The following is a 57,015-nucleotide window of genomic DNA, read 5'->3' as shown; positions in this document are numbered from 1 at the left end:
AGCCCCTCCCCTCTGCCCCCCTCCCTCCCCATCCCCACTATCCCTTTCCATCCCTCCTGCTAGGCAGTTGCCCAGCATGTTCTTTCTCTCCCCAGCTCTGCCATGCTGTCTGGGCTGCTTCCCTAGCCTGAGTATTGCCCCTGCTGGCCCTCACTGTGGACTCTGGAGACAAACCCTGCTACTCTAACCCCAGCTCCCTTCTGACTTTTGTTTACACTTTGTGGACTGTGTGTTTATTCCCATCTCTTATACTGTTTTAAGGGTTTATTGTTTCATTGTTCCCAGTGTGTCTGTCTCCAGTCCTTTCTCCCACCAACATTCATAGATCGTGAGTCACTCAAGGGCCAGGGTCTATGTCCAATTCCCACCTATGTACTCTTTCCCGGCGCTTACTACAGTTCTGCACAGAGTAAGCGTTTAATAAAACTAGCTTTATTTCTATTTATTCTGATGACTTGACACCTGTCCACGTTTTGTTTTTTCGTCCGTCTCCCCCTTCTAGACTGTGAGCCCGCTGTCGGGGAGGGACCGTCTCTATATGTTGCCAACCAGTACTTCCCGAGCGCTTAGTACGGTGCTCCGCACACAGTAAGCGTTCAATAAATACGACTGATTGAATGAATGAATGAATGAATGAATACCATGACTACTTCTACTCATCTGGAAAAGGACTCTGAGGAGCAGTAGCCAAGAGCAGAGGTAACTGGAGGAGGAAGGGGTGACAATGTCCATTATTAGCAGAGTGGGTGGAGAGGCCAGAAAGGAGGACAGGAAAGAGCCAGCTGGGAGGGTGTGCACATGGTAGATACAAGAACGGGAAGGGGAAGGGGAGGAAGGGCGCTGGGTCTTGGAGGAAACAGACTCCTCGCCTTCCTTCAACGTCCAGCTCTCCAGACTGAGCTCTGGGCACCCCCGCCTCTACCCTCCACCCAGTTGGCCCAGCAGTGGTGTGTTTGCTAGGCCTCTGATCTCACTCCAGGGCACTGCCCTTAGCACTGAGCTGGACAGCCTGCTAATTGGGTGAGCAGGCTGGCACAGTCACTCCCAAAAGGCAGGGGAAGGGGAGGGCCGGGGCAGAGGAGATTTGGAAGCAGGCAGTCGGGGAGCTCCAAAGGCCTGATTATTATTATTCGTTCCCTTGGGACGCCCAGATTCCTCAGGCAGGGGCTGACTGGCAGCATTTAGTTCTCATGATTCAAAAGCTGACTTCTGGGCATCGGGGGCGAAGGCAGCCTGCAGGTCCCGGCCTCCCCACACCCAAAGCCAGGCGATCCCCAGTTCTGGGCCCTCTATTTCCAGCCTGGATCGTCACTGTGACTTCACGCTGCCCTGTCCTGCCAGGATCGGGGTTAGCAGCCCCACCCAGCTCCAGGGGCAGAGTGGAGAACAGTGGGGGGGGGGGGGGGTTTGGAGGGAAACATCTCCCAACCCTCAGTTGGAGTGTATCAGCACCGTACCATCCCATTCTTCTGTACACATCCTTATCCTCCGTTGCTTCCCCTAAATTTATTTTATTGTCCATCTCCCCAACTAGTTGGGAAACGCCTTGTGCGGCAGCAGCGATTGTGTCCGCCAACGATCTGTATCGTTCTCACCCAAGCGCGTAGTACAGTGAGCACTCAATAACGCCACTGGTCGATTTTATGGGCCTGTTGCCACGTGGATCGGGGCCAAGGATAAAAGCCCCTGTGTGTTACAGAGACTTCCCCTTCTGCCAAGGCACGGGGAGGGGGGTGGGCTTGAAATCACCCGGCAGGTCCCCCGGGGCACCCAGATTCCTCAGGCAGCGGCCGAGTGGTCGTTCCTGTTGGTGCCACGCAACTCCAGCCAGTTGCCGCCGCACTGTGGGCAGGGACTTGCCAGGCCTTTCCCTTCCCCTAGCACAGAGGCAACAGGTGAGAGGACAAGGCTGGCAGGAGCGAGACAGTTAAAATGCGATGAGGGTGCAGGAACTGCCCTTGCTCAAGTAACTCGAGGAGGGGGGGAGATGGGGCGTCATTCCACCCCTATTAACTGGTATTTTGCTTTGGGCAAAAAGAGCCTGGGCCAGGCTTTCTCCAGACTTCTCAGTCAAATGCCTCTTCCTGCCTCAATACCCCCCTTCTAAGCCCTAAGGATGAGATCGGTTAACGGAGTGCCATGGCAAGCATCACTCTTGGTGGGTTGGGCCAGCAGGGAGCCAAAAGCCAGGAGAGCAGGGGGCTACAGCGAGGAAGCCCCAAGGGCAGACACATCCCCCCCATTTTTGTCTCCACTATTTCTCCTAGCGCCCGGGACGGTGTTACACGTAAGAAGTGCTCAACAGACGGCCGAGTTGGAGCCGGAGGGAGGTGCAGCAAAATCCTCATGAAATGAGGTCTCTTGGCTAGTTAGGCTCTACAAATAATTTTATTGAAATAGAACAAAATGAAACCCCAGCCCCACTGGGCTGGTGGGGGAAGGAGCAGGACCATCACATCTTAGCCCCTCCTTCAGGGTCTAGGGGTGCTGTGGATAAGGAGCCCGCCTCGGGCTGCGCTTCGACTCCTTGCCTCGTTCACTTGCTAAAGCACACAATTTGCACAGAGAGATTTAAAAGAAAAAAAATTAAACCTCAGAGGAAACGGACTGTTTTCTGCTCCGACATTCTAATGAACATAGATACTATTTACAAACCTTCACATTGTAAATCTCTGCGGTCCCTCGGGGCCCCTACCTCAAGAGCAGTGGGGACGGGGCCTGGGGACAGTGGAGAGTGGGGGTTCCCCCTATACTCCTACAGTGTGAGCATACTAAGGAGAGAGAAGGAGGAGGGGGCGGGGACGGGACGAGAGGCTAGACCAATGTCAGGATTGTAAGCAACCTAGGAGTCTCGGGACCGGCTCTACCAACTCTGCTCATGCTCTACCCTCCCAAGCGCTTAGTACAGTGCTCTGTCCCTAATGTCAGCTCTCGGATGCCACTGATTTGACAGAGGGCTGGGTGGGGAGACGGCATGGGGACCTCCACTTATCCAGGGCACAGTGGCCTTTTCGGAGTTGGGTGGAGGGTGCTGTTTCAGGCCCACTTGCCAGAGACTTCCTCAGGGTTTGGCCAGGAGGGGCCGCATAGCTCTCTCGTCCACCACTAAACGTTTAGTACAGCGTTCTGCACCTGGTGAGTGCTCAATAAATACCGCCGATTGGTCGGTTGGCAGACGAAATGTAGTGCTTCAAACCTGCCCCCGAGGACCTGGGGAAGCTTCTGGGAAGGAGGAAGTGAACCATTCTGAAGGCAAGCATTTCTCAAGCTGGGCGCCCTGGAAGCCAAAAGACAGAAGGATGCCTCCCCCTTTCCCCTGCCACTCCCCTACCCTAGTGCCACCTGGGTCCGGTCAGGGCATCGGGACCTCTCCAACAGCGAGCCTCTCTCCTAAGCCTCCTTCCTATTTGACCCTCTACCTTCCTCTCCGGGGACACCAGGAACCCTCCCCACTGCCCTCCAGGCAAACCCAGTGCCTCCACGGATCTTCTCATCCTCTGACTACACTTGAGGGAGTGCCACTTTCTTCTCCTCCTCCGGGCACGGGGAGAAGGAGCGGCTCTGCACTGTGCAGCCGTGATGGTCGCAGGGTAGCTGAGCCCCGCTGTGTGGGAGTGGGAAAGAAAAATGGGAGCAGAGCTAATAGGAAGGTGGGATTCGATGAGACCAGCTGGTACAGTCCCCAGCCTCTCCCAGTGCCCCCACCCCCCACCCCACCCCAACCCTCCTCCAGCCGTGAAAGGAATAGAGGTAGGAAACGGCTGCTGAAATGCTCAAAGAGGACTTCTGGGGGGAGGGAGCCCCAGGGGTCCATCCCACTTGTGCATAGCAAAGCTCCTCAGAGCTCCGCTCTCCTGGTAGACACTCAGGGAGGGGAAGTAGAGGAGAGGCTGGGCGGAGGCCGGATTACGGGAGGGCATGTCTCCCCTCCCGCCCCCACCATCATCCCTTGTAAAGTGCACTGTGACCCCTTGACTCCCTAAGAGTGACAAAACAGGCCCTGAGACCACATGCCTGCCCCCAGGCTTCCCCTTCAGGACAAGGGTTCACCTCTATGGCTGCAAGCGCTGCCTTGTTCTGTCCCACCCAGGGAAGAGAGAAAATTTGAACCCAGCTGTAGGGGGGCGGGAGGGGGTGGAGGTGTGGAGGGCAGATGTGTGGGGGCGGGGAAGCGGCAGTAGGAGGCAGAGACACAAGCAAGCTACAGACTAGGAGAAATAAAACTGAACCCTGAAACTGACGACCCCCCACCCCCACCCCCCCCAACCACACTCCCTAAGGGCAGGGAATAGGAACTTTGGAAGATGGGGCAACTGAGCCCTTGCCCTCTTTCTACTCTGAGGCCTGGACAGTATCCCTCCTTCTTAGATAATTGCACCCCCCACTAGCCCCCTAACCCTGGAAGAGCCCACAAGTGAATCAAGGGGCCTTGGATGGGGCCCTGAGCCCCCGCCTGCCTGCCACCCCCAGCTCGCTCACCCCCACGTCCACCTGAAGGTCCTGGCCCCGCATTTTTTCTAGACTCTCTGGTGGGGGCCGGGGAGGGGGAGAAGACAAGGACCTGGGGCTAACTGGGGCCCTGAGCAGCAGGGAGTTCATTGTGGAGGCCCAGACCTAGGCTGGGCTCCATGTGAAGAGTCCCTAGTTCCCTCAACTGGGCCTGGCTGGGCCACACCTCAATCCTGCAGGCCGGGGACACAGACCAATGGAGCAGCAGAGGCCCCGGCCCACCAAGTCCAAGTCAGGGAGGGTGAGGGAGCCCCCCTCTAGCCAACGCCACTCCCTTTGCCCATTGGCCACTGGCTCCCTCTCGCCCATGCGTCTGTGTTCCCCACGTGCTGCTCTCTGGGGGTGGGAGAGGCAGGGAGCCGGAGGGGGGTGCTGAGGCTTACACCTCACAGATGATGACCGGAAAGTCCACATGGATGCGGGGGTGGTCCAGCTGCACGATGCCCTGTGATAGGAGAAAGGCCAGTGAGGCAAAGGGGCCGGCGGGTGCCCAGTGCCTTGCAATAAAGAGAGCTGGGATTCAGGGGGGATCCTGAAGGAGCTCTGGAGCAGCAGCCACCCTTGACTAGCCTCATGGCAGTCCTGGGGCAAGAGGGAGCGGGGAGAGTTGGGACAGTCTAGTCCTCTCCCATCTCTCACCAACACACTCCCTCCCCCGCCAGCCTACCCTCCCGCCCTTTCCACCGTGTGGAAATCTGGAGTTCAGGAGGCACGGTCTCACTCTGGCCGAAACAAGCACGGGGTGGGGAGGGAGAAGGGCTCCGCATGGGCAAATTTAGGGGAAAACTGAGGCCTGGATCTTGACGGGCTGCTTTGGAAAGTGGCCGCCGGCCGGGGAGAGCCAAAGGTCTGGCCTTCTCTCAAGGCCCAGCTGGAAATGCCCGGCTCACCGCCGCCGTCTCCCCGACCCTCGAGGCCTCAGTTAATCCCCAGCTCCCTCCAGCTCGCCTCCCTCTGGGGAGGGCGGGCCGGGAGGGGGCTTTAAAATTGTCCAGGCCTGGCGGGGGTCTTGGGCCGCTTACCTGAGGAACCAGGTTCTTATGGATTCTCTTCAGCTTGGCGCGCTTGCGGCCGTTCTTGGTGACGATTGTCTCCTCGTAGAACTCGTGTGCAAGGTCGCCATCTTCATCAAAATACATGGAACTGCAGGGGGAGAAGCAGTGTAATGAGCGCCAGCGCCAGCAGGTTTTTTCACCAGGGCAAGCCAGATCCCAGGGCCAGCCGGGCGGGCGGGCGGGGAAATTCAATGGAAAATAGCAGACGGGCTTTTGGGCCCTCTCGGAGCTCTAGAACGTAAGCTGGTTGTGAGCAGGGAACCAATCAGTCAATCAATCGCATTTATTGAGCGCTTACTGGGTGCAGAGCACTGTACTAAGCGCTTGGGAAGTACGAGTTCCTCAAAAATCTCCAGTGGCTACCAATCAATCTGCGCATCAGGCAGAAACTCCTCACCCTGGGCTTCAAGGCTCTCCATCCCCTCGCCCCCTCCTACCTCACCTCCCTTCTCTCCTTCTGCAGCCCACCCCGCACCCTCCGCTCCTCCGCCGCTAATCTCCTCACCGTACCTCGTTCTCGCCTGTCCCACCATCGACCCCCGGCCCACGTCCTCCCCCAGGCCTGGAATGCCCTCCCTCTGCCCATCCGCCAAGCTAGCTCTCTTCCTCCCTTCAAGGCCCTACTGAGAGCTCACCTCCTCCAAGAGGCCTTCCCAGACTGAGCCCCTTCCTTCCTCTCCCCCTCGTCCCCCCTCCATCCCCCCCATCTTACCTCCTTCCCTTCCCCACAGCACCTGTATATATGTATATATGTTTGTACATATTTATTACTCTATTTATTTTACTTGTACATATCTATTCTATTTATTTTATTTTGTTAGTGTGTTTGGTTTTGTTCTCTGTCTCCCCCTTTTAGACTGTGAGCCCACTGTTGGGTAGGGACTGTCTCTATATGTTGCCAATTTGTACTTCCCAAGCGCTTAGTACAGTGCTCTGCACATAGTAAGCGCTCAATAAATACGATTGATTGATTGATTGATTACAAGTTGGCAACATAGAGAGACAGTCCCTACCCAACAGTGGGCTCACAGTCTAGCAGGGAATGCATCTGTTACTGTTATATTGCACTCTCCCAAGTGCTTAGTACAGTGTTCTGCACCCGGTAAGCACTCAATAAATATGGCTGATTGACTGAGCTCACAGGCTAAAGTGGCCGGCGAGACCCACACTCAAAAACAACATTCACCATACAAGCAGTGTGGCTCAGTGGAAAGAGCCCGGGCTTTGGAGTCAGAGGCCATGGGTTCAGATCCCGGCTCCGCCAACTGTCAGCTGTGTGACTTTGGGCAAGTCACTTCACTTCTCTGTGCCTCAGTTCCCTCATCTGTAAAATGGGGATTAAGACTGTGCGCCCCCCGTGGGACAATCTGATCACCTTGTAACCTCCCCAGCGCTTCGAACAGTGCTTTGCACATAGTAAGCACTTAATAAATGCCGTGATTATTATTATTAAAACAACAACAAATGCAAGAAAATCAGAAACAGTTCGGTTCAAAAAATCCACAGTCCTTCCAGAACCCATTACGGTACTTGCTAAGCACTTACTGCGAGCCAAGCACTATTCTACGCACTGGGGTACCTACAAGTTAATCAGGTTGGACACAGGCCCTGTCCCACACGGGGCTCACGCTCTTAATCCCCATTTTACAGAGGAGGTAACTGAGGCCCAGAAAAAGTGGAATGACTTGCCCAAGGTCATACAGCAGATATGCGGCAGAGGCATATCTGTCTCTCAGGCCCGTGCTCTATCCATTATCCATTAAGCCACGCTGCTGGTCATGCCACTAACTGCCCAGAGCCTCAGAAGTTCAACATTTTCACAACACTCTGCCAGGTTCTCATCACCCTGCCTGAGCCTGCAGGGTTTGGGGGGAGGGAAAGAGAGAGAGAGAGAGTGTGAGTGTATGTCCTCCCTCCCCATGGCTTGGGGGCAGTGAGGCCAGCTAGATATCTCAGACTAGGTAGCAGCACCTAATCAACCACTAAGATAAGACTCTGGACTGGGGGCGATTAGGTGTCCTGAAAGCTGCTGGTTGAGGTTCCAGAGGAACAGGGGCATAGGTCATCCATCTTCCCACTACGATGTTCAAACTCCGTTACATTTCTCAGCCAGTAGGCTGAGGATGGCAAGACATCTTAAAGATTAAACTCTCTCAGAGCTGGCCTCCAGGGGTGGGGTGGGGGGCAGCATATCAAGGGGCAACCTGCTGCTGCTTGTAGCCAGAAGTGTCGAGTCAGCCCTGGTTTCTTCCCCTCTGAAAGGAGACACCGGCCCAAATCACCTGGAGGTGAGTCCAGCCTTCAGGGACAGAGAAAATTTGGTCCGGGAAGCAGAAATGCTATTGGTGAACCAGGATTCTTAGGTTTTCTTCAAGACATAGCCAGAAAAGTCCACACAGAGCATGACCACTTTAAACCCCTAGTGACAAAAGTAAATAAAATTATGGTACTTGTTAAGCACTTACTATGCACACCAAGGCACTGGGATAGATACAAATTAATCAGGTTGGACACAGTTCCTGTCCCATATGGGGCTCGCAGTCTTAATTCCCATTTAACAAACTAGGTAACCGAGGTACAGAGAAGTTAAGTGACTTGCCTAAGGTCACACAGAAGACACGTAGCACAGCCGGGGATGAGAACCCAGGTCCTTCTGACGACTCCCAAGGCTGTGCTCTATCCACTAAGCCACACTGCTTCTCCAGGTCCTCGTGATGCTGCCTGGCCTTAGAGGCCTTCAGTTCAAACCCAAGTCTGAGAGCTCTTCCCCAGGCACTAAGGCTCACAGTTCAGCTGGACCTCTGGAAAACTTCCCGCTAGAAGCCCAGAGTCCACCTTGAAGGAACAGATGTCTAATCTCGGTACCCCGATCGCTGTTTTAAATTAATGGGTGGCCTACACCAGCCCCTGCTGACTGACTGTTGACAGAACCTGGGATTAGGTTGAAAGGCAAAGAGTATTCGCTCAATGGCAACTTTCCCCCAGAAGCAACCTAGCTAGGCAAAGCCCAAATCACGGACTAAGTCAGGCTGAGAAGCCCCTAGGGCTGCAATCTCACCACTGCCTTCGCGCCCCTCATTTTTCTGTGCAGGGAGTCACTGAATCTAAACGTCCTGACTCCCTCCTATCAAGCAATACCAACTCAAAACCTACCCCCAGACTGCAGGTTTTTCACTTGCCTCCAGCCTAGTGAGCTCTGAATCAGAAAGATGCTGACCATTCTTCCAGACTGCACTGCCAAACTCACCCTCTTTTCCATTTCAGTTCTACTTATGGAACCACAAAACCCAACCCGGCTCCTCAAGAAGCTGAATCCTTAACCGGGAACCAAACCAAACCATGGGGCCCTGCCCACCCCGCCTGAATTGGGACCACCCCCGCCCCACCCCCACGGTCCAGTGAGGTTAATAATAATGGCATTTATTAAGCTTTTACTATGTGCAAACGTTAAGATGAAGACCTAGCCAAAAAATGCTGCCTCCAATGGGGCTGGCAGGACAACAGTGAAAACTCACATTTTGGATGATGGGGAGTGCCGCGGGGACTAGTTCTATGGTAAAGTCAAGTGACTAAATTGGCCTAGACATCTGCAGGGGTGACAACTCAATTCCTTTGGGTAAATTTAAAAGTGACCCCTGTAATGAGTGATGCCTTGCTTGCCAGAACCATCCCCCACTTCCTACTTGCAGGAGGGACTGGTTGTTCCATTGGGAGAGAGAGAATACTTGGGCAGAACTGAGGGAGTCGACATTGTTCTGTACAGTGTATCTTTCAAAATTTAACAGGCGCTTCTGAAACCAGTGCCACCAACCAGGAAATTCGAACCTTCACCCACTGCATGTTAGTTTGTTAGTATGTTTGGTTTTGTTCTCTGTCTCCCCCTTTTAGACCGTGAGCCCACTGTTGGGTAGGGACGGTCTCTATATGTTGCCAATTTGTACTTCCCAAGCGCTTAGTACAGTGCTCTGCACACAGTAAGCGCTCAATAAATACGACTGATGATGATGATGATGCATGGGGGGGTTCCACATCTCTTCTGTTCCTACCTGTCCACCTGGCACACTGCCCCGGAGAACACGGATGCCGAAGCTGGCAATATTTCTAGTGATAAAAGCCACCCACCAGTTTTGGGTTTTCTTGGAGGTTCCGCTGGTTAATGGTATTTCCACAGACCGTGGGTTGCCCGTCCAATCCCATGGACAGGGTCGCTTCTAGGAATGGTCCTGCTGCGTCACCAGGAGCGGGCAACTGAGCCCCAAATTTCCTCCTTCCTCCTCCCCGCTCCAACTACCGAGATTACTCAGTTGGCTTGGGAAGCCTACTGTGACAGAATTCAGCTGCCTGGAACCAGTCGGGCGATGCCATAAATAATGCCCACATCAGCTCCATCTTCCGAAGAGAGAGGAAAGGCTCTGGCTTGGATTTGGCGGGGGGGCGACGTTCCCTAAACGAACCGATATTCTGACGGTGTGGCGGGCGTTTGGATTTTCCGGGCTCCCTGGGGGGGCACAGGAGAAAAAAATAACCGGGTGAAGCTAGACTGTGAGCCCACTGTTGGGTAGGGACTGTCTCTATATGTTGCCAACTTGTCCTTCCCAAGCGCTTAGTACAGTGCTCTGCACACAGTAAGCGCTCACTAAATATGATTGATTGACTGATTAGGGAGGGGAAATAATAATAATAATAATAATGGCATTTATTAAGCACTTACTATGTGCAAAGCACTGCTCTAAGCGCTGGGGAGGTTACAAGGTGATCAGGTTGCCCCACGGGGGGCGCTCACAGTCTTAATCCCCATTTTACAGATGAGGTGGAGAGGGATTGGGTCTAAGGGCCAAAACGCCGGCTGGGGAGTCACAAGGACTCGGTTTCCTCCCTCGCCGCATGACCTCCAACGGGCACCTGCCCCAGGTCGTGCCTCCCTTTCCCCACCTTTAATCGGGGCAGGCGGTGCCCATCTAAAGACGGCGTGGCGAGCCTCCCCGAATGCGGCGCCTTCTTCATCATCATCATCATCATCATCTTCATCATCATCAATCGTATTTATTGAGCGCTTACTGTGTGCAGAGCACTGTACTAAGCGCTTGGGAAGTACAAATTGGCAACATATAGAGACAGTCCCTGCCCAACAGCGGGCTCACAGTCTAAAAGGGGGAGACAGAGAACAAAACCAGACATACTCACACAATAAAATATATAGAATAGATCATCATCATCATCATCATCATCATCATCAATCGTACTTATTGAGCGCTTACTGTGTGCAGAGCACTGTACTAAGCGCTTGGGAAGTACAAATTGGCAACATATAGAGACAGTCCCTGCCAACAGTGGGCTCACAGTCTAAAAGAGGGAGCTGGAGAACAAAACCAAACGTACTCACAAAATAAAATAAATAGAATAGATCATCATCATCATCATCAATCGTATTTATTGAGCGCTGTGTGCAGAGCACTGTACTAAGCGCTTGGGAAGTCCAAGTTGGCAACATATAGAGACAGTCCCTGCCCAACAGTGGGCTCACAGTCTAAAAGGGGGAGCCGGAGAACAAAACCAAACATACTAACAAAATAAAATAAATAGAATAGATCATCATCATCATCAATCGTATTTATTGAGCGCTTACTGTGTGCAGAGCACTGTACTAAGCGCTTGGGAAGTACAAATTGGCAACATATAGAGACAGTCCCTGCCCAACAGTGGGCTCACAGTCTAAAAGGGGGCGACAGAGAACAAAACCAGACATACTCACAAAATAAAATAAATAGAATAGATCATCATCATCATCAATCATACTTATTGAGCGCTTACTGTGTGCAGAGCACTGCACTAAGCGCTTGGGAAGTCCAAATTGGCAACATATAGAGACAGTCTCTGCCCAACAGTGGGCTCACAGTCTAGAAGAGGGGAGACAGAGAACAAAACCAAACATACTCACAAAATAAAATAAATAAAATAGATCATCATCATCATCAATCGTATTTATTGAGCGCTGACTGTGTGCAGAGCACTGTACTAAGCGCTTGGGAAGTCCAAATCGGCAACATATAAAGACAGTCCCTGCCCAACAGTGGGCTCACAGTCTAAAAGGGGGAGCCGGAGAACAAAACCAAATATACAAAGTAAAATAAATAGAATAGATCATCATCATCATCATCAATTGTATTTATTGAGCGCTTACTGTGTGCAGAGCACTGTACTAAGCGCTTGGGAAGTACAAATTGGCAACATATAGAGACAGTCCCTGCCCAACAGCGGGCTCACAGTCGAAAAGGGGGAGCCGGAGAACAAAACCAGACATACTCACAAAATAAAATAAATAGAATAGATCATCATCATCATCATCAATCATATTTATTGAGCGCTTACTGTGTGCAGAGCACTGTACTAAGTGCTAGGGAAGTCCAAATTGGCAACATATAGAGACGGTCCCTGCCCAACAGTGGGCTCACAGTCTAAAAGGGGGAGATGGAGAACAAAACCAAACATACAAAGTAAAATAAATAGAATAGATCATCATCATCATCAATCGTATTTATTGAGCGTTTACGATGTGCAGAGCACTGTAGTAAGCGCTTGGGAAGTACAAATTGGCAACATACAGAGACAGTCCCTGCCCAACAGTGGGCTCACAGTCTAAAAGGGGGAGACAGAGAACAAAACCGAACATACTCACAAAATAAAATAAATAGAATAGATCATCATCATCATCATCAATCGTATTTATTGAGCGCTGACTGTGTGCAGAGCACTGTACTAAGCGCTTGGGAAGTCCAAATTGGCAACATATAGAGACAGTCTCTGCCCAACAGTGGGCTCACAGTCGAAAAGGGGGAGCTGGAGAACAAAACCAAACATACTCACAAAATAAAATAAATAGAATAGATCATCATCATCATCAATCGTATTTATTGAGTGCTTACTGTGTGCAGAGCACTGTACTAAGCGTTTGGGAAGTACAAATTGGCAACATATAGAGACAGTCCCTGCCCAACAGCGGGCTCACAGTCTAAAAGGGGGAGACAGAGAACAAAACCAGACATACTCACAAAATAAAATAAATAGAATAGATCATCATCATCAATTGTATTTATGGAGCGCTGACTGTGTACAGAGCGCTGTACTAAGCGCTCGGGAAGTCCAAATTGGCAACATATAGAGACAGTCCCTGCCCAACAGTGGGCTCACAGTCTAAAAGGGGGAGACGGAGAACAAAACCAAACATACTCACAGAATAAAATAAATAGAATAGATCATCATCATCATCATCAATCGTATTTATTGAGCGCTGACTGTGAGCAGAGCACTGTACTAAGCGCTTGGGAAGTCCAAATTGGCAACATATAGAGACAGTCCCTGCCCAACAGTGGGCTCACAGTCTAAAAGGGGGAGACGGAGAACAAAACCAAACATACTCACAAAATAAAATAAATAAAATAAATCATCATCATCACCAATCGTATTTATTGAGCGCTTACGGAGTGCAGAGCACTGTACTAAGCGCTTGGGAAGTCCAAATTGGCAACATATAGAGACGGTCCCTGCCCAACAGTGGGCTCACAGTCGAAAAGGGGGAGCCGGAGAACAAAACCAGACATACTCACAAAATAAACTAGAATAGATATGTACAAGTAAAATAGAGTAATAAATATGTACAAACACATATATACAGGTAGGGACTGTCTCTATACGTTGCCAACTTGTACTTCCCAAGCGCTTAGTCCAGTGCTCTGCACACAGTAAGCGCTCAATAAATACGATTGGTGATACAGGTGCAGTGGGGAAGGGAAGGAGGTAAGATGAGGGGGATGAGGGGGGGCACTGGACCGGGGGAAAGGAGGAGGAGGAGAAAAAAGGGATGTGTTGTTTTCCCGCCCCCCCGGCCCCCCCCGCCCCCCCCGCCCTCGCCATCCCTTCTCTTACCCGCGTCGGGTGAACACGAAGGGGGGCGCGCTCCGGCCGCCCTGTGCCCGTGTGAGGGCCTGGGCCGCGCCGGCCGCGTTGGCCGCTTCCGACCCGCTGCCCCCCGCGGACGACGCGAAGGGCCAGAGGCCCCGGGCCTTGGAGCCGCTGGTGCCCATGGCAGGGTCCTCAGGGCATGGCGGGCGGGAGGGGACGGGGGGTCGCCCGCGGCCACCTGGCGGGTCCCACTCGCCCAGGCCCGCTCGCTGGCTCGCCCACTAACCGTCTGGCCGCCCGCAGTCTCCACAGGAGCTTCCCTTCCGGCTCCGCAGCGCGAGGCGCCGCCGGCCCCGCCCATTGGCCACCGCGCCTGTCCGTCTGGAGGGTGGCGCTCACGTCAGAACGGAGGGACTACAATTCCCGGCAACCCGCGGGGCTGAAGGCCCGCCCCCTCGGGTACCGGCAGGCCGAGCTCTGCTTCGGGCCGGGCGGGGCCTTCCTGCGTGCAATCAATCAATCAATCGTATTTATTGAGCGCTTACTGTGTGCACAGCACTGTGCTGAGCGCTTGGGAAGTACAAGTTGGCAGCACATAGAGACGGTCCCTACCCAACATCATCATCAATCGTATTTATTGAGCGCTTACTATGTGCAGAGCGCTGTACTAAGCGCTTGGGAAGTCCAAGTTGGCAACACATAGAGACAGTCCCTACCCAACAGAGGGCTCACAGTCGAAAATCATCATCAATCGTATTTACTGAGCGCTTACTATGTGCAGAGCACTGGACTGAGCGCTTGGGAAGTACAAGTTGGCAACACATAGAGACAGTCCCTACCCAACAGAGGGCTCACAGTCGAAAATCATCATCAATCGTATTTACTGAGCGCTTACTATGTGCAGAGCACTGGACTGAGCGCTTGGGAAGTACAAGTTGGCAACACATAGAGACAGTCCCTACCCAACAGAGGGCTCACAGTCGAAAAGGGGGAGGCAGAGAACAAAACCAAACACACTAACAAAATAAAATAGAATAGATATGTACAAGTTAAAAGAAATAAATAAATAGAGTAACCACCCGCTGCTCGCCCAGGCGCTGGCGTGTTGGGCTAGGGTGGTCTTGTTCCGATTCCGGCCTCCTGCCATCTTGCTTACTGTGTGCAGAGCACTGTACTAAGCGCTTGGGAAGTATAAGTTGGCAACACATAGAGACAGTCCCTACCCAACATCATCATCAATCGTATTTATTGAGCGCTTACTGTGTGCAGAGCACTGTACTGAGCGCTTGGGACACACAAGTTGGTAACACATAGAGACAGTCCCTACCCAACAGTGGGCTCACAGTCGAAAAGGGGGAGGCAGAGAACAAAACCAAACACACTAACAAAATAAAATAAATAGAATAGATATGTACAAGTAAAAGAAATAAATAAATAGAGTAACCGCCCGCTGCTCGCCCGGGCACCGGCGTGTTGGGCTAGGGTGGTCTTGTTCCGATTCCGGCCTCCTGCCATCTTGCTTACTGTGTGCAGAGCACTGTTCTAAGTGCTGGGGAGGTTACAAGGTGATCAGGTTGTCCCACACGGGGCTCACAGTCTTGGTCCCCATTTTCCAGATGAGGCCACTGAGGCGCCGATAAGTTGGGTGCCTTGCCCAAAGTCACACAGCTGACAAGTGGCGGAGCTGGGATTTGAACCCATGACCTCTGACTCCAAAGCCCGGTCTCTTTCCACTGAAAGGGCAAGTGGCGGAGCTGGGATTAGAATCCAACCAAGGCCTGTTTCAAGATGGAGCCATAGATTGTAATAACCCTGCCAGTTGGAAAACCCTTCCACTAATGGCAGGGATCATGTCTAGCAACTCTGTTCTGTTGTATCTTCTCAAGCACTTAGTACAGTGCTCTGCACACAGTAAGCTATCAGTAAATCACATTGGTTGATTGTAAGCTCTGCACACAGTAAGCTCTCAGTAAAGCTCTCCCCCCCCCTCCATCCCCCCGCCTTACCTCCTTCCCTTCCCTACAGCACCTGTATGTATGTATATATGTTTGTACGTATTTATTATTCTATTTATTTATTTATTTTACTTGTACATATTTATTCTATCTATTTTATTCTGTTAATATGTTTTGTTTTGTTCTGTGTCTCCCCCTTCTAGACTGTGAGCCCACTGTTGGGTAGGGACCGTCTCTATGTGTTGCCAAATTGTACTTCCCAAGCGCTTAGTACAGTGCTCTGCACACAGTAAGCGCTCAATAAATACGATTGAATGAATGAATGAATCTTCTTGGGGAAGCAGCGTGGCTCAATGGAAAGAACCCGGGCTTTGGAGTCCGAGTTCATGGGTTCGAATCCCAGCTCCGCCAATTGTCAGCTGTGTGAGTTTGGGCAAGTCACTTCACTTCCCTGTGCCTCAGTTACCTCATCTGTAAAATGGGAATTAAGACTGTGAGCCCCTCGTGGGACAACCCGATCACCTTGTAACCTCCCCAGCGCTTAGAACAGTGCTTTGCACATAGTAAGCACTTAATAAATGCCATTATTATTATTATTATTATCTTCAGAGGAGGTGTTCGCTCACTAACACCATCCACTAAGGGGTTTAGAGTTCAAGGACAAAGGAAGCCCCAGAATCGACTGTACTTACTGGGCGCCTCTGGGCGGAACACTCGCCCCCCCAATTCCGCCTCTCGATGATGATACGGAAGAGTCGGGGCGTTTCTGTCATCCGCTGGGGAATAATAATAATAATGGCATTTGTTAAGCGCTTACTATATGCAAAGCACTGTTCTAGTTCTGGAATAGTGAACTGCTGCTACCTGAGAAGCGCGGGTCTGACTTTGGTAGTTTCCCTGAGCAGCCTGACCTTGGACATTGGACTTCGACATGAAAGACTAGAGAGGGATTTGGGCACCTCATTCATATTTACTGAGCGCTTACTGTGTGCAGAGCACTGTACTAAGTGCTTGGGAAAGTACAGTGCAACAATAAACAGTGACATTCCCTGCCCACAACAAGTTTACAGTCTAAGAATAAAAATTATTGTGGTATTTGTTAAGCACTATGTGCCAGGCACTACACTAAGCACTGCAGGGGTTACAAACAAATCGGGTCGGACACAGTCCCTGCCCCATGTAGGGCTCACAGTCTCAATCCCCATTTTACTGATGAGGGAACTGAGGCACAGAGAAGTGACTTGTCCATCACCCAGCAGACAAGTGGCAGAGCTGGAATTAGAACCCATGACCTTCTGACCCCCCAGGTCCGTGCTCTATTACAACATGCTGCTACTCCAGAGCAGGTGGGGGGCGGGGGTGGACACACAGACATCAATACAAATAAATTACAGATATGCATATAAGTGCTGTGGGGCTGGGAGGTGGGAAGTCAGGGTGATGCAGAAGGGGGTGGGAGATGAGAAAAAGTGGGGCTTAGTCCGGGAGACCCTCTTGGAGGAGACGTCTCTAGATGTTGCCAACTTGTACTTCCCAAGCACTTAGTACAGTGCTCTGCACACAGTAAGCGCTCAATAAATACGATGGAATGAATGAATGAATGTGCCAAGGCTGTGAAGGCGGGGGTGGGGGAGAAGAGGGTCTGCCAGATTTGAGGAGGGAGGGTGTTCCAGGCCAGAAGCGGGGAGTGGGCTAGGGGTCTGGTGGTGTGAGCGAGGCACAGTGAGAAGCATGTGGGCTGGGTTGTAGGAGAGATGTGAGGTGAGGTGGGAGGGAGCAAGGTGGAGTGCCTAAAGCCAATGGTGAGGAGTTTTTGATACGAAGGTGGATGGGCAACCACTGGAGTTTTTTGAGAAGGCGGGGAGGTGACATGCCCTGAACGTTTTTTGCAGAAAAATGATCCGGGCAGCAGCGTGAAGTATGGCCTGGAGTGGGGAGAGACAGGAGCCTGGGGGGACAGCAAGGAGGCTGATGCAGTAATCCAGGTGGGACAAGGTAACTGATTGTATTAACATGGTAGCAGTTTAGATGGAGAGGAAAGGGTGAATTTTAGCCATGTTGTGAAGGGGGGACTGAGAGGATTTGATGACAGATTGAATATGTGAGTTGAATGGCCAGAGAGGAGTCAAGGATAACGGCTAGGTTATGGGCTTACCTCACACGTGCAAGTGCAGATGGTGCCCCTAACAAGGAAATCCCAGAGGGGTGAAAGCCCCTAGACCTCAGGGAAGTGGTGGGACAAGGCAAGAGCTGTGTACAGCTCTTTATTTATATTAATATTAATTAATTAATATTAATATTATTTATATTAATTACTCTATTTTATTTAATTTTACTTGTACCTATTCTATTTATTTTATTTTGTTAGTATGTTTGGTTTTGTTCTCTGTCTCCCTGTTCTAGACTGTGAGCCCACTGTTGGGTAGGGACTGTCTCTATATGTTGCCAGCTTGTACTTCCCAAGCGCTTAGTACAGTGCTCTGCACACAGTAAGCGCTCAATAAATACGATTGATTGATTGATTGATACAGGCACTGTAGTATGACCATGAGAGCTGGCACAGTCCCAAACTGAGACCCTAGTGCAGAAACATATGGCCTTTCTGGCCCAGGCATTCCACTTGGTCAGCATGGTGCTGGGATGCTTTAATATACCATGCTTATTTTGTGGAATTCTTTTTTAAAAAATTTTTATGGTATTTGATAAGTTCTAAGTGCTGGGGTAAGTACAAGTTCATCAGTTTAGACACAGTCCCTAGCCCACATGGGGCTCACAGTCTAAGCAGGAGGTTGACTAGGCATCGGATCCCCGTTTGACAGATGAGGAAACTGAGGCACAGAGAAATGAAGTGACTTGGCCAAGTTCACAGCAGGCAAATGGCAGAGCCAGAATCCCTAGTCATCTGACTTCCAGGCTGGTGCACTTTGCACTAAAACTCAGAGCTTCCTTCACCTTCCCATGATGTGGAGTAGAATTGTTGAAATGGCTGCAATCCAACTGAGCCCATTCATGCTTGTGGTGACCTTGGCATTCAGGAGGAGATTAAGGGCAAAGAAAGGTGTCCTTGAGCTACCAGACTTTACCTTCAATCCTCTTTATGTAGGAGTTTTCTGTTTCAGGATCATTCTTGAGAAACTACCCCTTCATCTCCAAATGCCAGGTGAAGAGAATCCCCATTTCCCTTTGTGAATCTCCAAATCACCTTGTCTTCCCGAACCCTCTTTTTATGCTTTGGTTTCAGAGAGCCAGTAACTCTGGATCCTGGATCTCCAAGACGCCTTCCCTGATTAAGCCCGCTTTTCCTTTTCTTCCACTCCCTTCTGCCAAGACTTGCTCCTTTTAGTCATCACCCATCCCAACCCCACAGCACTTCTGTACATACCTGCAATTTATTTATTTAACGTCTCTCTCCTCCTCTAGACTGTAAGCTCGTTATGGGCTGGGAATGTGTCTTATATCGTTCTCTCCCAAGCGCTTAGAACAGTGCTCTACACATCGTAAGCACTCAGTAAATATGATTGACTGACTGCTACAGTGTATTCTTCTAGCAACCAATGCTTTAAACTGAATTGGCTCTACCAGCAACCAAATCATTAAACTAAATAGGCTACACTTAAATCCCGTGAACAGCCACATTGGCAAGGTTTAGGAACTGGAGGGAATGGAGAAGGAAAGGGTCAGCTTCCAATGGGTTGGCTTTTGCATCCCTTTTCAGACCGTTCATTATTATTATTGTACTAAGTACTTCCAAAGTGCTGAAGTAGACAATCTGATAGGGTACAGTCCTCGTCCCACAGGTTCCACAATCTAAAATTGTGGGACAATTTTATTCTCAGGAGAATAAAGAGGTACGGCGGGGGGCTGGACAGCCAGACACACAATTTCTGAAAGGTTAGGGGGCAACAGTGGTGTTCTCCTAAAACCTATTTGATATTGAAAGTACAGAATCCTAGTACTTCTCTGGGACTCTATTCCCAACCTTGGGCCAGTTACTCCCCAATCCTGTGAACAGTGATTAAGAGCATTTTGCCTCTGGAAGGTGGTAGAAAGGCACTTCTGTACGATCCAGATTAGGAGTAGGTAACCAGAAGGGGCTCCAGCATTAAAATTGCAACAAATACGGAGTCCACGACGCCCCAGAATTCTTTTCCTGTTGTTTATCAATAGTATTTCCCCTCTCAGGGTCGCACCTGGAGAGTTTCCAGTACTCTACCAGTCTTGACTTCGGGAGGGAGAGTCAAGCGGAGGCATACCCATTCCATTCCTAGCTTGGGCAGCGGCTAGCAATTGGTCAAAACTCACCTGTGCTGGGCAGCATCGGCATGGGAGAGAGTCGAGGGCAGAGACTCAAATTTACTGCATGGAAGGAGGCAATGGTAAACCACTTCCATATTTTTACCAAGAAAACTCCACGGATATACTACCAGAACGATTACAGATGGAGGTGGGACATTCTGGGAGAGATTTGTCCACGGCGTCGTTATGGGTCGGACACGACTCGACGGCATAATTTCAATAGTATTTATTGAACGCTTACTGTGTGCAATGCACTATACTAAGCGCTTGGGAGAGTACAAGAGTACACTTCTTAGGTTATAGGCCCCACACTCGCTGCGTCCCACAGGAAGACATTCAGCTGAGACCAATAAACATTACACACATTACATGTCATCACAACAACTACCATGAGGGAAACCCTCATTCCGGTTGGCATCCTGGGCAATCCCCTCTGCCAACCCCCACTCCCTAAGAGCACCGCAACTGCAGGAAGGGTCAATATTCACCAGTTGCATTGAAGCCCCTTGTCAGGAGGGGGTTCCCTCACCCTGTCATTCACCTTAACTGCACCTTCAGCCACGCAACCCCATCCCACTCCTGGGGTAATCCGTCGTGCTTGATCAGAGCACCCAGAAAAGCCCTGAATCCCTACCTTGAGTTCCTAATGACACTCCAACCCTGGCCTGTTGTCCAAAGGAGTTCTCCTGAGACCATGTATTATCCCGAGGGATTCCAACCTGATCCCCGCCCCAGCCAATTCCTGGAAGGAAATGTCTAGCCTCCCGTCACCTCTTCTGGCTGCAACCATCTCAGGTTCCTTGAGTCCCATCCATCTCTCGCGAAACCTCCCCGCACCCTAGACCGCCAGGGGTTTTGAGAATCCGTGGTGGGTTGGGGGAGTCTGACTGCCCTTCTAGGGGTTCATACCCTCGAAACTCTGTCACGGCCTTGGCATCTACTCCAGTGAGATCCAGGGAGTTCCATTCTCCTGCCCCTCTAGTTTACCGGGGCCAGATTTTGTCACCATGCCGACGTCACTTCCCAAGACCCGGGGCGAGGAACGCGTCTCGAAAAAGCAGCCCGCTACGGCCGCTAACCTCTGCCATCCCCCGCCAGCAGTCATGGTCTCCACTCAAGGATCCTTAGGCTCCCTTGGCCAGCTCCCCTGGGTCTGGGGTGGTCCTCACGCACACACACTCTTCAGGCCCTGCCACATTCATCCGGCACCCACTCTGCGCCCCCCCCGCCCCCCAGTGTACTGTCCTCCATCCGCCTGGTCCGGTGGCCCCTTAGGCCTGCAAGGTACCCTGACGTGGAGGTGGAGGAAGGGCTCATCCAAGGGGGCGGGCCCCCAATGCCTCCTGCATCTTTTGACGACAGTGGGAGTACTTCTGCAGGATCTGCCGCACATGCTCTTCCTCCTCCCGCTGTAGGATGCGCAGGAAGTTACGTAGCTCTGGCATGCTGAAGGCATCCCACTGAAAGTCAGAACGAGGCACAGAGTAAGTCAAAAAAGGCACTCAGGTGCAAGTGAGGTTGGTTCTCGCTGCCCCACCGGGAGAGACCTGCGGCTTCGGGGTTTCCAGGAGAATGAGGAAAGATGGAGGAGGGAGGGGCAGGTTCCTAAAGCTCGGACTGCGATTTGTATGCTCCATTATAGATGCTCCATCCTCTTCTCTGGCAGGAGAGGCAGCCAAGTATATGAAGCCCTACTCTCAGTTCACAGAGTAATCATAATAACGACGATATTTGTTAAGTGCTATGTGCCAACCGCTGCTCTAAGCGCTGGGGTAGATACAAAGGTAATCAGATTGGACACAGTTCCTGTTCCACATGGGGCTCACATTCTTAAACCCCATTTTACAGATGAGGTAACAGGCCCAGAGGAGTTAAGTAACTTGTCCAAGGTCACACAGCAGACAAGTCGTGGAGCTGGGATAAGAACCCACGTCCTCTGACACCCAAGCCATGCTGCTCCTCATAGGAGCGACATAACCTTGGGCAAGTTACTCCCCATTCCTGAACAGCTAAGGGCTGCAGCTTGAAGGCTAATGCTTAAAAGATAAGAGCTCCTTATCCTCCCACCCAAACCCTGTCCTCCCCCTGACTTTCCCATCACTGTAGATGGCACCACCATCCTTCCTGTCTCACAAGCCCATAACCTTGGCATTATCCTTGAGTCCTCCCTATCATTCAACCCACATATTCAATCCGTCACCAAATCCTGTCGGTCCCACCTCCACAACATCGCTAAAATCCGCCCTTTCCTCTCCATCCAAACTGCTACCACATTAATACAATCACTCATTCTAGCCTGCCTGGATTACTGCATTAGCCTCCTGGCAGTCCTCCCAGCCTCCTGTCTCTCCCCACTGCAGTCCATACTTAAGAAGTACGGTGCTTAGTGGAAAGAGCCCGGGCTTGGGAGTCAGAGGTCGTGGGTACTAATCCCGGCTCTGCCACTTGTCAGCTCTGTGACTTTGGGCAAGTCACAGCTTCTTTTTGCCTCAGTTACCTCATCTGTAAAATGGGGATTGAGACTGTGAGCCCCACGAGGGACAACCTGATTACCTTGTATCTACCCCAGTGCTTAGAACAGTGTTTGGCACATAGTAGGCACTTAACAAATACCATCATTATTATTCACTCTGCTGCCTGGATTATTTTTCTACAAAAACATCTCCAGTGGCTACCAATCAATCTGCGCATCAGGCAGAAACTCCTCACCCTGGGCTTCAAGGCTGTCCATCACCTCGCCTCACCCCCTCCTACCTCACCTCCCTTCTCTCCTTCTACAGCCCACCCCGCACCCTCCTCTCCTCTGCCGCTAATCTCTTCACCGTACCTCGTTCTCGCCTGTCCCGCCATCGACCCCCGGCCCACGTCATCCCCCTGGCCTGGAATGCCCTCCCTCTGCCCATCCGCCAAGCTAGCTCTCTTCCTCCCTTCAAGGCCCTGCTGAGAGCTCACCTCCTCCAGGAGGCCTTCCCAGACTGAGCCCCTTCCTTCCTCTCCCCCTCGTCCCCCTCTCCATCCCCCCCATCTTACCTCCTTCTCTTCCCCACAGCACCTGTATATATGTATATATGTTTGTACATATTTATTACTCTATTTATTTATTCATTTTACTTGTACATATCTATTCTATTTATTTTATTTTGTTAGTCTGTTTGGTTTTGTTCTCTCTCTCCCCCTTTTAGACTGTGAGCCCACTTTTGGGTAGGGACTGTCTCTATATGTTGCCAACTTGTACTTCCCAAGCGCTTAGTACAGTGCTCTGCACACAGTAAGCGCTCAGTAAATACGATTGATTGATTGATTGATTGATTCAGGACATGTCACCCCACTTCTCAAAAAACTCCAGTGGTTGCCCAACCACCTCCATATCAAACAAACACTCCTCACCATTGGCTTTAAAGCACTCCATCACCTTGCCCCCTCCTTCCTCACCTCACTTCTCTCCTTCTGCAACCCAGCCCGCACACTTCACTCCTCTAGTGCTAACCTTCTCACTGTGCCTCAATCTCACTTGTCTCACCACCAACCCCTAGCCCACGTCCTGCCTCTGGCCTGGAATGCCCATCCTCCTCAAATCCAAAAGACAATTACTCTCCCCCCACTTACTGAAAGCACATCTCCTCCAAGAGGCCTTCCCAGACTAAGGCCCACTTTTCCTCATCTCCCACTCCCGTGTTGCCCTGACTTGCTCACTTTGCTCTTCCCCGCCTCCCAGCCCCACAGCACTTAAGTACCTATCTGTAATTTTATTTATTTGCATTGATGCCTGTCTCCCCCCTCTAGACCGTAAACTCGTTGTGGGCAGCGAATGTCACTGTTTACTGTTGTGTTGTACGTTCCCAAGCGCTTAGTAAAGTGCTCTGCACACAGTAAGTGCTCAATAAATACCAGTGAATGAATGAATGACTGAATAAAGGAAGAAGGCACTGGGACTCCTCACTGCAACCGGCTGACTCCAGGGACGAATCTTTAAACCTGACGCCGAAACTTCCCGTCCCCTTCCTTGGGCGTACAGAACCACTTGAGGAAACCTGGGTCAACAGATACCACCCACACCCAGGCAGTCATGATAATGGATGTCTGGATCAGACAGATCATGTTTGGTCTAGAGAGAGCCTAAATTCCTGTCATAAGCCGGTACCAGTTCAGAAGACAATTGGGAGATCAGGGTATGCCCAGGGTCCTTGGGCATATTGATTAATTGATGGTACATATGCCCATTTTCCTATAAAGCCTTCTTGTGAAGTCTCATGTTACGAAAACTCACACTGTAGTACTCCCTGCTCAAGGCCCTGTGCATGCACACAGTTTAGCTGAAACCATGGCACCTGGAACTCAAACAGGGTATGATCTGGTAAAGCGATCGGGGAGGAGGTGGGGAGAGAAGAGACAGCACTGCAGGCAGGGGCAACAGTGCCGTCACTGTGGACGGCACTACCATCCTTCCTGTCTCACAAGCCCGCAACCTTGGTGTCATCCTTGACTCCGGCTCTCTCGTTCACCCCACACACCCAATGGGTCACCAAAACCTGCCGGTCTCACCTCCACAACATCGCCAAGATCTGCCCTTTCCTCTCCATCCAAACCACTACCTTGCTGGTTCGATCTCTCACCCTATCCCGAATGGACTACTGCAACAGCCTCCTCTCTGATCTCCCATCCTCCTGTCTCTCCCCACTTCAGTCTATACTTCACTGTGCTGCCCGGATTACCTTTCTACAGAAACGCTCTGGGCCTGTCACTCCCCTCCTCAAAAATCTTCAGTGGTTGCTCATCAACCTTCGCGTGAAGCAAAAACTCCTCACTATTGGCTTCAAAGCTCTCCATCACCTCACCCCCTCCTACCTCACCTCCCTTCTCTCCTTCTACAGCCCAGCCAGCACACTCCATCCCCCTGCCGCTAACCTCCTCACTGTACCTCGTTCTCGCCTGTCCCGCCGTCGACCCCCGGCCCACGTCCTACCTCTGGCCTGGAATGCCCACCCTCCACACATCCGCCAAACTAGCTCTCTTCCTCCCTTCAAAGTCCTACTGAGAGCTCACCTCCTCCAGGAGGCCTTCCCAGACTGAGCCCCCCTTACCCTCTCTTCCTCGTCCCCTCCCCATCGCCCCCACTCCCTCCCTCTGCCCTACCCCCTTCCCCTCCCCACAGCACTTGTGTATATTTGTACATTTTTATTACTCTACTTTATTAATGTGTATATATCTATAATTTTATTTACTTTGATGGTATTGACACCTGTCTACTTGTTCTGTTTCACTGTCTGTCTCCCCCCTTCTAGACTGTGAGCCCACTGTTGGGTAGGGACTGTCTCTATATGTTGCCAAATTGCACTTTCCAAGTGCTTAGTACAGTGCTCTGCACACAGTAAGTGCTCAATAAATACAACTGAATGAATGAATGAATGAATGAATGAATGAGAGAGATGTTGGCAGACTCAGATAGGTACACTGGCTTGGCTGAGAGCAGGGCACATGACCGGGAACGCAGCAGATGAAGGAAGTTGGGGAAGCAGCGTGGCTTGGGAGTCAGAGAACATGGGTTCTATTCCTGGCTCCGTCACTTGTCTGCTTTGTGACCTTGGGCAAGCCGCTTAACTTCTCTGTGCCTCAGTTACCTCATCTGGAAAATGGGGATTAAAACTTTAAGTTCCACGTGGGACAACCTGATGACCTTGGATCTACCCCAGCGCTTAGAACAGTGCTTGGCACATAGTAAGCGCTTAACAAATACCATTATTATTATTATTAAGAGGAGGTCCTGGTGGCAGATGGAGTCTTAAATGTGATTAAGTGGCAACTGGGAGCCACTGGAGGCTTCAGGGAAGGGAAGTGATGTGCAAGATGGAACAGAATCTGAATAGTACCTACGAGTACTATGGGTAACAAGGGGTGGTGTCAGCGCTACCAACCTCCCTTTCGCAGCAGACGCCATACTCACGTTCACTTCCCCTGTCTCATTCTCCTTCAGGACAAAACTCAGGGTTTTGTCACTGGGCCCAGCCAGTAGGCGCAAGTGCAGGGGCTGCTCGTCATCCTCCAGCTTCCGCAGGTACACTGTAAGGTAAAAGCAGTTACTCTCACGGACGCTCGACCCCCACCCCCAAACCGGCCCCCCTCCCAAACTCATACTCCTACCCCCTCCCCTCCCCCCGCCGCCCCTAAAATACAAGAAAGCACCACCAACCTGGTTCCTCCCTCTTTTCCCACTAATGGGCCCAGCCCAATGACTGAGAGCCAGCCACCCCAAGCTGTCCTGTGTGCCAGTTAGTCTCTGCTGGTGGTAGATCGGAAAGTTAGGTGGAGGGAAAGTTCTGGAAAACTGGGGGAGAGGAGGAGAGAGTGGGATCCAGGGAGGGGGCCCACCCTGATTATGGCGCTCAGCCCGCTCAAAGAGGGCGAACTTGCGGGGGTTGTCCACCACCAGGAACTTGCGGAGCAGAGCCTCTATGACCTCCCGGGCTCGGGTGTGGGAGAGCACGTGCAGGTGCTTGACTGTGTCCTTGGGCAAGTAGAAGGAGGTGCGGCGCTTCACAGCCTGGCTCTTCCCAGCTGGCCGCTTGGCATCTTGCAGGGTGGGTGGCTTCTTGGTGGCGGGCACGGAAACGGGGCGCACCAACTTCAGCTGCACCTTAATGAAGCCGGTGTAGGAGCCATCTTTGTTCTGGGGAGAAGGAACAGAGGTCATGAGTACTGCACAGGCCAAGAGGGGGAAGAGGGAGAGAGGGGGAAGAGGGAGAGAGGGAGAGGGAGAGAAAGGAATGGAGAGTGTGGGGAGGAAAACAGCCAGAAGAGGTTCAAGACCCAATCGATCGGCTACATTTTCCTTTCCCGTCCCCTCCCTGCTCCCCCTGCCTGCCTCAGCTTTGGCCTTACGACTCACCAGGCTCATGAAGAGGTTACTGTTGATCTGGCTGTTGTACTCCTTGATCTTCTGCTCAATCTCTTTTTGCGATAAGACCGGCTTCTCCTTCTCCTCCTTCTTCTCGCACTCCAATTGCTCATCCTGGGAAGGGAAAAAAGAAACCGTTAGGAACATGGCAGCAGTCCAGCAGCCGCTTCACACTGAAGGGAAACAGTTTGGTGGGGAACAGGCAACACTCTTGATGTACACTGGCGGTGCTCCAAGCTTCTATTACCAAGACTGCCACTTCCCCTTCTCGCGACCTTCATTTCTTCATCTAGACATTTAGAATTCCTCGCCTACTCACGACTGTCCGCTGGAAGACAGTCTGTATGAACGGACTTGGCACGTAGTGAGCGCTTAACAAATATCCCAATTATCATCATCATCATCTTTTTTCCACATCTGGCTCTCAGCGGTAGAGGTTGGATTTTCCTTACGGCCCAATGGAACCTCTATGGGACTCGGAACGCTAAACATTACAGCTTTTCCAAAATGACATTCAGCCCCAAGACGACAACAGATCCAACTCTACCCACTCCCTCCTACTGCTCCTTGGAGATGGGAGGGATGGTGATCTCTGAGGCCCACTTGGTTGACAATGACATCACTCAGGTTGCCCCGGGGCGAGGCAGCACTATCTGAATGGTTCAAGTTAGTAATTGAGGCCGGCAAGGGGTTGAGGCCAGGAGAGTTGGGTGTGTGTGTGTGTGTGTGTGTGTGTGTGTGTGTGACAAAAGGACACTCATTTTGAATCAAGTCATTTCTCTCACTGGCCTGCCCAATCCCAGCCCCCTGCTAGGTGAGCTCACCTCCCTCCCCGAGGCTGGCAAGCTTCCACACCCTGATGATCTCACTGCTGAGCTACAAGTGGGTGATGAACAACTGGGAGAGATTCCTTAAAGGTGGGTCAAGGTGTGTCCCTTAAGATGAAAGCAAACCAAGGTTCACCCGGCAACCCTCCCTGGGAAAGAAGCAACGTCAAAGGGCGGTGGCCTCCTGACGCACTTCAGGGCTTGGGGGTGGGAAGCAGATGGCCACTCTCCTGTTATTAACGCAGGAAGCCGGGGAGGGAGAGGAGGTGTGGACCCCCGGCCACGTCTGGGATGGCAGTGACCGGGGCGTGCAGCAGGGTGAATCATTGAGCCAGAGGAGGGCAGCCTCCTCACACGCATTACAAGCATTTCTTCATCTCAATTATTGGAAAGCAGACAAATTTAGCCACTGTCCAGAGGACCGACATTACAAATTGGACAAGACAATGCTTCAAGGGGCCAGACAGAAAGCTGGGAGGGGTAATGATTTCCTGGTGGGGGAGGGAAAAGTAGGGTGGAGTGTGTGTGTGGGGGGGGAGAAATCAGGACCCTCTTTCAGTCAAAGAGCTACCCAACTCCCCAGATTCCTTGCTCGCCACTAAGTGGGTGGCTAGCACAGCAGATGAATAGAGCCCAGTCCCTCCCCACAATCTCCAAAGCTTTGGGCACCAGATGTAGTTTTCTCCTTTCCCTTCCTCCAAGAGCCTGGACCAACTACCTGGAGTCTACCCAGCCAATCACTGTCCACTAACAGCTAGTTCCTTCTTTCCTTCAGCACCGCTGGTGATTCTGAAAATCAGAGGGGCGGAGATCTGGCCAGAAATGAGAGAGTGCACTGAATTAGCCTTCACCAAGCTTTCTTGCACTCGGTTGCATCAGTCTTATTTCCTGTTGACATCAGCCCCCGGCCATACGGCAGGGTTGGGGGAAAGCTACCAGGGAGAGCTGAGATCACCAATAGCCAATGTCAGTGAGGGCCACAAGGGAATCCTGGGAACCACTTCCCTTCCCGTCCCTCAGAGAGCCCCGTGATCGTATCGGGTCAGCCCGGCTCGCAGCAGCACTGCTCAGTCCCAGCAATAAGGACAGCCAGTCTCCCACAAGGGAAAACCATATGGTGACAACTGCCATGCAGCCCCTTAACTTGCAGGAAACATAAGCCAAGAGTACACACCTCCAGCTCAGGGTGGGGTGGGGGAACGTCTAGAGCTAATGACTCTAGAGCCGACTGAAAAGGACTCGGAAGGGGCCCGAGCAGGGCTGCTCCAATTTAGGGTCAAATATACCACACGGGGCTTGGCAATTACTGTGGCTTACGGGACGCTCCACCCCCTTCACATCCTGTTTCCAATTGTATTTTTATGAAAAAGCTGGACTCAGCCCCAGAAGTGGCTCCCTTTTAGGGTTGAAAAAACAAGTGTGTAAGAGAGTGAGTGTGTGTGCGTGCGCGTGCATGCGTGGGTACATGCACGTGTGTGTACATGAGCAGAAGGGGCATTACTGTTCATTTACTGCCCAAGAATTCCCAGGAGGTCATTTGGGCAAAAGTTTAGCGCCGATGAATGAACATAGACCTGCATTTGCCTCAGACTTCAGGAAGCAGGAGAGGGTACCATGTGTCGATCCTCTAAGATTGGGTGTTAGGGGATGAACTAGTAAGAAGAAATGGGGGGTGGGGGGAGAGGGGGTAGTACAAGATAGCAAATGGAAGTTGGGGATTCTCAGAAAAAGGAGGCAGGAAGCAGGGAGGACAGAATGTAATGTCAGGCTTGCTTAGAGTAGAATTCTAAGATTAGAGGCAGGAGACAGCAGCATCCCATTTTACAGAACAAAGGAAACTTTCTCAACTGCTCACTGCTCAATTGAGCGCCACAGGGGCAGACTTTCCTAGGATAGCAGCACTAATTCACCTTCTCTGACAGCAAACACCTCAGAGCAAAACCTTAGCCATCCTCCCTGAGGTTGCTAACCCCAAGAATGGGGAACGTTTCTTTTCTACATTAGCCTCACCTGCACTGTTGCATCCCAACAAAAACAGTGAGAAGATCAGTGATCGGCCTTCCACTGCTACAATTCTCTCCCTGGGGATCTACTGTTGTCAGGAACAGAGAACAATTCTGGATTGGGGTTTCCTTCCACGAGCCCGGTTCAGCTGGGGATTCCCTGGAGCCGAAAGAACTCAGACTGGTCCGAATGCCCAACCAACCAATCAATCAGTCGTATTCACTGGGTGCTTATCGTGCAGAGCATGGTACAAAGCGTTTAGAATCGGCTACCGATGGGCACAGACTTCTCCCCTGCATCCCTCCCTTCTCGACCCCTCAAGTTCCAGACCAGGCCCGTCCCAACTCGAACCCAAAGAGTTTGGGATCCTCCCAGAGAACAGGGAATGTATACAACGACTTGCAGATTCTGGCTTCCGTTCAGGAACTCAGTCTGATTACATCATAGGGAGCCGGAAACAGCAATCAGATCAGCGATTGGTTCACCGTTTCTGTTCCTGAAACTCAGTCAGAATTAGCCCTGAAAGATTTTCCCTTTTCACAAGCCCCAGTTCAGAGTTCATTGTTCCTCTCTCTCACTCCTTCTGGAGTTCCCTACTCTCTCTTCGGCTGCAGTTGGCTGTTCAGTACTGGGGCTTGGGAGTCATCTTGCTGGATTGGCTGGAACAATTCTGTGGTTCTCTTCTTTCCACATTGGAAAATGGTGAAAACTTAGTCACCGGGTAATGAGGGTCCCAGAGATACTTGCTGATTCACTTTGGACTAGGTCTTTTGCTTTATATAAGATGAAGTGACTGGTTCTTTCCATAAAATGCCATAAGATCTTCTAGTGAAGGAGATCAGTAGTCTGGTTTCTTAACTATTGGAAACTCTGTTCTTCACCTAGTTCTCTGTCGGCAAAATTTCCACTGAACCCATTACTTTTTACCAAATATCGGGGAAAAAAATGTTGTTTTCCACAACAGAAATGCTTAGACATACTCCCTGAAACAACTGACCTCACAGTGGCCCTCTGGGACTCAGGATCTAACCACGCCTCTCAATCCGGACTTTCTTGCCTTTTTTTTTTTAAAAAAAAGTTATCTGTTAAGTGCTTACTATGAGCCAGGGCGCTGCAGTAGATATAAGCTAATCAGGTTGGACCAAGTCCGTGTCCTATACGGGGCTCACAGTATTAATCCCCATTTTACAGACGAAGGACCTGAGGCAGAGAGAAGTGACTTACCCAAGGTCACACAGCAGACAGGTGGCGGAAGCAGCATTAGAACCCAGCCTTTTGACTCCCAGACTTGAGCTCTAACCACCACCAGGCAACGCTACTTCTCACTTGCTGCCTTTTGCCATTGGCCAGTGCACAGGCATGACCCGACTCAGGGAAAAAGTGGAAGTCCGAAGCTTCGCTCTAGCTTTTTCAACCACCACCTTGGGGTTTTCCTTATATGAGATAGCAATCATAGCCCTTTAACTGGAGCCCAGCAGCTAATAGTCAAAAAAACAACTTGCAGCCTACTAACGTATTCCTGTCCTGATCTATATCTCTACTTTCGCCTCTCCCTTCCTTTGCCACCTACCCTGATCTGCATCTCTACTTCCGGCTCTCCCTTACTTTTTACAATGTACTCTTCTCTCTATATGCCTTGCATTCTTCTCCCTACATTTCTCAGTCCCATCCTCTCTCAGCTTTCTCCCCCTCTTCCTGTTCCTCACTCTTTCATTCTCTCTTGGGACCCAGGCGGGTTGCATTACAACAGCGCTGTCAGCCTTAGTCACAGATGAATAACCATGTCTGCTCCTAGAGCCACGTCCTCAGGGTCTAGTTCTCCTAGGCCACCAGGGCCTCTCCATTACATCCACATGAGGGAAATCGGATGCCTGGTCTTGTGGGAGGGGGGAGGAGAAGAGAGAGAATGGGACTGCTTTCAGCTTCAGAATTTGAGGTCTCCTGCCAAAATGAACAAAAGATTGCTGTCACCCCCCTATCAGGGCTTCACTCTGCCAACAAGACCCAACGAGGCCACCAACTCCTCCCTCCAGCCCCGGTCTTTAACCGCCAGGTCATAACCAGTTCCTTCTACTTCTCAAGTGGCCGATTCCCATGTTCGGAGGCCAGCAAAGATCCTTATGTGACCTTGATGACACTATTAACTGGCTGTTCTAGTTCAGTTTTGGGCAGAGGTGAGTCCAAGATTAGGGCAAAAGGATCAAAGTGGGGATCAAAGAGGGCAACTGACTGTTTGGTTAGGGAAGGAATTAAAAAGGCATCAATAACTTCAAAGCCAGCAGCTACCGTGTCAAGTTGAAATTAGTGTGGTGCTGCTGAAGCTATGACTGAGGATGATCATCAAAACGCCAAGGTTTATCCATCTGCCACGATCGTACGCCTAACACTGTTACTCCAGAGGATCCTTCGACACCCGAGGCCCTCTGTTTCCTGCCATTTCTGGAGAGTTTCGGTAAAATCCGGGAATGCAAAATGTCAGCCCCATTCCTAAAGGGCAACCTGGTGGGGGTGATACGAGACACGTTCAAAATACACAAGTCCTGGCGCCTGAGGGTGGGAACCTTGAAAGTTGAGGAGAGTGTCTATAGGGTGGTGCCCAACCTGGTGGGGATGATATACACAAGTCCTGGCACCTGAGGGTGGGAATCTTGAAAGTTGAGGATGCCTATAGGGTGGTGCCCGGCTAGAGACAGACTTCTAGGGCAGAAGGCTCTGAAGAAAAAGCCAGCAAGATTCCCGAAGAGGAATCAGTGTCCACCTAAGGAACTTTAGGGGAAGAAGGGTCACACGTGCACCTGCCAAAGTGGGCTTAGCGTTCATCACAATGCGAATTTGTTCCCAAAGAGCAACGGCGGCGCCCTCCCACTGCAGTTTGGCCAAGCTCTCTCTCCTGCCTGCCAGCTCTGCCAGCCTGCGTGGCAAAGCAAAATCCCCCAGGGCCGGGCCGGGCAGCAGCTGGCAAGTGAGAGAGAGAGAGAGGACCCCCAAGGCTAGTGACATGTGGCGAACGGGTCCCCACCGCTCTCCGGAGGGTCCGGGAAGAGTCGGGGGGATCCGCGGTCAGCCCCGGCCACCCACCCCCCTTTCCGGGCGGAGCGAGGGGCAGGAAGCGGAGGGGAGAGGGAGGAGCGGGAATCTCCCGGCCTTGGCGGCTTAACCCTTCGGCTGCCGGCGATCAATCAATCAATCCATCCATCGTATTTCTTGAGCGCTCACTGTGACTGAGCGCTCGGGAAGGCCAAGGCGGCAACATCGAGAGACGGTCCCGCCCCCAACAGTCTTCACTCTCCAGGTCCCCGGGGGGGCCCTCCCGCCTCACCTGGTCCCGGCGGGGCTTGCGGGCGAGCGAGGTGCGGGCGGTGAAGTACTGCTCGAGCTCCGAGTCCGAGTCCTCCTGGCTGCAGTAGCCGCTGCTGGTGGTGCTGCTCCAGGTCATCTCGAAAGCCGGGGGGGCCGCGGCCGCTTCGCTCATTCCGCACCTCCCCTCTCCCCGCGCTTCCCGGCCCGGCGCGGGGCCCGCCACGCACCCCGCCGGCTTCCAAGCCCCGGGAGCCTTGGTGGGCGGCGGGAGGGGCTCGAGCGGCCGCGGGAGCTTGCTTGGATGGGCGCGGGGAGAGTCGTGCGCGGCCGAAGCGCTCCCCGGGCACCGGCAGCCGTTAGAATCGAAACGTCGACGGCGCCGACTCGCTCGGGGCAGGGCTTCCCAGCCGGGAGCCGCCCACTTAACGCTGACTTCATCAGCCCGGCGCGCGGGCCGGGGCTCTGGGGCCCGGGCGGCGGGCTGGCCGACGGCCCCGACTGGAAGGGTGCCTGCTTCCAACAGGAGCCCCCAACAATCGTGGTATTTGTTCAAGCTCTCATCCTATCCCGTCTGGACTACCGCATCAGCCTTCTCTCTGATCTCCCATCCTCCTGTCTCTCCCCACTTCAATCCAGACTTCATGCCGCTGCCCGGATTGTCTTTGTCCAGAAACGCTCTGGGCATGTTACTCCCCTCCTCAAAAATCTCCAGTGGCTACCAATCAATCCGCGCATCAGGCAGAAACTCCTCACCCTGGGCTTCAAGGCTGTCCATCCCCTCGCCCCCTCCTACCTCACCTCCCATCTCTCCCTCTACAGCCCAGCCCGCACCCTCCGCTCCTCTGCCGCTAATCTCCTCACCGTACCTCGTTCTCGCCTGTCCCGCCATCGACCCCCGGGCCTGGAATGCCCGCCCGCCCTCTGCCCATCCGCCAAGCTAGCTCTCTTCCTCCCTTCAAGGCCCTGCTGAGAGCTTACCTCCTCCAGGAGGCCTTCCCAGACTGAGCCCCTTCCTTCCTCTCCCCCTCGTCACCCTCTCCATCCCCCCATCTTACCTCCTTCCCTTCCCCACAGCACCTGTATATATGTATATATGTTTGTACATATTTATTACTCTATTTTACTTGTACATATCTATTCTATTTATTTTATTTTGTTAGTATGTTTGGTTTTGTTCTCTGTCTCCCCACCTTTAGACTGTGAGCCCACTGTTGGGTAGGGACTGTCTCTATATGTTGCCAATTTGTACTTCCCAAGCGCTTAGTACAGTGCTCTGCACAGAGTAAGCACTCAATAAATACGATTGATGATGATGATGATGACTGTCTCTATATGTTGCCAATTTGTACTTCCCAAGCGCTTAGTACAGTGCTCTGCACAGAGTAAGCGCTCAATAAATACGATTGATGATGATGATGATGAACAGCCTTCTCTCTGATCTCCCATCCTCCTGTCTCTCCCCACTTCAATCCAGACTTCATGCCGCTGCCCGGATTGTCTTTGTCCAGAAACGCTCTGGGCGTGTTGCTCCCCTCCTCAAAAATCTCCAATGGTTACCAATCAATCTGCGCATCAGGCAGAAACTCCTCACCCTGGGCTTCAAGGCTGTCCATCCCCTCGCCCCCTCCTACCTCACCTCCCTTCTCTCCTTCTCCAGCCCAGCCCGCACCCTCCGCTCCTCTGCCGCTAATCTCCTCACCCGGTCTCGTTCTCGCCTGTCCCGCACGTCATCCCCCTGGCCTGGATTGCCCTCCCTCTGCCCATCCGCCAAGCTAGCTCTCTTCCTCCCTTCAAGGCCCTACTGAGAGCTCACCTTCTCCAGGAGGCCTTCCCAGACTGAGCCCCTTCCTTCCTCTCCCCCTCATCCCCCTCTCCATCCCCCCCATCTTACCTCCTTCCCTTCCCCACAGCACCTGTATATATGTATATATGTCTGTGCATATTTATTACTCTATTTTACTTGTACATATCTATTCTATTTATTTTATTTTGTTAGTATGTTTGGTTTTGTTCTCTGTCTCCCCCTTTTAGACTGTGAGCCCACTGTTGGGTAGGGACTGTCTCTATATGTTGCCATCTTGTACTTCCCAAGCGCTTAGTACAGTGCTCTGCACACAGTAAGCGCTCAATAAATACGATTGATTGATTGATTGTTAAGCGCTTGCTAGGTGCCGGACACTGTACCAAGCACCGTGGTGGGGGAGACAAGCAAGTCGGGTTGGCCACAGTCCTTAACCCCCCCCCAGGGGGCTCACGGTCTCAATCCCCATTTTGCAGGCGATGGAACTGAGGCACAGGGAAGTGGTGACTTGCCCAAGGTCCCGCAGCAAATGGACAGAGCCAGCTTTGGACGTCACGACCTTCTGACTCTCAGGCCTGCGTGTATATGAGCGTGCATGGGTGTATGTGATGCTGTGCCAGTGTAAGCACGCCCTTGACTGTAGGAGCCAAGAGGCCATTAACCCGTTCCCTCCCAGGCGGAAGGTAAACTGACATCTAGATTTGTCAGGAACTAAACTATGTGAGGAGGACCGCCCCTCCACTTTCCCTTAGCCCCCCTGGCGGGTTCAAGTAACAGATTCACCCAGGCCCCATCTCACCCCCCAAGCCCCCAGGCAATGCCAAAGTCTTCCCCGTGACCCTGGCTCATGGGCTTCAGAGGTTATGGGTAGGAAGGGTTTTGAGGCTGGAGCACCTCACTGGCCTGAGGTGAGGGCTGGCTGTGGTGTGGGAGAATTGGGCTGGGCTCAATTCCTCCGTACACTCTCTGTGCTACACTTGGCTCTGGGCTGAATCCTGACGCCACTTGGACGAGTGGCACATCACTCAGACCAGAAACCTGGCTCAGGGCAAGGATGAGGAGGAAATCCGCCTTTCCTCTCCATCCAAACTGCTACGACGTTAATACAGTCATGTACCCTCTCCTGCCTTGATTACTGTATCAACCTCCTTGCTGACCTCCCAGGCTCCCGTCTCTCCCCACTCCAGGCCATACTTCACTCTGCTGCCCGGATCATTTTTCTGCAAAAACATTCAGGACATGTTTTCCCATTCCTCAGAAAACTCCAGTGGTCGCCCATCCACCTCCGCATCAAACAAAAACTCCTCACCATTGGCTTGAAAGCACTCCATCACCTTGCCCCTCCTACCTCACCTCACTTCTCTCCTTCTACAACCCAGCCCACACACTTCACTCCTCTAGTGCTAACCTTCTCACTGTGCCTCTATCTCGCCTGTCTCGCCGCTGACCTCTTGTCTACGTCCTGCTTCTGGGCTGGGAAGCCCTCCCTCCTCAAATCCGGTAGACAATTACTCTCCCTGTCTTCAAAGCCTTATTGAAGCCACATCTCCTTCAAGAGGCCTTCCCAGGCTAAGCCCCACTTTTCCTCATCTCCCACTCCCTTCTGCGTCACCCTGATTTGCTCCCTGTGCTCTTCCCCCCTCCCAGCCCCACAGCACTTAATGTACATATCTGTAATTTATTTATATTAATGTCTGTCTCCTCCTCTAGACTGTAAGCTCGTTGTGGACATGGACTGTGTCTGTTTATTGTTATATTGTACTCTCTCAAGGGCTCAGTACAGTCCTCTGCGCACAGTAAGCGCTCAATAAATACGAGTGAATGAATGGACTGAAAGGGCGTAGGCCAATATGTTGCTTTCACTCTCATAGTCCACAGAGGTCGGAGAAATGCCTGGCCCCGACCCCAAAAGAAAACTCATCCCCTCAGCTATTGAGGTCGCAGGGGGTAACAGAATATTCAATCTGGTCCTCTGAGGAGCGTGGGGAGAAGGGACCAGGCTCCCTGCTTAGGAAAGCACTTATGTACATGTCTCTAATTTTATTTTTCTGCTCTTCCCCCCCCCCCCCACCCCCAGCCCCAAAGCACTTAGGTACATAACTGTAATTTTATTTGTATTGATGTCTGTCTCCCCCACTCTAGACTGTGAGCTCACTGAGGGCAAGGAATGTCACTGTTTACTGTTGTACTGTACTTTCCCAAGCAGTTAGTACAGTGTTCTGCACACAGTAAGCGTTCAGTAGGTAAGATTGACTGACTGACTGACTGAATGAAAGCCCTGCACTGCAAACTCTCCCCTTCTCTGTCCTGAGTCCCAAGATCAGATCAAACACACAGCCCTGAATAAGGGCAGGCCTGAGCCCTACCACCCCACGGTGCATCCATCCCATCCTTCTTCCCCACCACAGCTGCTCTAGCTGGCGACTGTGTGTGGGTGAGTATATGTGTGTGCGTATACCTAAGGGAGAAGGCATCCTAGCCGGAGAATCACACATTTTGATTCAAAGACTAATGCAAAGATTACGGGGCTCCTACTCCAACCCCAGATCCCAAGCGTTCCTCTCCTGAAATTAGGGGCCTCCAAATGTAAGCCTGAGCTATAATAATAATAATAACGGTATTTGTTAAGCGCTTACCCTGTGCCAATCACTGTACTAAGCACTGGGGTGGGGACAAGCAAACCGGGTTGGACACAATCCCTGTCCCACGTGGGGCTCACGGTCTCCATCCCCATTTCACAGATGAGGTAATTGAGGCCCAGAGAAGTGAAGTGACTTGCCCAAGGTCACACAACAGACACGTGGCGGAGCCGGGATTAGAACCCACGACCTTCTGGCTCTCAGGCCCGTGCTCTATCCACTATGCCATGCTGCTTCTCTGCTGTGCTGCTGCTGCTACGTTAGAGAGTCCCCATTTCCCTATTGTCTCATCCCCCGAGTGGGTAGCCTCACTCACCCTCCCCTGCCCACTGCCCACCATGAAGGTGCCCATACCACATTGGTATCTCTCTCCAGTGCAGGCTCAGAGCCCGGGTCCCAGGAGCCACAGCAGTCCAGACGGATCAGGGCACGGCAGCGATAGTGGCACGTGAACTTGCAGTCTGGGGAAAGGGGGAAGCAGCACTAAGGCAAACAGCATCCTCCGTGGCCAAAGCATGGACTTAGGATCCCAGCCCAGCTCTGAGCTCAAAGCTCGGACATGCTCCCCTGCTTGGGAACCAGCTGAGCCTAGGAAGGATTAGAACAGAGAAGGGAGGGAAAGAGGGGAGGGTGCCACAAGTGTACACACACACACACTCTCTCTCTCTCACACTCTAAATCAGGCTTCCTTCCTATCCACTGCATATCGGGATCTTATCACGATGGGGACCGATTGCAATTTTGACACATTGATAAGCTGACCCAGGGGCAAGATCTCTGTCCAGCTGCTCTGAGGGTTCCGGACCTCATGTCTTCCCCCCGACTCAACCACCCTATATTTGGGGGTTTCACTCTCTAAATTTCCCTTATCCTTCCTTCCATTTCCCCATTCCTCATACTCTTATCTCCTTTCTCCTCTCAGAGAGGCCCCTGGCGTAGGGGGTTGGGAGCTGGGGGCGGGGAGGGTGGAGGGGAGTTTGAATCCTGGAATGGGACCCCTGGAAGAAATATGGAGGAAGGGAGCTAGGAAGGGCGGGTGGCCTGCTGGACTGTTCTACTCTCCAGGTCAACTGCTCACCATGTTATTAGCGCAAACAATGAGCCTGCTGACCCGGTTAGCCAGAAACAAAATTTCAGAGGGATTTGGCAAAGACTACATCAAATTAGGCTAATACAAGCACACTTACACCCATGCTTATGCAAATACTGACATTATACATCCTGACACAGATGCACACATGAATACGCACACTTACACCACTGATACATACACACCCAGCCACAGGACCAGCTAAGCACTCCAAATAAGGGCCTGTATCCAACACATGAAAGGGGCCCTTCTGGAGGACTCGGGGGCCTTCCCCGCAGTCTGTCCTGAGCACCCGCTACATGCACAATCCTGAACTAGGTGCTGTGTGGGGAATGACAGAGGAAAAAGAAGATATGGTCCCTGCCATAGTCTAATGAAAGAGGCATGAGAGGACCCCCCCCCCCAGCCAAACTCAAGCAAAAATAATATTCCTACCAAATGAGATGACTACAACCTAAGTGACAGAAGCATAGAAACATTTTAGTACAGAGATTTATTGTAAGGACTGAGGGAGGCTGGTGTGATCCAAGCTACAGTGGGTTAGTCTGAGCAGACTTCAAAAAGCAGTTGAGTTTTGAAAAAGGTTTTAAAGGAAGGAAAGGACATAGTTTGGTGAAAAGAAGGGGGGAGGGCACGCTAGATGGGAGAATGGTGGGTGGAAAAGCATGGAGGCGAAAGTGTCTAGTGCAGGAGGCTGATGAGCAGGTTGGTTTGGAGGGATTGAGAGTGAATGCAGATTGGGGAAGAGTAATAATGGCAGGTAGATGGGAGGGGGCAGTTGCTGTAGGACCTGGAAGTCCATGATCAGGAATTTCGATGTGAGCAACAACTGCTAGCCTCTTTAGGATTATGCAGAGGGGGAGTGACACGATTAAACTGACAGTTGAGAAAGCTGCAGGGTAGACTGGAGTGGGGAGAGGAGAGGCTGAAGTCAGGCATTTGACCAGGAGTCTGGCAGGAAGGCTTCTGGGTTTTTTTTTTTTTAATGGTATTTGTTAAGTGCTTACTATATGCCAGACACTGTGCTAAGCGCTGGGGTAGGTGCGAGCTGATCAGGTTGGACACAGCCCGTGTCCCACATGGGGCTCACAGTCTAAATCCCCATCTGACAGACGAGGGAACCGAGGCCTGGAGAAGTGAAGTGACTCGCCCAAGGTCACACAGCAGACAGGTGGAGGAGCAGGGATTAGAACCCAGGTCCCTTGGACTCCCAGACCTGTGCTCTATCCACTAAGCCGCACTACTTCTCAGTGTGCGGGCATGTGCGTGGGACTCAGAGGCCCCCGCGGGAGAGTGAATGTGGATTTGCTCCCTCTCCGGCGCCCTTGGCCCACCATGCCCCTTGGCGGCATGGGACCAAAGCAGCATTTGTGGAAATCAATCAATCAATCGTATTTATTGAGCGCTTACTGTGTGCAGAGCACTGTACTAAGCGCTTGGGAAGTACGAGTTGGCAACAGATAGAGACGGTCCCTACCCAACAGTGGGCTCACAGTCTAAAAGGGGGAGACAGAGAACAAAACCAAACATACTAACAAAATAAAGAGGGAAGGGGCAGACCCCAGAAATGGACTGAGGAAGAATCAGCAGGATTTAGTGGCAGATTGGTTAGGCGGGGAGTAGGTGGCAAGATGGAGGTGCACAGAAGAAGAGAAAGGAATAAACAGCAGGCCTCTTGCCATAAACGCTCTGGGCATGTTACTCCCCTCCTCAAAAATCTCCAGTGGCTACCAATCAACCTACGCATCAGGCAAAAACTCCTCACCCTCGGCTTTAAGGCTGTCCATCACCTCACCCCCTCCTACCTCACCTCCCTTCTCTCCTTCTCCGGCCCAGCCCACACCCTCCGCTCCTCTGCTGCTAATCTCCTCACCGTGCCTCGTTCTCTCCCGCCGTCGACCCCCGGCCCATGTCACCCCCCTGGCCTGGAATGCCCTCCCTCTGCCCATCCGCCAAGCTAGCTCTCTTCCTCCCTTCAAGGCCCTACTGAGAGCTCACCTCCTCCAGGAGGCCTTCCCAGTCTGAGCCCCCTCCTTCCTCCCCCTCCCCATTGCCCCCGCCTTACCTCCTTCCCCTCCCCACAGCACCTGTATATATATATATATATATATATATATATATATATATATATATATATATATATATATGTTTGTACGTATTTATTACTCTATTTTATTTGTACGTTTATTCTATTTATTTTATTTTGTTAATCCGTTTTGTTCTCTGTCTCCCCCTTCTAGACTGTGAGCCCACTGTTGGGTAGGGACCGTCTCTATATGTTGCCAACTTGTACTTCCCAAGCGCTTAGTCCAGTGCTCTGCACACATTAAGCGCTCAATAAATATGATCGAATATTTTGGTGGTTTAGCGTCACCCACGTAAGGGCCTACTCACCCTGACAGAAACACATATATCGACACAGTAACATGAATCGGATGCCCATGCACAATCCCGTACTAGACACTCTGAGGAAACACAGAGGGGGGAGAAATCCCTGGGCCTTGCCCTCCGAGAATCTGCCATGGCGAGACGTGCCTTCTCGCTCACTTACATGCTTATACCCACTCACATAGGCATGCGTATCCTCAACCACGCAACCTCTTATGCTTCCATGCACGGCATACACATGGAAACCGAAGCACTAACACCCACGGGAGGTCCCTGGGTTGCTCACCTACTGCGGCTCGCTTAACTATCCTCATCAGTGGTCTTTGCTGGGCCCTTACTACGTGTGGAGCACTGCTCTACGTGGTTCGGGGGGTACGGCTGTCTCACCTCTGATACATCCAATACACACACTTGCAGTCACTCCAGCTCGGGGGTCCTCCACTCAGTCGGGGATGGGGTTGCGACCGTCCCCGGCCTGCTTCTCCCGTGCAGAGCGTGGTCTGCATCACCCAGGGCCCACGCCCGTGTCCCCCCATCACCTCTCTCTTCCCCGCGGCTCGGTACTCACGGGCGCACTGCAGCCCCTTACGGATGACGCCCCAGATGAAGTCCCCGCAGAAGTCGCACCAAGTGTGGGTGGCGGGCCCCGACGGGCGGAAAGAGTGGCCGCGGCCCGGGCCCGCCGTCAACCGGGGATCGCTGTGGCCACCCAGCAGGCGGACTTGGCAACCGCGGCCCGGGGCGATGCGCAGCGCGTTGGCCCGCTCCAGGCGGCCCGGGCTCCGCGGCCCCCGGCCCGGCTCGGCCCGCCGCCCCGGGGCCAGCTCTCGCAGCTCGATCAGCTCCGGTTCCGTCGACATCGTCAGTCCCTTCGGCCCGCCTGCCGGCTGTCTACCGCTGCCTCTTTTCCTCCGCCCCTTGCCCCGACTCCTGCGAGAGCGGCCGCCCGGAATCTCCCGTTTCCCCCGGGGGACAGGGGAGAGTGGGAGGCGACCCGCAGTTCCCGCCTCCTTTCGAAGGGTCCCGGGCCGTGGCTCCGAGGGCGGGGCGGGGGCCAGGGGCGGCCCCTCGGACCGAGCCGACAAGAAGCGGCCCCCCGGAGACGTGGCCCTGCAGCCCGACCCCTCTCCGCACCCGGGAGCCGGAGCCAGAGTAGCGCAACGGAAACTCGAGACCTTGAGGGGAACGGGGCGGGGGCGGGGGGGAGAGGCACAGAGACGGTGAGACAGTCTCGATCTGTCTCTATAGAGAGAGAATATGTGTAGGTAAGAGAAGACTTCATGGGGGGCAGGGGGAGAGAAGTGTGTGTGTGTGTGTGTGTCAGCAAGCCCAGGACTGAGCGAGGGAGCAAAAACATGTGCGTGGGAGTCATCCCACCTGGGACAGAGATGGCACTCAGGGAGCGCAGGCGAGAAAGCACGGTGGCTGGAAGCCACTTGCCAACTGCCACTCATTTCTGTGCCTAGATCTCTGTGACTCTGTACTTCGAACCCGGACTTGGCTCTCCGTAGGGCCCCGGAGGACCTGCTCTGCTTTTCTGGAGCGGGGAGAGCCAAGCCCCCTTCCCTCTCTAGGAGCTGAACAGCCTCTGGCTTCAGGACAGCATTACACATGTCTTCCATCCGCAAATCCGGGCTCCACCCCTGGCTCAGAGTCAGTGGGACGCTAAACCCCATCCCTGGGCTGTGGGGGAGAAACAATTGAAACAAATACTTCTTTCTCAAGGGAAATGGTTTATTGTGCCACAAAGAGAGCCAGAGCCACATCCCCATACTACCCAACTCAACCCATCGGCCACATCCGGCCCCTCCTTCTTCTGTCCCATCAGCCAGTCTCCTTCCCTACAGGGCTAAGCCGCTTTCACTCTGGAGGGGAATCTTTCCCAGGGAGAGCAGGGTCATGGTCTCCGGCTGAAGTTTCACCCGCTCGTTGCCCAGGGTTTGCAGTTCTCGTTAGTGACGTGAGCCACCCTCCTCTCCCCCAAGGCTGGCCCCCTCCACGGAGAGTTGAGAGAGGAAGTGGTGAGGAGCCGTAAGCAACCACTTAAAGCAGGGCCCCCGATCCACTCAAGAAGTGAGGGTAGGTTGCTACGGGAGGTCTTCGAGGAAGAGGAGGAGGATAGGAGGGGGAGGGAAGGTATAGGGAACCTGGGTTGGGCAAGAAGGACGGACTATGGGAATGGCAGCTGAGCAAAGTACTGAACAGTTTTCCCTTAAGCGGGAGTGGAGCTGTGGCAGTGGTGCGGTGGGAGAGGGGGATGGAAAGAGTGAGGAGGCCCAGAGCCAAGCTTGGAATATTTATGGCCAGAGGCCTCAGGCAGAGCTAGGGAAGGAGGGTTTGCTAGCTGGGGGCCCCTATGGCTGAGCTGTTGATTCAGAAGAGGGTTGCTGAGGCACTTCTGTCTCCACTTTGAGCTCCTCCTTTAACTTGGTCAGGGCCTCAGCCATCAGATCACAGGTTTTGCGGTGCTTCTGCCAGTGCTTCACTTGGCACTCCCTGGGCAGAGGAGAGGAAAGAGAAGCCTGAAGGCTCAGGACCAAGACTGGAGGAGGCTTGAATTGGGGTGTGGTCGGGAAGGGCCGAAAATGAAATGAGTGGGTGAGTCTCAGCGGACAGGGCCTGTGCCTCAGCTGGCGTCAACTAAGTCTCTTGGCAAAGTGGCCAAGAATTGAATGGGCCTCGGAGGGGAATGAATCCCAGTGACGGGAGGAAGAACACGGGCCTGTTCCGGAAATTGGCACGATCCAGGTCCAAGGGCTCGGAGCTGGAGCCATGGCCCATTGCTGGGATCGGGTATCTGCACCGGCTTTCTGATGCCCACAGCTAGGGCACAGATGAGGAAAGATGTGGCGGGCTCTTACCGATTACAGTACCACTCGTTCTGGCAACGAGAACAGCGCTTGGTGGCCTCAGAGCTGCACAGAGCACACTTGGGCTTCTCAGGAGCCAGAGCCTCCAACATGTCCAGTTTGTAGGTGTCTGCCCACCTGCAAGAAACCATGCTGGGCTGAACATTGCAACAGGAGGGAGTTCAAGAGCTGGCTAGGATGCATCCTGGTCTCCGGGCAACCCAAAAAGCCATGCCGGTCCACAGCACAAAGTGTGTGTTGTGGGTCTGCCTCTGCCTGCCCCAGTCTCTGAGTCTCTGACTCAGAGGTTTCTGAGTCTCTGCCCTCGAGCCCTCACCTCTGTGCCTGCTGTCGCAGGTCGCGCTCCGAGAGGCTGAAGATATTCTTCAGTTGGTACTTGGCAATGGCCTGCCACTTGCCCTCATTCTCCCGTTCCAGGCGGTTCCAGATTTCGGGGATCTGTGGAGGTAGCCGGAGAAGGAGGGGGAAAAAAGTCATTGCAGAGGGAGGGAGGGAGGGGATAGAGGGGCCTGAGATGAAAGTGACATAGAAATTCTGGTTTCTGGGGTCTGAGGAGGAAGAGGAGGTGTTGAGGAGGAAGCGTACTTGAGAACCTTTAGGTGGCGAGCAGACGGGGGAGTCAAGTGAAACCTTGGTGTCTCAAAAATCTTGTCTAGGTTTCTTCCTCCAGTGTCACGTTTAAGCCACAGAGCTTAATGACTGACTGTCAAAGCAGTTGGGCTGGTCAGGGCCTGCTTAACCTCCCTTGAGAAGCTTCTGCTCCCCGGGAGGGCAGCCTTTGGTCCATGGGGGTAGGGTTCGGGCTTTGGGTGTGCTGCTTACTTAGACGGGTCACCGGCTCAGAGGGTCCGATCCCAGGGGTTGAACCCGAAGGATACCTGTTCCAACACCACGTCCTTCTTGGGCGGATTGGGCTCTGTCACTGCCAAATGGCTCAGGAAGCGTTGCAGTTCCCCCAGGATGGGCAGCTGGTCAAGCAGCACATCAGTGAGGAAAGCCCGGAGCTGAGAATAAGTTGAGGAGAAACCTTGTGAGAGAAGAATCCAGGCTGGGTATTCCCACGGTTGGGAGACAGAGAGCGATGCCTCAATCCTCGAGGCTCTCTGTTCCGTGGGTTCCCCCCACCTCCCTCCCCCGCCTGAAGAAAGGCAGCTCTCTGGCCCTGCACCCTCTCGGTACCTTCAGCAGCTGACCCTTGTTGAAGCTGGTATAATTGTACTTCTGCTGGCACGCAGGACTGAGCAGCAGGTTGTACAGAGCGATCCACACTTGCCCATCCAGTTTGGATATCTTCTGCTGGTCTTTCGGGGCCATGACTTGCCATCGGCCATTCTCAAACCTTTTGAGCTTGCCTAGAGGAAAAGGGCAACGGAGAGGGTAAAGAGGAGTCGAAGGGGATGGGATGGCTCGGTCGGTGTGTCCTAGAGGCTGTGGGGCATCACTAGGCGTGAACTGGGGGGAGAAAAAGCACCCTCACAAAAAGCTGGCCAGAGAGGCTCCCTCCCCCGGAAAAATCCTCAGACCCCATAGGAAAGACCTCAGTTGTTCCACACTCAATCAATCAATCGTATTTATTGAGTGTTTACTGTGTGCAGAGCACACTCCTTCCCACCCCATTGTGGGCCCGTCCAACGAAGATCAGTACTCTAGTTGGAAGTGTGACTTATCATGCTGAGCCCTACCTCCTTCCCACTGGCTCCACGGACAGTGCTTCAGTAGTTCCACCAGGAGACAGGGCACATTGTGGGTATTCAGCATCCGGGTCACTGCGCTCAGGGGCAAGCTGGAGAGGGCAAATCAAGGAGGACCCTTCCACCTCCATCCAATTTCACACCAACCCAATATCCAATGTACTCTTCCTCGGCGAAAGGATGCCCCACTACGGGATACTGTGTCTCAGACACTGTCCCACCAAATGACACTAGCAATAATAATAATAATAACATTTGTTAAGCACTTACTATCTGCCAAGCACGGCACTAAATGCTGGGGTAGGCACAAGGTAATCAGGTTGGACCCAGTTCCCGTCCCCCAGGGGGCTTCCGATCCATTCAGCTCAGGTCTGAAATCACTCACCTACTGACGCTGTCTGTGATGTAGCGCAGTACGGAAAGGGCCTTCAGTGAAATCTCAAACTCCATCACCTGGGCTTGCTTCTGCAGTTCCTGAGGGAAACCAACCAATGCTAAATTTGGGCGGGGAAAGTGTTGGGTCACTAAATACCAGAAGTTCTCCCGTTGCTGCCCAATCCGACCTTCCCCAGACCAGCTTGAGGGTGGGGCTGGAGACGGGGCTTGAAGAGCAGAAGCTCCTCTTCTTCTGGGGCTGAATGCATAATCCATAATTTTATCACTCAGCTATCAGGGGGTGGGGGTTGCTGGGAGGGGTCTAGGCAACCCCTCTCGGTGATTCCAGATTCCTGCTCCGGCTTGGCTGGTAACTGGTGACTGTCCTCCATTGCCGCAGCTTGCAGCCCGGGCCATCACCCTCCCCACCGCTGCCTGCAACAGCCCCCTCATCGGGCAAAAACTCCTCACCCTGGGCTTCAAGGCTGTCCATCACCTCGCCCCCTCCTACCTCACCTCCCTTCTCTCCTTCTCCAGCCCAGCCCGCACCCTCCGCTCCTCTGCCGCTAATCTCCTCACCGTGCCTCGTTCTCGCCTGTCCCGCCGTTGACCCCCGGCCCACGTCATCCCCCTGGCCTGGAATGCCTTCCCTCCGCACATCCACCAAGCTAGCCCTCTTCCTCCCTTCAAGGCCCTACTGAGAGCTCACCTCCTCCAGGAGGCCTTCCCACACCTGTCCTCTCCTCCTCCTCCCCACCCCCGCCTTACCTCCTTCCCCTTCCCACAGCACCTGTATATATGTATATATGTTTGTGCGTATTTATTACTCTATTTTATTTGTATTTATTCTATTTATTTTAATTTGTTAATATGTTTTGTTTTGTTCTCTGTCTCCCCCTTCTAGACTGTGAGCCCACTGTTGGGTAGGGACCGTCTCTATATGTTGCCAACTTGTACTTCCCAAGCGCCTAGTACAGTGTTCTGCACACAGTAAGCGCTCAATAAATACGATTGAATGAATGAATGAATAACCAAAGGGGTGCCACAGAACAGGTCCCAGAGAGGACAAACTCCTGGCTCAAATTAAGTCCTGACACGAGCCCATTAGGGCTCAGACCTCCCTGGCCCTTAAGGCAACCACCGAGAATTTTTCTTTAAGGTATTTGTTAAGTGCTTACTATGTGCCAGGCACTGTACTAAGCGCTGGGGTAGATTCATTGATTCATTCAATCGTATTTATTGAGCGTTTACTGGGTGCACAGCACTGTACTAAGCCCTTGGGAAGTACAAATCGGCAACATATAGAGACGGTCCCTACCCAACAACAGGCTCACAGTCTAGAAGGGTAGATACGAGCTAATCAGGTTGGACACCGTCCATGTCCCATGCGCGGGGCTCACGGTTTTAATCCCCATTTTACAGATGAGGTGACTGAGGCAACAGAGAAGTTAAGTGACTTGCCCAAGGACATAGAGCAGACAAATGGCAGAGCTGGGATTAGAACCCAGGTCCTTGAGAAATTACCGCCAGAGCTGATTGGGGAGGCTTCCACCAAACCCCTTTCCTGGAGCTTTTCTATCTGGGGCTTCCAAAGAGTGAGCTGGAGAGAGAGAGAGGTAGCCCAGCAGTCCATTCCGCAAAGCCCACCTAAACCTGGTTATCAGCCCTATGGTACTTACGGGGCTACACCTTTGATCCTAAAAAAATTACCCAGGTCGAGTGACCTTTGTAAATATGTACAAAGCCAATGGTCAGCAGTTTCTGCTTGCAGTGAAGGCAAATGGGTAGCTATTTGTGATTTTTGAGCCCCTAAACCCTTGGCTATTTGTTCCCCACCCACCCCTAGCACTTCTTCATAATGTATCGCTTCCCAAAATCTGTAATTTATTTTAGTGTGTCTCCCCCACTAGATTGTAAATTCCTTGAAGGCAGGAATCATGTTTACAATCATGTTGACTAACTCAAATGCACTCTCCCAATTCTCCTAGCAGTCTTACATAGCCCAGATCTCTCCTGCTGGCCTGTGCCATGCAGAGAGCCCCTTCCCTTCCCAAACCTGCATGGGTTTCCCATCAGGGAGCTCCCTGGGATCTGAGGTTTCTGCCTTGGTGCTTCCTGCCACAACCAGTGTGAGTTTTCGATGACAGTAGTCAATCAAGTCCAGGATGGTGTCCTCAGCCGAATCACATATCTCCTAGGAGGCAAGAGAGAAGGGAGAGGGGAAGGAGCCAATTCTTCCAGCCAATGCAAAGTGAAGAGGGCCTAGCCCCAGGGGCAACAGACTGCCAGTGGTCTCTCCTTAGCCACAGCCCCAAACCCAAGCAGAGCACTAAGCACCATGTGGCAGTCATATTACCATTATCAGCTCCACCGAGAGCATTTATTGGGCATCTACTGTGTTAGAGCACTGTACACTTCCAGCTCTGCCACTTGCCTGCTGTGTGACCTTGGGCAATTTACTGCTCCGTGCCTCAGTTTCCTCACCTGTAAAATGGGGGGTGAAATATTCATTCTTCCTCCCACTTAGATGTGAACTCCAGGTGGGTCAGGGACTGTGTTGGCTCTGCATCTATTGTATCTGCCCCAGTGCTTAGTACAGGGCCTGGCACATCATAAGCACTTAAATACCACAATTATCATTATTCTGCTATAATATACATTTTCATGACATGATTTGTATGTAAAACAAGAGGCCTTCCCTGACTAAGCCCTCATGTCCTCTTCTCCCACTCCCTTCTGCATCACCCTTGCACTTGGATTTGCTCCCTTTATTCACCCCTCCCTCGGCCCCACAGCATTTATGTACATATCTGTAATTTATTTTTATTTCTATTAATGTCTGATAAGCTCGTTGTGGGCAGGGAACATGTCTATCAATTCTGTTATATCGTATTCTCCCAAGCTGTTAGTGCAGAGCTCTGCACAGTAAGTGCTCAATAAATATGACTGATCGATTGATATGCTGCTTCTCAACTTAGGTCCAAAGCCCCAGACACACGGTGGCTACCTGGACCAAGTTTTTCCCCTTCAAAGGGACTGGGCAGGGAGTGGGATGGGGAGAGCAAGGCCGACTCACCTTGTGGAAGAAGACTGTTTCCAGGAGGTTGATGATAGAAGCCTCATGATGCACCTGTATGGGGGAAGAGCCTGGGTTGGTACTCCCACCACCCCAACCTCCTCCCCTTGAGGAGGAATCCTAGTATATCCTGCAAGCTCTCTGCTAGGTCTCTGTCCTGATCAATCAGTGGTATTTATCGAGTGCTGACTGTATACAGAGCACTCGGGAGAACAAAACAACAGAGTTGGTAGACACAATCCCTGCCCACGAGGAGCTTACAGTTTAGAGGGGAAACAGCATTGCTACTTAGGATTGGGAAGAAACTGGGTTATTACTGTAGCAGTGCCAGCCTTACCTGATCTCTGAGGATCTGATCTTTGCCCCTGGCAGAATCAAGGCCCCTGATGGGCTCAGCCTTCTGAAAGAGAGTCTTCTTGCTATGCTTCATAGCACAGAGGCCCTGCCTTGCAGGACAGCCCGAGCCAAGCATAAAGGACAGGTAGAAGGGGAGGAATTGGGGTTGGTTCTGCACTCACCACCATGTAGATGGGAAAGGTGTTCTGGGGTCTGAAATCTTCCAGCTGACACAGCACGGGAAACACCTTTTGCTTCCACATCTCCACTGAGATCAGCTCCTCGATCAGTATCGGGATCTAGAGGGAAAATGGTGAGGAGGAAGGTTGAGGTCTTCATCTTGAGGAGTTTGACTCCAGAAAAGGAAAAATCCTCAGTACCATGAGATCCTAAGGAAGAGGCTGTACAGGGAAATGGTTAGAGCACACGACTGGGAGGGATTTAGCAGTCCTGGGCTCAGTTCCTCTCCCCCTGCCAACCCCACTGCTTGGCCAGATGACTGAGGCAAGTCATCTAATCTCTTGTACCTCAGTTTCTTCATCTCCTCTCTTTCCCTGAGGACTTCAACATCCTCACTGAGGGTCGAACCGCCCCCTCTCACCCCCCGCAGCCAAATGCTTCCACACACTACTGACATCTTGTTCCACTTCTCACATTCCCAGGTCGTCAAAGGAGGAAAAAGAATTCGGGGGGGAGGGAGCTGGATGATAGTAAGGAAATAAGATCAAATGGTATATGTCTGCCAGCTGGGGAAGAGCAGATAGAGAAGGGCCCATCATTTCCTGGGAGGTTAGTAAATCGTGTTCCCTGGGAGACGAATCAATTAATCTGTCAATCAGTAGTACTGAGTCCCGGTTGCATGCAGAGCACTGTACTAAGCACTTGGTAGAGTAGGACAAAAGTAAAAGACAGTCTCTGCCCTCAAGGAGTTTACAAGCCAATGGGGGAAGACAAAAAGGCACAAATTATTTACAAAGAGTGGGAGGAGGAGAAAGGGTAATGCTCCAGCTCTTGATAGCAGGAGCACGGAAGGATAAATAGGTGAATAAATTCATATAAATCAGCGTATACATAAATGCTTAGTATTGTTGTGCTAAGGGCACGATTGATATGACTTCATTCATTCATTCATTCAATCGTATTTATTGAGCGCTTACTGTGTGCAGAGCACTGTACTAGGCGCTTGGGAAGTACAAATCGGCAACATCATCATCATCATCATCATCATCAATCGTATTTATTGAGCGCTTACTATGTGCAGAGCACTGTACTAAGCGATTGGGTAGTACAAATTGGCAACATATAGAGACAGTCCGTACCCAACAGTGGGCTCACAGTCTAGAAGGGGGAGACGGACAAAAAAAACCAAAACAAGTAGACAGGTGTCAATACCATCAGAGTAAATACAATTATAGCTATATACACATCATTAATAAAATAAAGAGTAATAAATATGTACAAATATACACAAGTGCTGAGGGGAGGTAAAGGGAATAGGGCAGAGGGAGGGAGGGGGGCGATGGGGAGGGGAGGAGGAAGAGAGGAAAAAAGGGGGGCTCTGTCTGGGCATTCACATTCAGACTGATGGTATTAATAACATAATAGCATATCCTTAATAATAATGGTATTTGTTACGCTCTTACTATGTGCCAAGCACTGTTCTAAAGGCTGGGGTAGATATAAGATAATCAGGTTGTCCCACATGGAGCTCACAGTTTTAATCCCTATTTTACAGATGAGGCAACTGAGGCACAGAGAAGTGAAGTGACTTGCCCAAAGTCACACAGCTAAGTGGCAGAGGTGGGAAGATAATTACTGGAGAAAGCTTCCTGGAGGAGGTGGGTTTTCAGGAGGGTTTTGAAAATGGGGAGAGCTGTGGTCTCGTGAATTTGAAAGGGGAGGAAGATCTAGACTGTAAGCACGTTATGGGCAGGGGACATGTCTGCTAACTTTGTTGTACTGTACTCTCCCAAGCTTTCAGTACAGCGTTCTGCGCTCAATAAATACCACTGATGGTGATGTTCTAGGCAAGAGGAAGGCATAACGAGATGGAGGTAGGAGAGTTGAGAGCGAGGTAGAATGATAAAACTCGTTTAGGAGGGAGTGAAAACTGTGAACTGGGGTGGGGTGTGAATTGGATTGTGGTGTGTGAACCGGGTTGTGGCTCGGCGTGTGAACTGGGGTGTAGCAGTTGAAGAGGGCCGGTAAAACAACAGATCTAATGGGGTACACTGAATCAATCAATCAATCGTATTTATTGAGCGCTTACTGTGTGCGGAGCACTGTACTAAGCGCTTGGGAAGTCCAGGTTGGCAACATATAGAGACAGTCCCTACCCAACAGTGGGCTCACAGTCTAAAAGGGGGAGACAGAGAACAAAACCAAACATACTAACAAAATAAAATAAATAGGATATGTACAAGTAAAATAAATAAATAAATAGAGTAATAAATATGTACAAAGCCAATGGTCAGCAGTTTCTGCTTGCAGTGAAGGCAAATGGGTAGCTATTTGTGATTTTTGAGCCCCTAAACCCTTGGCTATTCGTTCCCCACCCACCCCTAGCACTTCTTCATAATGTATCGCTTCCCAAAATCCGTAATTTATTTTAGTGTGTCTCCCCCACTAGATTGTAAATTCCTTGAAGGCAGGAATCATGTTTACAATCATGTTGACTAACTCAAATGCACTCTCCCAAGCATTTAGTTCAAAGCTCTGCCCAGAGTAAGCACTCGATAAATACGATACTCTAGACTGTGAGGCCGTTGTGGGCAGGGATTGTCACTGTTTATTGTTGTATCGTACTTTCCCAAGCGCTCAGTACAGTGCTCTGCACATAGTAAGTGCTTAATAATACGATTAAATGAATGAATGACTTTATGATTGTTTTGAAGAAAGGAGGGTCGTGTGCTGAGCATTATTTTAGAGAGATAATTCAGGCAGCTGAGTGTAGTGTAGACAGGAAGGGGAAGAGGATGTGCCTAGATCGCATGCTCTCGCCGCCTTTGAGCTCTGTAGCTCAAGTAGCTCTTTCAATGTACCTTGCCGTGGTTGACTAGCAGCTCCTGGATGGGCTCTCCCTGGCTGACTGTAGCATCCAGGATGGCCTGCATGTTCAGCTTCTCGATGTACTCATGCTGTCGGCACCACCTGACCAAAAGGACGGAGGGAGAAAAGAGGTAAACTGGAACCGCTACCCAAGTTCATCCAGCTCTCGGAAAACAAAATATGGTATTTGTTCAGCCAAGCACTGTTCTAAGCGCTGGGGTGGATACAAGGTAATCAGGCTGCCCCACGTGGGGCTTACAGTCTTAAGAGTCTTACTGAGAGCTCACCTCCTCCAGGAGGCCTTCCCAGACTGAGCCCCTTCCTTCCTCTCCCCCTCGTCCCCCTCTCCATCCCCCCATCTTACCTCCTTCCCTTTCCCACAGCACCTGTATATATGTATATATGTTTGTATATATTTATTACTCTATCTTACTTGTACATATCTATTCTATTTATTTTATTTTGTTAGTGTGTTTGGTTTTGTTCTCTGTCTCCCCCTTCTATCAATCAATCAATCAATCGTATTTATTGAGTGCTTACTGTGTGCAGAGCCCTGTACTAAGCGCTTGGGAAGTCCAAGTTGGCAACATATAGAGACGGTCCCTACCCAACAGTGGGCTCACAGTCTAAAAGGGGGAGACAGAGAACAAAACCAAACATACTAACAAAATAAAATGAATAGAATAGATATGTACAAGTAAAATAAATAAATAAATGAATAAATAAATAGAGTAATAAATATGTACAAACATATATCATCATCATCATCATCAATCGTATTTATTGAGCGCTTACTATGTGCAGAGCACTGTACTAAGCGCTTGGGAAGTACAAATTGGCAACATATAGAGACAGTCCCTGCCCAACAGTGGGCTCACAGTCTAAAAGGGGGAGACAGAGAACAAAACCAAACATACTAACAAAATAAAATAAATAGAATAGATATGTACAAGTAAAATAAATAAATAAATAAATAGAGTAATAAATATCATCATCATCATCAATCGTATTTATTGAGCGCTTACTATGTGCAGAGCACTGTACTAAGCGCTTGGGAAGTACAAATTGGCAACACATAGAGACAGTCCCTGCCCAACAGTGGGCTCACAGTCTAAAAGGGGGAGACAGAGAACAAAACCAACCATACTAACAAAATAAAATAAATAGAATAGATATGCACAAGTTAAATAAATAGAGTAATAAATATGTACAAACATATATACATATATACAGGTGCTGTGGGGAAGGGAAGGAGGTAAGATGGGGACGAGGGGGAGTGAGCCCGCTGTTGGGTAGGGACTGTCTCTATGTGTTGCCGACTTGTCCTTCCCAAGCGCTTAGTACAGTGCTCTGCACACAGTAAGCGCTCAATAAATACGATTGATTGATTGATTGACTGATTGATTGATTAACCCCCATTTTCCAGATGAGGCCCAGAGAAGTGAGTGACTTGGCCAAGGTCACACAAGCAGACAAGTGGCGCAGCCGGGATTGGAACCCAGGTCGTCTGACTCCCAAGCCCTTGCTCTTGCCACTAAACCAGGAGGGTCCTGGACTTTGGGGAATTACTGAGTGGGCCCCACATCTTGGAAATCTGACCCTGGGATTCTAACTCTTCCAAGATCCTATCCAACTTGTCCCATCATCTTGAGGAGCCATTTCTCTGCCCCCCCGCGGCTCCGAACTCCCCAATTCCCTAATGAACCGCTTTTCCCTCATCCCTGCCACCCTTTGTAGTCCCCGTCCCACCCCCTACCCCCCGACCCCCGGGGCCCTCCTCACTCCTTGGAGCCCGTATCCCGCAGGCGGAAGATCCGCAGGTTCTGGATTAGGACTTCAGCCTCTCCGGGCAATAACAGCTCCATGTCTCCGGTCCTCGGTTGGGGAGGGAGGGATGGGGGAGAGGAGAGTCCTTGAAGTTAGGCGAAAGCGGATTAGGGGAAGGGGAGAGGGAAGAGACGGTTGGAAACTCCCGGGAAAAGTTAAGGCCGCATCCCGTTACCATGGAGACGGCAACGCGCCTCACGCTCTGCGCCTGCGCGTGAGCCCAAGCGTTCCAGGACAGGCCGCCCCCCGAGCGCCACCTGCTGGGAGTTCGGAGAAGCGCCCTGGAGGCGGCGGCCTGCCTCCTCACTGCCTCGTTAATAATAAGGAGAATAATGGTTTTTGTTAAACGCTTCCTCTGTGCCAAGCACTGTTCTAAACGCTGGGGTAGATACAAGGTCATCATTCATTCAATCGTATTTATTGAGCGCTTACTGTGTGCAGAGCACTGTACTAAGCGCTTGGGAAGTACAAGTTGGCAACATATTCATTCAATCGTATTTATTGAGCGCTTACTGTGTGCAGAGCACTGTACTAAGCGCTTGGGAAGTACGAGTTGGCAACATATTCATTCAATCGTATTTATTGAGCGCTTACTGTGTGCAGAGCACTGTACTAAGCGCTTGGGAAGTACAAGTTGGCAACATATTCATTCAATCGTATTTATTGAGCGCTTACTTTGTGCAGAGCACTGTACTAAGCGCTTGGGAAGTACAAGTTGGCAACGTATTCATTCAATCGTATTTGTTGAGCGCTTACTGTGTGCAGAGCACCGGACTAAGCGCTTGGGGAGTCCAAATCGGCCACAGGTAGAGACGGTCCCTACCCACCACCGGGCACTGTACTAAGCGCTTCGGAAGTACCCAACGTGGGGCTCACAGTCTTAATCCCCATTTTACAGTTGACTTGCCCAAGGTCACACAGCAGACAAGTGGTGGAGCCGGGATTAGAACCCACGTCCTCTGACTCCCAAGCTCTTGCGCTTACCACTAAGCCACGCTGCTTCTCGTGGTAATGGTATTTGCTAAGCACTTACTATGTGCCAAGCACTGTTCTAAGTGCTGGGGTAGATACAAGGTAATCAGGTTGTTCCACGTGGGGCTCACAGTCTTAAGCCCCATTTTACAGATGGAGTAATTGAGGCACAGGGAAGTTAAGTGACTTGCCTAAGCTCACACAGCAGACAAGTGACGGAGCGGAATTAGAACCCACATCCTCTGACTCCCAAGCCTGTGTTCTTGCCACTAGGCCATTGTGCTTCTCTTGATACTGGGTAGGGACTCTCTCTATATGTTGCCAACTTGTACTTCCCAAGCGCTTAGTACAGTGCTCTGCACACAGTAAGTGCTCAATAAATACGATTGATTGATTGATACTAATGATACTACTACTAACTGTGGTATTTGTTAAGCGTTTACCTCGTATCAAGTACTGTACCGAGCACTGACTTTGGGCAAGTCACTGAACTTCTCTGTGCCTCAGTTACCTCATCTGTAAAATGGGGATTAAGACTGTGAGCCCGCGATGGGACAACCTGATCACCTTTTAACCTCCCCAGCGCTTAAGACAGTGCTTTGCACATAGTAAGCGCTTAATAAATGCTATTATTATTATTATTATTATTATTATTATTATTATTGGAGGGGAGTGTGCGGGCTGGGTTGTAGTGTAGTGAGGTGAGGTAGGAGGGGGCAAGGGGATTGAATGTTTTGAAGCCAATGGTGAGGAGTTTCTGTTTGATGTGGAAACAGTGGGCAACCTGTGGAGTCCCTTGAGGAGTGGGGAAACATGTCCTGTAAAAAAATGACCCGGGCAGCGGAGCGAAGTATCGACCGGAGTGGGGAGAGACAGGAGACTAGGAGGTCAGCAAGGAGGCTGAGCACTGTACTAAGCGTTTGGGAGAGGACAAGACAAAGGGGTGGGTAGACACATTCCCTGCCCACCAGGAATTTACAGTCTAGAAGGGGAGACAGATGTTAAAATAGATTATGGCTATGGACATAAGTGCTTTGGGGCTGAGGACTTCCCCCTTCTGGACTGTGAGCCCATTGTTGGGTAGGGACCATCTCTATATGTTGCCAACTTGTACTTCCCAAGCGCTTAGTACAGTGCTCTGCACACAGTAAGCTCTCAATAAATACGATTGAATGAAAGAATGAATGAATACAAGACAATCAGTTTGGACACAATCCCTCAGCCTCCTCTCTGATCTCCCATCCTCCTGTCTCTCCCCACTTCAGTCCATACTTCACACTGCTGCCCGGATTATCTTTGTGCAGAAACGCTCTGGGCATGTTACTCCCCTCCTCAAAAATCTCCAGTGGCTACCAGTCAACTTACGCATCAAGCAAAAACTCCTCACTCTTGGCTTCAAAGCTCTGCATCCCCTCGCCCCCTCCTACCTCACCTCCCTTCTCTCCTTCTCCAGCCCAGCCCGCACCCTCCGCTCCTCTACCGCTCACCTCCTCACTGTACCTCGTTCTCGCCTGTCCAGCCGTCGACCCCCGGCCCACCTCCTCCCCCTGGCCTGGAATGCCCTCCCTCCACACATCCTCCAAGCTAGCTCTCTTCCTTCCTTCAAAGCCCTACTGAGAGCTCACCTCCTCCAGGAGGCCTTCCCAGACTGAGCCCCCTCCTTCCTCTCCCCCTCCCCATCCCCCCCGCCCTACTTCCTTCCCCTCCCCACAACACCTGTATATATGTTTGTACAGATTTATTACTCTATTTTACTTGTACATATTTACTATTCTATTTATTTTGTTAATGATGTGCATCTAGCTTTATTTCTATTTATTCTGATGACACCTGTCCACATGTTTTGTTTTGTTCTCTGTCTCCCCCTCCTAGACTGTGAGCCCGTTGTTGGGTAGGGACCGTCCCTATATGTTGCCAACATGTACTTCCCAAGCGCTTAGTACAGTGCTCTGCACACAGTAAGCGCTCAATAAATACGATTGAATGAATAAATGCCCCACATGGGTCTTACCGTATAAGTAGGAGGGAGGACAGGTATCGAATCTCCATTTTACAGGTGAGGAAACTGAGGCACGGAAATTTTAAGGGACTTGCCCCAGGTCACACAGCAGGCAAGTGAAAGAACCGGGATTAAACCCTCTGACTTTCATGCCCGCGCTCTTTCC

At 51.6% G+C, this 57,015-nt stretch overlaps 3 protein-coding genes across 7 annotated transcripts; all 3 read right to left on the bottom strand.

The window, feature by feature from the left end:
• Nucleotides 1-2,369: 2,369 nt before the first annotated feature.
• On the bottom strand, nucleotides 2,370-13,745 carry TUSC2 (tumor suppressor 2, mitochondrial calcium regulator). 2 transcript variants are annotated; one of them, XM_038772278.1, is made up of 4 exons: nucleotides 13,488-13,745; nucleotides 5,532-5,652; nucleotides 4,893-4,954; nucleotides 2,370-2,543 (listed from the first exon to the last, which is right to left on the bottom strand). In XM_038772278.1, the coding sequence occupies exons 1-4, from the start codon at nucleotides 13,643-13,645 to the stop codon at nucleotides 2,537-2,539; spliced, it is 348 nt and encodes a 115-aa protein (XP_038628206.1). In that variant the 5' UTR covers nucleotides 13,646-13,745; the 3' UTR covers nucleotides 2,370-2,536. The 2 variants fall into 2 exon arrangements, with proteins under 2 accessions (XP_038628206.1, XP_038628207.1); XM_038772279.1 differs by lacking the exon at nucleotides 2,370-2,543 and having other exon boundaries at nucleotides 4,266-4,954.
• Nucleotides 13,746-19,951: 6,206 nt separating this feature from the next.
• Nucleotides 19,952-41,515, bottom strand: RASSF1 (Ras association domain family member 1). Of its 4 annotated transcripts, none has more exons than XM_038772737.1 (7): nucleotides 41,224-41,515; nucleotides 37,532-37,638; nucleotides 30,067-30,096; nucleotides 26,598-26,693; nucleotides 26,081-26,378; nucleotides 25,656-25,771; nucleotides 19,952-21,174 (listed from the first exon to the last, which is right to left on the bottom strand). In XM_038772737.1, exons 1-7 carry the CDS (start codon nucleotides 41,513-41,515, stop codon nucleotides 21,028-21,030), a joined length of 1,086 nt encoding a protein of 361 aa, XP_038628665.1. In that variant the 3' UTR covers nucleotides 19,952-21,027. The 4 variants fall into 4 exon arrangements, with proteins under 4 accessions (XP_038628665.1, XP_038628666.1, XP_038628664.1 ...); XM_038772738.1 differs by lacking the exon at nucleotides 30,067-30,096 and adding an exon at nucleotides 35,738-35,758 and having other exon boundaries at nucleotides 26,598-26,684; nucleotides 37,535-37,638; XM_038772736.1 differs by lacking the exon at nucleotides 30,067-30,096 and having other exon boundaries at nucleotides 26,598-26,720.
• An 856-nt stretch (nucleotides 41,516-42,371) lies between these two features.
• Nucleotides 42,372-54,043, bottom strand: ZMYND10 (zinc finger MYND-type containing 10). The gene is made up of 12 exons (XM_038773037.1): nucleotides 53,834-54,043; nucleotides 52,045-52,153; nucleotides 49,186-49,302; nucleotides 48,668-48,721; nucleotides 47,648-47,785; nucleotides 45,602-45,690; nucleotides 45,208-45,308; nucleotides 44,705-44,877; nucleotides 44,404-44,529; nucleotides 43,842-43,963; nucleotides 43,517-43,642; nucleotides 42,372-43,151 (listed from the first exon to the last, which is right to left on the bottom strand). Exons 1-12 carry the CDS (start codon nucleotides 53,914-53,916, stop codon nucleotides 43,010-43,012), a joined length of 1,380 nt encoding a protein of 459 aa, XP_038628965.1. The 5' UTR covers nucleotides 53,917-54,043; the 3' UTR covers nucleotides 42,372-43,009.
• Between the last annotated feature and the right edge of the window lie 2,972 nt (nucleotides 54,044-57,015).

This window comes from Tachyglossus aculeatus, chromosome X1 (genome assembly GCF_015852505.1).
Source record: "Tachyglossus aculeatus isolate mTacAcu1 chromosome X1, mTacAcu1.pri, whole genome shotgun sequence".
In the NCBI taxonomy this organism is placed as follows: domain Eukaryota; kingdom Metazoa; phylum Chordata; class Mammalia; order Monotremata; family Tachyglossidae; genus Tachyglossus; species Tachyglossus aculeatus.
The sequence above is the reverse complement of the archived record's forward strand: the minus strand, read 5'-3'. Positions and strand labels throughout refer to the sequence as shown.

Excerpts from the sequence above, each read along its gene's own strand:
- RASSF1 (XM_038772737.1), bottom strand. The coding sequence starts at position 41,515 with ATGTCGACGGAACCGGAGCTGATCGAGCTGCGAGAGCTGGCCCCGGGG. Across the intron at positions 30,097-37,531 it reads TGGAGAGAGATACCAATGTG|CCAATCCAGCAAGATGACTC; the intron begins GTATGGGCACCT and ends GAATTGTTCCAG. Across the intron at positions 26,694-30,066 it reads AAGATGACTCCCAAGCCCCA|GAGGAGAAGGAGAAGCCGGT; the intron begins GTACTGAACAGC and ends TGCGAGAAGAAG.
- TUSC2 (XM_038772278.1), bottom strand. The coding sequence starts at position 13,645 with ATGGGCACCAGCGGCTCCAAGGCCCGGGGCCTCTGGCCCTTCGCGTCG. Across the intron at positions 5,653-13,487 it reads TTCGTGTTCACCCGACGCGG|TTCCATGTATTTTGATGAAG; the intron begins GTAAGAGAAGGG and ends CTCCCCCTGCAG. Across the intron at positions 4,955-5,531 it reads ATAAGAACCTGGTTCCTCAG|GGCATCGTGCAGCTGGACCA; the intron begins GTAAGCGGCCCA and ends CTCCTATCACAG.
- ZMYND10 (XM_038773037.1), bottom strand. The coding sequence starts at position 53,916 with ATGGAGCTGTTATTGCCCGGAGAGGCTGAAGTCCTAATCCAGAACCTG. Across the intron at positions 43,643-43,841 it reads CTGCGACAGCAGGCACAGAG|GTGGGCAGACACCTACAAAC; the intron begins GTGAGGGCTCGA and ends GGTTTCTTGCAG. Across the intron at positions 43,152-43,516 it reads AACGAGTGGTACTGTAATCG|GGAGTGCCAAGTGAAGCACT; the intron begins GTAAGAGCCCGC and ends TCCTCTGCCCAG.